At 43.5% G+C, this 72,089-nt stretch overlaps 1 protein-coding gene across 1 annotated transcript; it reads right to left on the reverse strand.

Moving 5' to 3' along the window:
* Positions 1–320: 320 nt before the first annotated feature.
* On the reverse strand, positions 321–49,387 carry LOC126159850 (ankyrin repeat domain-containing protein 65-like). The gene is made up of 3 exons (XM_049916661.1): positions 49,096–49,387; positions 9,896–10,451; positions 321–855 (listed from the first exon to the last, which is right to left on the reverse strand). Exons 1-3 carry the CDS (start codon positions 49,385–49,387, stop codon positions 375–377), a joined length of 1,329 nt encoding a protein of 442 aa, XP_049772618.1. The 3' UTR covers positions 321–374.
* Between the last annotated feature and the right edge of the window lie 22,702 nt (positions 49,388–72,089).

Raw genomic sequence — 72,089 nt, forward strand, 5'->3', positions numbered from 1 at the left:
TTTAACTGATTTTTATTCTATTGACGATGATGCTTCAGCTGCATTATGACATAGGACCATGAACAATTATCATTATAACAGTTGTATGAATGTGCTGTATTCTATCAATGTATAGAATTGCTTGTCTAATCATCTGTGTGTCAAGTCTGTGTGGCAGGCACGTTGCATGAATGGCTGCTTAACCCCAATTGCCTCACACAGCACAGAATACGAAGTCTGTGATAATGAGACCACTGTATTTGAGTCCTACTTAAAGGTGAGTACAAATGATGGACTGCAGTATTCACTTTTGCATTCTTTATTTAGAACAATATCAGAGAGATGCAGAGAGTCATTTCAGCATTATTGCAGAGATGTTTGTTGAACTGAATCCTTCACGATAGCATCTCCACGAGCTGCTGCTTGCCGTTCTGCCTGGCGATGACCCAGGGTTCGTGCCCGTGTGCGTCCCTGGCCCCAGTGTCAGCCCCTGCATCGAGCAGCACGGCCGCCACCTTTGTGTGGCCACATCTTGCTGCACAGTGCAGCGGCGTCCACCCATACTTATCCCTGGCATCGGGGTCAGCAGAGGAGTCCAGCAATCGCCGTGTCACAGCCACGTGACCGCGGTATGCAGCCCAGTGCAGCGGCGTGTTCTGCCTGCTGTCCCCGACATCCACCTCTGCTCCACCTTCCAACAGACATGTTACTGCTTCCAGGTGTCCCCTCTCAGCTGCCCAGTGCAGAGCAGTCCACATGTCCTCGTCCCTCGCCCCCACTTTCGCCCCTGTCGCGAGAAGCACCCTGAGCTCCTCCACCGCCCCCTCCTTAGCTGCCTGGATCAGTCCTCGGCTACTCTCCTTTCCAGGAAGGCTCCTGCACAAAACATAAAAATTCTCACACCTTCCTGAAAACATACACTTAATAAAGAAATCATACAACCAAAAATGACCGAGCGAGGTGGCGCAGTGGTTAGACACTGGACTCGCATTCGGGAGGACGACGGTTCAATCCCGCGTCCGGCCATCCTGATTTAGGTTTTCCGTGATTTCCCTAAATCGCTCCAGGCAAATGCCGGGATGGTTCCTTTCACAGGGCACGGCCGACTTCCTTCCCCGTCCTTCCCTAATTCGATGAGACCGATGACTTCGCTGTCTGGTCTCCTTCCCCAAAACAACCAACCAACCAACCAAAAATGTATACATATGTCCAACAACGACCCTTCTATATTCCCCTTCTACGATGTGAAACTCGTATATTAAGGTATAGTGGTTCTGTCTTCAACCACTATCCATTAAAAGTTTGTTTATGCAACCTCTCACGATTTTCATCTGTCAAATTCCGACACGCTGATTGCTGTAACTAATTTTCTTTCAACTTGGGGTGCTGTTTCTTAGCAGTCATTTTATCCGCTACAATAGATGCTTCAGGAAGCTTATACTAGTTCTCAGTGAAACTATCAAAGATTACACACAAAACAATTGACATTTACATGTTAAAGACTTTCCTGACGTTAAAGCAAAATCCTTCAAACCTCTTATTGGTATATTTGGTGACCTTTATCAGCAAATTTTGCCAGCTTCTGTTTCACATAAAAGAAATTCATCGAAACATTTAACATGTAACAATGGCACGTAATCTACTACTTCTCCATCGTGTGTGTGTGTGTGTGTGTGTGTGTGTGTGTACAACTGAAGCCTGTGACAGTGTACAGTCTTGTACATGAACATATTTGAAAAAAACAGGGAAACACAGACACACACACACACACACACACACACACACACACACACACACACACACACAAAGTGTCACTTGTATCTGACAAGTTCACTACAGTCATCCTAGAAAAGAATACATATTGTAAAATACGTGTGGCATGTGCTGGTAACTAAAATGTGGCAACTTCTGGACAAACAAAGCAAATAAATGATATGTACTTTTCTTATTCTGCCAAGAGATTTATTACAACTTATCAACATAATATTTATCTTCCGTATGCCCAGATGCATTCTGTTAAAATATCAGATGCGCACTATATTCATCTTCCATATGCCCAGATCCACTCTGTTAAAATATCAGATGCGCACTAAAATGGTAATACGACTGTTCCAAATTAAAATAAATCCATGAAATGAAATGAAAAATTAATGAACTCTTACATACATCATGTACTCTCGATGAATAAGTTTTTTGAAAATTTATGTAACATTCCATAACCTGTCCTGTTGAATAGTGAGGTAGAGAATGTGAATCATGAAAAAGTCTACAATATTTAACAGCCTGCAAATCGTGTTGACCCCCATAGTGCTTTACTAGGTCCACCAATGGTTGTGCTGGTCGTGGTGGTGGTGGTGGTGGTGGTGGTGGTCCTTGTGCTCCACTGCCTACCTCTGTTGTGTGCACTGGTTTACAGAAAACAACAGTGACATTCACTACATAGTAGCAATGTTGCTACTTCATTTTAGAACACAGAGTGCACAGAGATACCAAAATCAAGTTAAAGCATCATGGGACTGTGTATGAATAGACCCTGTTGTTTGGAATCCGAGGCTATGGTAAAGAGCAACTAAGTCGCTTCATCTATGTCTACATGTATACCATTAAACGACATGTCATGAGTAAGGGCAAAACGACTCATTTTTGCCTGATCAACTGATGTAATAAAACCATTTAAAATATTTACAAATATATTGCAATAGCATTACTAATACCATAAATGAGCTTGGATCCCAATTCCTACCAAATTTTTGCAGTTTGTTAAAATGTTTGTCCGAAAGACTACATGCCCGTCATGGGATAAATAAGCCATGGAAAGGGCCATCAGTATAGTAAACAAGAATGAAATTGGCTGATTGAGAGCAGCCAGACAATTTGGTCTATCACAGGTGACTTTCAGAAGGCATGCCACAAACGAAGGGTCAGAGGTTTCAGTCTACATTTGACGAGGGGTTTATGCAGGATATAATGTCCCAATGGAACTAGCTTACTAAGACACAGAACAAAACAGTATCTCTCAAAAATTTAATAAGGACTGACTGACTGACTGACTGAATGGATTTATGCCACACAATCCTGATTTATCTTTAAGGGAGCTGGAAGCTGCTACTTTGGCTCATGCAATGGTATTTAATAGAGTTCAGGTTAACAGATTTTACACGGTATTTGAATGTCCTCAATAAAGAAGGAATTTCACCAGCATGAATTCATCTGTACTTTCATGTGTGGACATGAGGCAAAAAATTGTTGCAATGACTGGAGAAACAAGTGGGGGTACTTACAATTGTTGAAAGGAGGTTGCACGTTACAACATTAGCGTGCATGAATTCTGCTGCTAACTTTATACCTCCAGCTTTACTCTACCCCAGAAAAAACCGAAAGGGCTATTAACTGATGGAGTACCTATAAGAACTCTATAGGGCCAGAAAGTGGATGAATGGCCGGAGAAATTTTTCTAGTTTCATTAAGGTAAGCAAAGAGAATAAAGTGTTTATCACTGATGACGATTGCTGGAATCTCAAACATGTTCAAGTGCTGAAATGTGCCAATGAAAATGGAGTTTCTCTATTTTGCCTACTATCCCACTGTAATTGCCAACTTCAGCCAATACACGTTTGTAATTTTGGGCCCATGAAGACCCATTATAATGAATGTTTCAAACCTCCTAGAAACACACCCAAGGTCACCCAGTGTCAAATGCGTTAGCTCTTTGCCACTGCATAAGGTATAGAAGCATGTGTGGTTAATACTAAGAGTGGATTTCCTAAGGTTGCTTGACTCACTCCAGCTCACACTGTTGCTGCCCTCTCGTTCGCCTGCATCTCTTGGCTAGCTGAAATGTCCACACGCAAAAAGGGAGGCTAAGTCAAGGGAAAGTGAAAGTACCACTCAAACAGGGCTGGGCTTCAGTTCCTAGTCAGCAGAATCCACCCTCTTTTGCGCAAGGCTAACTATGCAGGGCCTGTGGGTGCCTGGGCACCATTCTACCTCGCCGCCATCACTGAGTACCTAGCAGCTGAGTGCTTGAGCTGGATGGAATTGTAGCCTGCAACAATAAGACATACGTCACCCTGCACCACTTGGACCTGCAATCTGCAACAATAAGATGCGCAACAAGCTGCCCTCTGACATCACCACAGAGGCTTTTGTCCTGCCCAACATCCAAGCAATCCTGTTGCCAAAGGAGAGTGAGAAGAAGGCATAAACGGCGGCCACCTCTCTGGCTCATGGGACACACAGTGCTGCATGCTCCCTGTATGCAATGGGCTCAGCCGGCAGCTTGGACGAAAACAATCTTCGCCTGTACATGGTTACCAAAATTCACATCCACCTAGGCGTGACAACAAATATCCCAATTTTCCTGCATGTTCCCATGTTTTACAGACTATTTCACCATCTGAAGAGGAATACTTCCACAAACAGCTTTGAGACTTGTAAAAGATAGCTCTAGATGACTCCAGGCACCATTTGATGAAGTATTTCCAGTTTGTGCTGCAGTACAATGCTCATTAAAGAAACGTATAATAACTCTGGTTTCTTCTGGCTTTCTGAGCAGCTGTACCAACAACAAGCTTCTAGAAGAGAAAGTGCACCAGTGAAAATTAACTGAGGATTGACAGATATTTCGACAAGCTTGCAAAAGAATATAGTTAAGCAGGGTGGAAGCCTATAACTCAGATCTCAGTGCAGATAATGACTGTGTCTGTATGTACTGCACTATCTTCTTCTATTCAAGACCAGGGGAATCGTGCATTAAATATACTAGATGTAAGGTATGGGCTCACAGTATGCTGATATCCCAGGTACAGTTATGAATTTTGTGAGAAATATTTTCAGACCTTAGAAACATACGCATGGATATGTATTAAACCCTCAAGAGGTTTTGGCTTAGGGTGTTTACTTTTTCTGAAAATTGTGCACTATCATTTTGTCCTTATTGTAAGTATAAAATGACACATGAGCATAGTTTCTTGTCTTAATTTTTTCTTAGTATTGTAGTTTCATGTTTAATGATTTCTAATAATTTTTGTGGACGTCCTAGATTTTGAAGTGTTTACAAAATAAAAAATGATTAAATTTTTTTGTTAAAAACAAAACATTAAAATAGTGTGTCATTTCTGTAACTGTTCCCTACAGCATTACAGGTCACTAAGGAACCAATGAAAAAGGAAGTTCTGGAAAAACAAAGCAAAATGGTTGCTGGAAAAGTGTGAGCATTCAAGATCAAGAGTAAGAAAGGAATTCTGTTGTTAAAAGCAGAGCAGAGCAAGGTTGGAAACAGTATAGTGAAAACCTCTATTAGTGAAAGGAACTATCGGATGACATGACACAAGAAAAAAATGGTCATCAAATAACAAAACATAGGGGACTCAGTATTAGAACTTAAGAAAAGCTTTGGAATACTTGCACACATACAAGACAATCTGGTTGGATAATATTACTTTGGAATTTCTATAACGTTTGGTGAAAGTGACACCCATATGACTGTTCAAGTTGGTTGCACAACCTATGACAAGGGACATACAAGCAGGCCTTCAGAAAAAAATGTCATGCAGATACTATAGAAGCAGGCAAAGGCCAATAAGTGAAGAGTTCCACACAATCAGCTTGACAACTCATGCATCCAAATTTATGACGAGAACAACATACTATAGAATGGTAAGGAAAATTTAAGATCTATTATAGTCTGATAAGTTTCGATTTAGGAAAGATAAAGGTCTCAGAGATGTACTTGCACTTGGTAATGGAACCAATATTTACCAAAAATAAAGGAATGTTCATTGGATTAGTCTACCTTTAGGAAGCTTTGGCAGTGTAAAATGGTGCAACTCGTAGAAAATCCTGAAAAATAGTTTAATAAATAGGGGAAATGCAGGTAACATATAGTTATATACAATAATCGACAGGGATAAATAGGAATGGAAGAAAGAGGAACTAATTCAAAATATGCTAGAAATGGTTCACCCTAATCGTTTAAAACGAAAATCGAGGTATCACTGCTGCAACTGAAGAGAATCAGGAATAGAATTAAAATTCAGAATGAAAGGATTCGCTGATGGTGTTGTTATCATTAGCAAAAGTGAGAAAGAATTACCAGAGCGGTTGAATGGAATGAACAGTCTAATGAATACAGCATTAGGATTTACAATCAAAAGAAAGATGAATGTATTGGGTAGTAGTAGAAATAACATTGATAACAGAGTTATGAAAATTAAGGACCACACTAGCAACAAACATGAGGGACAACGAAAGTTGCTCCAGCAGGGTAATACGACATTCCTCAGAAAACAAGACTATAAATACCAAACACAGGCCTTAATCTGTAGAAGAAGTATCTGAGAATGTACATCTGGAGCTGACTAGTGAATGAAAATGAATCGTGGGCTGTGAGAAAAGCAAGAAAAGAGAATACCACATTCAGAATGGGAGGCTATAGGAAGATGTGAACTGATAAGAAAGGAACTGTGGAAGTTCTCCACAAAATAGGTGAGGATACTCATATGTGGGAAACTGACAAGAAGAAGGGACAGGGTAATAGTATGTGAAGACATCAGGGAATAACAGCTATGGTACTACAGGGAGCAGTATTGCTACTCTCATGTGAAGAAACTCAGTTCGTCCCCCCACCCCCGTATCTCACATAAACGAAGGTGGTGCTATCAGCACTAAATTTCTTGAAACAGCCAGAAAAGTAATCTATAACGGTTACAGTTTCTGCTCTGTATGTGTGTCAATGCTGGGACACGCTGTTATGCAAAACTGCAGCGGCGCGACCAAGGTGCTCCACATCTTGAGGAGCTGAGGCAGAAGAGGCCTTTTCCACTTTCTTCTGATTTGACTCTTTAAGATCGTGTTTATTGTTACCAGTAAATATTTAATTCGGAATTCTAGGAAACTTTCTCCTCTCTCATTCTTTCCAATAATCTTATATTGTCTCTTAACTATGTCTTTTTACCTTCCCCTATTACAGCAACCCAATGATTATTAGATGTTTCTCTCTTTTTACATACAGAGATACCTATTCACTATTGTTGTATAGTCTCTTACTGTCACTTGATTTTCTGGGAGTGACAATGGCTTCCTAAACTGAATTATTGTTGCTATTGTTTTGCTAATTATGACACAAATAAATAACTGAACTCTTCAAAATTACCCCTGGGTTGCTATTCAGCGCTGACCTTTTCCTCAGCTTCCTCATCCTGTTGATATCATCACATTCCTCTAACATGCCATCCTTCTTTCCATTTCAATTCGCTGGTCACGTTAAATCTAGATTCAGGCATCATATTTTCTTTTTCACATTTCCCAGCCTTCCTACAACACCCCCCTTTCCCCCTCACCACTCCAACCGAGGATCTTTGGGACTACCTCGAGTGTGCTGTTCATGCCATGGATTCTAAACTGAGATGCCTAGTGCAGCTGGCCTGTCTGTACCTTCCAGAAACTCATTGACTCTCTTCCCACATAGGTTGTGCTGCCAAAGGAGCTTATTCAGGCCTTTGACAGGTTGTCACATTAATGCGATTAGATGGTACATTCATGGGTGATGTGTTTCGAAAACAGCTTCTTTAAAGAAAACGTAGAGCAGTTTTAATATATTTTGTGTTTCACAGATGAATTTTCATGTCATGCTAACCAAACAAGAGAGAATCAGGCTGAATAATTAACAATAGAGGCTAGAAGTTAATTACCAATGATCTAGGAAGTGCAGCCAATTTAACCAAAAGAGAAAATTTCTAGTAAGTAAACAGCACAAAGTATTGCATAAATATTTAAGTCTAGCCAAAAATCTTATTAGCTATCAGAAATTCAGGGGAATATATAACTAAGTGGTGTGGAACAAATTGAAGTTAAATATCAGTGACTCTTCAATGTTCTGGTTATCGGAGAAGGTACAGCAGCAGCAATGAGTAGGGTAGAGAAGGCCGTCAGCAGCACCATAACTGAAGGAAATCCTGTGGTATTTACTGGAGAGTTTTGTGAAGATACAGAAAACTTGAAAGACAGGCAGACATGTATGACACCTTTTCATCAAGGATGCAAATGAAGCATGTTGACCACTAAACCCCTTCTGTGGGAGTGAGTGTTGCATGTGCTCTGCATGATGGCTGAACAGAGAGAAACAATATGGGGACACTCCACACTGTATGGGAGCACCCACAGCTGCCGTTAGGCCTGGGTTCTTATCCTTTGAGCTGGTCACAGGTTCCATGCATAATGATCAACCTCACATGGGTGCACAGACGCTCACTTCACCTTTTCTGCGAATCTTCTATACAAGCCATTAGTGAGAAACTGTTTGATCTGTTGTGCCTTAAATGTAGTTAAAAAGCTTTCTTGTACCGTCTGAAGACAATAAAGGATTGTGCTGAGAAAATTATTCTCAGATTGTAAACACCGAGTTGGGAACAGCAATTGCTCTGACTATCTACTTTACACGAACTGATTTCCTCAGGTCTATATTAGCTACATCATCAATCGAAAACTGTAAATATATTGTTGCTCAACATGATCTGTGCTGCAGTAGGCTACTTTGTACCAGGTGTTGGTTATGAGTGACACACTTAGTCCTCATCTTTTCTTGTGTTTACGCAGCGTGACACTATTGTTAGGTATTTTACTGCAAGTAGCAGTTGCAGAAGACACACTAAACCGCTTTAAACTCTACTTTATGCAAACAGGATTTTAGTGACCTACACAGTGCACAGAATGAGGCCTGAGGCACAGCTCGTCTTGGCCCCAAACTAGACACATCACTGCTTCGGCTTATGTGCTGAGCAACGCATCTTTGTGCCCACAGTAAAATGACTGATGCTGTATACAAAGGGTTTGTACCTTTGTTGAGATACCTGATGCAGAAAGCCATAGGGCAACGTTTTGTACACATGCAATTTAACAGTGACAACAAGTAAGGAGGGACTGTTTAAAGGTCAAAATTTTTGAAGCTATGAAAACTTGGGCTATTTCATGACATGTGCTGGTAAACACTGTTAAATTTAGAGATATGTCTGAATGTGACAAAACTGCCTATTGGCTTCTGTCTCTGGTTCATTGGCCGATGTTCGTCTGATTATTTTACTGATGTTACGGCAGCATGAGTGGCTGGCATTGTAAAAGCTTCACCCTCCATTGCCGGTGATGAACTGGAGGCGAGCTCACAGCCACAGACCATATGTACCTGTTGCACCAATGTCTGAGGGCTTTTCCGCGGTCATTTCCGGTGCAGTTGTGCTCTTGCTACCTGCGACGGTCGTTCGCTGCATTACAGGAATCCAGGATCCGTTTACCTTAAGGCTTTCCGCTTTCTTGTTGAAGCCATTCACGTGTTTTTATATTTCTACAGCTTCTCTGAATAAGCGGCTGATTTCTCAAGCTGGCCCAACCTGCAATGTCTCTTATGTTCTTTCATCCTGGTAATGATTGATCGTCCAGTCATCCCGTCTGTGGCAGCGAGGTGGGCTCCATTTCACCACTGGCAGTGGTGAAGCTTTGACAATGTCAGCCACTCGTGCTGGCGAAACGTCAGTAAAATCATCAGACGAACATCGGCCAAAGAGCCCAAGATATAAGCCAGTAGGCAGTTTGCCAACAAGTGCCGACGAAAGCCTTAACAATTCCCTTTTAATCTGCCAGGCAACAAAAGTATTCTGAGGTACCAGCAAATGGCTGTTGTAGGCATCAATGAAGCTGCATTTTACAGGACAGAGACATCTATACAAACTCAGTGGCAAACATTATAGCCTTGAACACACACACCACACACACACACACACACACACACACACACACACACACACAGAGAGAGAGAGAGAGAGAGAGAGAGAGAGAGAGAGAGAGAAAGAGAGAGAGGGAGATGGGCACAGAGTTTCACACTTAAGAATGGGAAGTACAGGTGATCATCCTGCCTCGCACTTACCTGGTTTCTGTTAGTGGCCCACCGAGCAACTGACTCACTTTGACCACCTCATCAGGGTGGTTGAGGACCGCATCGGCCCAACCCGCTGTGGCAAACACCAGCGAGTTGGCTTTTATGAAGGCGACAGCGACCTCTGCGAGGCTGGGACAGGAGTGCCTCACTGCCAGCACCGCCGTGCGCGCCGCGTTCTCTGCTGACAGCTGACTGGCCAGCTCCTCCTCACACTGGACCTTCAGCCCCCACACGCCGTACCTGTCGGCAGCTGCCAGCAGCTGTGGGGCCATGCGGGGCACCTCGGGAGCACGGAGGGAGTACATGTAGGCGAGCAGCTGGTGCAGCACCGGGCCCTCCACGCCGGGGACTGTGACCACACTGCTGCTGGCCTCCGGCGTGTCCTGGCAGAGCATGGCGGCGAACACGGGGCTCCCGCCTGCCAGGACGGCCCTGTGCGCCTCCAGCCGCGTGTCGCCGGCCACCAGCGTCACCGTGGCCCCTTCCCCAGCACCCGTAGCAGCAGCCTCTTGCACCTCCTTGGCGGCTGCCATTGCGAATGTTTCTGAAACAAGGCATCACTGAACAGCCATTTGCCCTTACACAGCACCGTAAATTCATGTATTAGGCATAGGTGATCTGTGCTCAGCAGCAGCGGGTAAATATCGCCTATTACATGTCAATCACAACTGCATGACATCCTTCCCTAGCCACAGGTGATAGCCACGTGTCTTCAACAATACAATATCAAACACCTGCATTTCTTACAAGAAGTCGACAGAAAGGGGTGATGACACCATTTCTGTAATTTCTAGTCACAGTACAGTGTTACAAAACAATGAAGGTTTTAAATATGGAGATCAGGAGCAATATAAACAAGGCCTGGCCAATCTATAGCTCATAATCACTCCAGGTATTTAGGAAACTGCTAGTAATTACCTTTCCTGTTCCACTCCCAAGTAGAGCGACAGTGAAACAAGTACTAAAATGTAGACTTTCACGGCCGAAAATATCATGTCCATTATAATTATCCGGGCTGTTATGCCGTGGTCGGTTGATGAATTCTGTGTCAATTCCCAACGTTTCGTCTCCGACTGCGGTAGACATCTTCAAGGGGGTCAGTAGCTCGATGGAAGGTCCAACACACCCAGTACAGTCAGTAGCGAGCCAGTGTGTGTGTTGGACCTTCCATCGAGCTACAGACCCCCTTGAAGATATCTCCCGCAGTCGGAGACGAAACGTTGGGAATCGACACAGAATTCATCAATCGACCACGGCATAACAGCCCGGATAATTATAATAGACAGTGAAACAAGTGTCTATATGCCTCCTTATGAGTCCTAATTCCTAGCATCTTATCTTTGGGTTCTTACGCTAAATGTACGTTGGTAGCAGCAGAATCGTTCTGCTGTCAGCTGCCAAAGCCAATTCTCTACGTATTCTCAACGGTGTTCCTTGAAAGAACATCAGCTTCCCCCCAGGGATTGACATTTGAGTTTCCACAGCAGCTCTGTAACATTTTCTTCAAACCTATCGCTACCAAATGTCAGAAGCCTGCCTCAATTTCTTTGATGCCCTTCCTTCGATCCGACCCGGTGACGATCAACACTCACGCAGTACCCAAGAATAAGTCACATTACTGTTCCATAGACATCTACTATTCAGGTTATTTACACATTCCTACTGAGTACACGCCTTCCCTTCTACCCTACTTACGTGCTCGTTCTATTTCATATCGCTTTGCAGCGTTACTCCAGGATATTTAATCGACGTGACTGTCAAACAGCACACTTCTAATGCTGTAGTGGAGCACTACCGGGTAGTTTTTCCTAATCATCTGCCATAGCTTACATATTTCTACGTTTAAAGGTAGCTTTCATTCATTATACAAACAAGAAATTTCGTCTAAGTCACCTTGTACATCGCTAAGTCACTCAAAAACACCACCTTTCTGCACCTCAGCATCATCAGCAAATAGCTGCAGACTGCTGCCCGCCCTGTCTGCCAGCTCATTTATGTATGTGGAGGACCACAGGGGTCCTCTCACACCACCCTGCCGATACCCTTGTCACTGATGAACGCTCTTCATCAAGGACAGCATATTAGATTCTATAATTGAAGAAGTCTTTCAGCCACTCACATATCTGGGAATCTTTTCTGTTGCTACCTCCATTAACAGGCTGCAGTGCGACAGTTGCAGATACTTTCCGGAAATCTAGGAGTGCGGACTACCTTTTGCCCTTCAACCAGAGTTCGCAGTATAATCATGTCAAATGACAAGGCGAGATTCACACATGCAATTATTTCTGAATTTGTGCTGATTTGCACACAGAGGCTCTTAAATAAAGGAAATTTATTTTCTTTGAACTGATAACATGTTCAAGGATTCTACAGCAGACGAATGTTGAGAACATTGATCTGTAATTTTGCAGATTCGTTTTTTTATTCTGGTTATATGGATGCACTTTTTTCCAGTCGCTTGGAGTTTTGTGCTACACAAGAGATTCACGACAAATGAAAGCTAAATTAGGGGCCTATGCCGTATATCGGGTGTCGCCAAACATTTTAGCCTAAGGGTCACACTGGCTGTTCTGCTAAATCCCAAGGGCAAGACCTGGCTACAGCCTCTAAGTTTTCCTGAGGGCTGATACAAGTATTGCTCTGCTCTCCTCGATACAATTCAGTTTTTGTGACGCTTATCACTGTCGTCATTCTTTACGAGCTGACAGTGGCACTGCAGTCGCCATTACGCAATGAACAGCTATTATTACTTGTAATCTGGGGTGGAACAAATATGTAAGACTGTGAGTAATCACACTGAAGTCGGAAACGAAATATCAAGCAAAAATTGGAAACATTAACGGAAAGGTAGAAACGCTGTTAAAAGTGTTAAAAACAATATAGCAGGTGGCCTTGGATGGCTGACTGCAGTAATAAAATTGGATGAGCCAGACACTGTCACACACTAAAATCCCCAGCCTAAGAGCAAATGGCAAGAGAAACACAAAAGCTGAAAAGATGAATACCAAGTCGAATAGACAGCACCAGAGGGGGCGGGGATGAGTTAAAATGCAGGTAGGGTGAAGGGATGGAAGACAAGGCCACATGCCAACCCTTAGACTGAATGTTAAAATCCTCCTCTCGAATAAAACTTGAAGCTAGATCGGCTGTTCAGGCACTGTCACCTAACACTGCAGGCAGTGCGCCAGCCAGGTTAAAGGTCCGTCTCGGGGCGGCTCAATCTGGACAGTCTTATTGGACTGTCCAGAACCACAGCGACACTTTGGTGGGTCCTCGCAACATAGGTGACCGTCAGCCAGCCAAGTATGTCCGATGAGGAGCCAGCAAAGGACGATGTAGTCGTCTCCTTTACCATTCGTAGCTTATTCAGCAAAGTCAGCGAACAGCATTCTGTATACCAGAGCCCGAAAACTTTACAGCATAATACTGAACCGAATAACAGATTCCGGTAGGCCGATCTCCTGACTTTACAAGTAGTCTATCTGGCTGGACTTTCAGCAAATTCATTTCCCAGGATTCCGACGTGACCTGGGGTCCATAGAAAGACTGATCGTCCACGTTGTTTGAGGATGTAAACAGACTCTTGGATGACCGTTAGCAAAGGACGGCGATGACAGCACTGGTGGAGAGCTTGCGAGGTGCCCAAGGTGCTCAAAGGGCCGCTACAAATGAAGAAGGACTTCTGATGCAGGGACAGATATGCTCAAGGGCGCGAGAGGAGGCTACCAGCACTGCAGTGGAGACACTGCGGCCATCTTGCAAGGACCGCTGTTCAGTATGTCGTGCATGAGCGTACATGAACCCAACATGACCATCAACCTTCGAGCCATCCGTGTACACTACCACTGAAATGGGTACACTTCAAGAGAAACAGGCGACAGAGAGCCGCGGGGTGAACCGAGACTTTTGGGACTAGTGAGAGATCTAGAGGAAGCTGCAGCCGAGGTACAGACCTTGGAGGTGTACGTGAGTGGGCCTGGAAGAGAAGTGGTAGAGGAGAAGACGAGTTCAGAGAGAAGGCACCGGACACCCAATTTCTGTTCACCTATGGGAAGCATCCAGGTCATTTCATTGCCACGTTGATAGCCGATGCACGTGCTGCGCTTTACACATTGTTACAACTACTTCTGACAGTGTTAAATGTATGGTGGTTACGTCTTCCGAGGAGTACAAAGGTGCAGTAGTATAGCACCATGTTGTATTCAACATGTGCCACCCGAAAAGCAAAATGTAATGGACTATTGTGTTTTGCGACTGCTGTTTCTTAGTGAAGATACAGTCAGTTTAGCACTGAGTAATTTAATTTAAATTGCCTTAACGCTAAATTCAATGCAATTGCTTACTCAGAACCCAATTTTTGCATCAGCTCCGCAAACTGTTGATTCGCAATGTAGCGATTTTTATGAAGATGGTTGCTGGAATTTAATTCTTCCACTCACACAGTTTGACCAGCTGCAGAAGTTTGCTCATGTCCTTCCCTTCCGCTTTGTTGACCTGTGAAGAAAAATGCTGCTAAATGAAACAGACAAAAATATTTACAGATGTAAATTAAGTGATGAGCAGCATTTGAAGTCCTGCTGATGATTTCCACTAGTAAACTTGATTCACAACCATAGACAATTGTGAGTGGTGGTGGTGGTTTGTTTTTAGGGCCCTCAACATCCATCTTTTTCACATTCCAGTCTCCCCATTTTTCTGAATGATGATGCTGAGGAGAACAGGAACACCCAGTCTCTGGGCAGAAAAAAATCCGCCGATCTAGCCGGTAATCGAACGTGAGACCCTGTGATAGACAGGTTCCAATACTAACCACTAGACCACGAGCTGTGGACAATTGTAAGTGGGATGTTACTATTACATAAATTTTATTAATCATAATTACAATGCTTAATTTCATTATGTTTATTGAATTACGTTACTCAGGCACAGTAAAGTTTCAGGAAGTGTCATAATTAATTACAATTAAAGTGTTCATTTACACGATATATGTGTCAGTAGTTAATTTGTAGTTTAATTGGTGGTAGAATAAAAGTAAATGATTATTTCACGATTAAGTTTCATCGTAACTTCGCTTAATGAGCATGATGCATTTCTAAATCTCACTCAATTAACCCTCTTTAAGTGCAACAGTTTTTCGTAGGAATCCATGAAGAATAGGTCAATACGTTCCATTCCGAAAATATAGGCACCCAAAAAGACATAATACAGTAATATAATTTATTTGTAGTACAGTATATCGTGTTTCAGAAGAATGATGTCTCAAGATATTTGTTAATGACTGTGGCTGAAAACTTGTCGACAAAGGGAAATAGCATGTTCATACTTCGCATAGCTACTGTCTTATGGTCATCTTAAATGAATTCGTGTCAGTTAATTATCAAAAATCCTTGCCCTTGCATCGCAGCAGAAGCAGTCTGTGATGTTACAAAATAGAAGTGATGTTGTTATTCAATGGAAAGTTGAAAATTGAGATTTAACTAACTGTTTTATCAATCACAATTGGCGTAAGAATCATGGATTGACCATTGTCATAAAATATTGCATTATGAGATGTGAATAGTTTTTACTTGCAGTTTCGCGTGGCTTGAGGCAGTCACAACTAGCGTGCTATTGATTAAGAAGTTGCGTTTTCGTCTTTCTAATTACTTCATGATCGTAGATACGATCATACCCGGTTGTGAAGTTATTGTTATGACAAAACAATTTCCTAAGGGACCAGAAAGTTCTTAAGGGCGCAAAAACAACTGTAACATCACACAAAAGAGAAATTCAGTATTAAAGCTGATGCAAGAAGACGATAAAACAGTTTTCTTTTTATCAATGTAACACGCACATTGGACTGCTGATCTTGGAGTCTGTAATATTAGCAAAATGCGTAATTAAAATGAAAATAATACTGAGGAGATAATAGAAATGAGCACTGCTAAATGATTCAGTATTCCCAGAACAAATATTTATTATAACTAAAACATATATCGTACCTTAAGCTTAGTACTACAATGACGGTTGATTTTTATGTCCATATCATGTCCATTGAGCGCTCTTTTATATAGCCATTGTCCTTTCGAGTCACCCGTGCATCGTCACGATAAGTTTTAACAGTTCTTCTTACACTTCACTCAAACTTAGACGGAACACGTTTTTATTTATTTAGTAAAAATAATTAGATCAGACCGCCACAAATCTGCGTCCGTCTTACTCGAGAAAAACAGTAAAAGTCTTTTTAGCGCTCAAGGCTTCATTTGTTCTCCAGCGAACAAAATAGTGAAGGATCGCATATCCATCCGTGTTTTTCTGTTTATATTGCCGCCCAAAGACGACGAATTACATTATCTAGAAAATTCCACCGTCGCTATGCGACGCCTTATTATATATTAATAATTCTTTATAAACAAGTATTTGCCTTCTGGCTGAAAGTATTAACTACTCGTATTTGCTGTTTTAATGAAGTAAAAAAATAGCGAATATCACATTGCCTCCCATGAGGAGAGAGGGAATGCCGAAGGATTACCTCGATCCTCATGTCCTCATGAGATATTCGTGATTTTTGGTGTGACATTTACATAATGTTACTGGCGTACAAAGTACATAAATTGAAATTACATTTATAAACATACATCAGATATTTATCATTTTTAAAAATAAAGTTTTTTATTCTTTGTTCATCAGTCACTTCACTCCATAATACCAAGATTAACATTTATGTGCATATTTAAGTTTGGTCCATATTTGCTTATAACAATAAGTGAACGTTCATTTCGCACTTCAGGGGATAGAATTCAGAAATTACTTTCTCTTGAGCTTAACAACTAATACATGAGTACAGTGAGTGCTTATTCTCACTAAACTAGAGTGGACAATGTTCGAGCATCTGTTGACTCATTGTGGTTCAATTACAGTTTAATAACGTAGCACTACACTTCGTGATGCTTTCACTTTCTGTGTTAGCTGTCTACGGCGTTCATCATGCAGTACATCTGTCCTTTCCACTGTGGTGCCAGGAATTCAAGTGGCTTCCCGGGTTTTTATTTACAATATGAAACAGAAGAAGTGGAAAATTATTAGTATAACTTACAACCTATTGGATACATTTGTTAAGGATCGGGACTGGTCTGGAGTTTAGGGTCTTCCTATAGTGCACATTCATTTTCTTTGTCCATCAAGAGACAGGATTATAATTCATTTTGAGCAGTGTTCAGGAGTGCCGGTATTAATGGCTTCAAGGCCTGAGTAATCTAACAATCTACTTCTTACTCATCTTAACTTCAACACAAGAGAATTGCTTAATTTACGTATGAAAATGTAGTCACACAAGTGTACAAATGTCTTTCCTCCAGTATGTACGATGGAAGTCATGGCGGTTAGCAGTTTAAAATTTGGATTGTTTCGTCACCCACACGTCAGCCACTCACAGCGGCTGCACAGTGTTGCGTGAGCTCCAATACTCAGTATCCGTTCGCGCTCAGGCTGTAACAGAGCTGCTGGTCGTCGATTGCTACCTTTTTTTTTTTTGTGAACTTCGTATCACACGAGTACATCGATACAAACACCTCGCGCGCGTTTTCCATCGGAGGAGCCGGACACTGAAGCTGCCTCCATACTTCCCTGTCAACTGCCTCCCATGAGGCTCACAGGTAAGTGACGACGAATGGTTTAGCTGTCGCTGCACTTAGAACAACACTGAACTTTGCGTTGCACCTGTTGTCGTAGCCTTGACTTCTTTTTACACTTGCAGTACAACACTACCACTAGTATACAGTGAACAGTTATTTTTATTATGCACGTCGCACTTTAGTGTGCATCTTCACACGGCATTCGTGCTTAGTTCCTTCGTTGATAGCGTTCATTTACAAAACAATCAAATTTTGCACGTTTCCTCCACTGGTATAGAAAGACTTATATTCTACTATTTACAAAAGATCACTTACGAGCTAATATTTACAATTAATGGTCACTCCTTTTGTTAAGTCCAGTGAACAACTGCTTTATGAATGGACTCTTTATATCTCAAGGTTTGCTTTCACTAGTGAACCTAAAAATATTCTTTCAAACTTTCTTTTAAGGGCTCATCTCCTCATTATGAAAACTACAGGTTTCGCAACACTCGTTGCATTTATTCTTTAGTGCACCCAAGATCATTTTCTACTGCCACGCAGCATATCTACTACTTAACGAGTACACATTTAACGCTGCATCTTTTTTTTTCTTTTTGTGCTTTCCTTTGTGCTTGCCAATTTTTTTTTTTGTATTTGAGGGCAGACTGTATAACAATAGGTTTCCCTCTTCGCTTCATGTACTCAGCAATCGTTCTTTGTTAAAAAAAAATAGGGTAACGCGTGTCTACTATTTTTCGCATGAATGGAATTACCGACAGTTCACTGGGTTTACGCAACCGGTCCATAACAAACATTACCAAAGCTAGCGAAGTTCATCACGCTACGTGTCTCATTTCTCATAAGCACTGCTTTGCTTCGAAGCACACGTGCCTTTTGCAAGTCGATCCTTGGTCTGGGTTAATGAACCAGGATCAAAAGGAACGGGCACAAGGAAAATGGCTTTCATAAGAGGAGTGTCTTAGGAGACATTTTTGCAATAAAATCTGCATGTAAATAAAATTATCATAATAAACATAGGCACATATATAAATTTCAACCTCTTTCATTACAGCATGCTTTGCTACTTCTACGTCTTACTCTGGTTATAGTCAATATTAAGTTTAAATATCACTGCATTGCTTGTTCTTTAGATTAGCCTTCAATTAGGGTATTGAATGGTCGCTAGAGTACACTACAAATCTTCTGAAGATCTTTACTTGGACTTATTTATGATACAGGGGGCTTGCTGTGTGGTTATTTAGTACCTCGATTCTACTGAAATCAATTCGTCAGCTAACATTCCTCATATACTCTTTACATTGGGCTCAGATCACAGGGAAATAGTTTACTTTCATAGCAATTAGTGGCCTCGTGGAGTATTTACGCTACATTATTGATGCCTCATGGTTTGCCTCTATTTGTACTGTATTTCACCTAACTTAGTTTACTACAGCTTATTGTCTCCTTGCGTGAACACATGTGGGTTACCACTTGTTTTTCCATCATTTAACAGCACGCTTTAACTGAACTTTAAGCTATTTCTTCTACTCCTGTCCACTATCTGGACGGTTTGAACATGTACCCTTTTTTTTAAGCAGGTAATTATAAACAGAAAAATACGGATGGATATGCGATCCTTCACTATTTTGTTCGCTGGAGAACAAATGAAGCCTTGAGCGCTAAAAAGACTTTTACTGTTTTTCTCGAGTAAGACGGACGCAGATTTGTGGCGGTCTGATCTAATTATTTTTACTAAATAAATAAAAACGTGTTCCGTCTAAGTTTGAGTGAAGTGTAAGAAGAACTGTTAAAACTTATCGTGACGACGCACGGGTGACTCGAAAGGACAATGGCTATATAAAAGAGCGCTCAATGGACATGATATGGACATAAAAATCTACCGTCATTGTAGTATTAAGCTTAAGGTACGATATATGTTTTAGTTATAATAAATATTTGTTCTGGGAATACTGAATCATTTAGCAGTGCTCATTTCTATTATCTCCTCAGTATTATTTTCATTTTAATTACGCATTTTGCTAATATTACAGACTCCAAGATCAGCAGTCCAATGTGCGTGTTACATTGATAAAAAGAAAACTGTTTTATCGTCTTCTTGCATCAGCTTTAATACTGAATTTCTCTTTTGTGTGATGTTACAGTTGTTTTTGCGCCCTTAAGAACTTTCTGGTCCCTTAGGAAATTGTTTTGTCATAACAATAACTTCACAACCGGGTATGATCGTATCTACGATCATGAAGTAATTAGAAAGACGAAAACGCAACTTCTTAATCAATAGCACGCTAGTTGTGACTGCCTCAAGCCACGCGAAACTGCAAGTAAAAACTATTCACATCTCATAATGCAATGTTTTATGACAATGGTCAATCCATGATTCTTACGCCAATTGTGATTGATAAAACAGTTAGTTAAATCTCAATTTCCAACTTTCCATTGAATAACAACATCACTTTTACTTTGTAACATCACAAGTCCCAATCTTTGGCGCGAGGCAATTCGCGACCGGTACTTCTGGCTGAACGAAAACAGGCGGCACCGCCGGAGCTTCCGTCCACTTCACAGAGCGCGGTGGTCTGCAGGTGCGGCTGCCATCCGCCCCGATACGTCAGGACCGTCACTGGTACGGACCTCCCCCTCCCGACACCCCCGACAAGAGCAAATTATGTCCCCATTTTGCAAAATACTCTTAACGAGCTTGGCTGACGTACTGACGCAACACCATCTCCTAGCGCAACACATAAATGCAGCCTCAATTCCTCTCTATGTCAACAAGTTTATGTTGATAAGATCATCTCACAGATGGCGTTGCATGTTCTGTATCCTGTATTGCCGATGCAAGCACCTTCTAGCTGCAGCACTGTCATTCGAGGTAATACCAGAAATCTCCAGTAGTACGGGGCTGCAACTATACAAGCAGCGCCACACAGAAAAATCGGCCAGTTCCCATTTGCAATCTGATAAGACGGTTCTTCCTAAACGTAATACGAACAACGTGTGCAAGTTGGTAATGTATAGTCACGTGTACGGTGACGAAAGTGTTGTCGACTTTTTACCGCCTAATTAGCTTATCACAGCTAAAAAAGTCTGGAAAAAGTGTGTCACTTTTCGATGGTTACACAAAAAAGCTGTCTTTTGTCAAGAAAGGACGTGCAGATCAGGCAGAGCTGAGAGCTTCGTTGCTATTTCATCTCAGTAACTCACGGAGGTAAGCCAGACGTGAGGCATCCACCTTCCTACGAAGAATCTTACCAATAGATTCGCGGTAGCATCGACATCAAAGCACATGGCTACATTTATGATGTAAGATGATACTGAGGAAGAATTGCTCGTTGCTGCTGCGGAACTAACAGCGGCTTACGAAGTTGTCACGCTTCGTCAGTCCCTCAGTTCTCTTGACTGTGACGTAAAAGTGAATGCCTCAATGTATCCCGACTACAAAGTCGCAGCAAAGCAGTCTACAGCCAGAACCAAAGCTATAGCGATTGTTAAAAATACACTCCTGGAAATGGAAAAAAGAACACATTGACACCGGTGTGTCAGACCCACCATACTTGCTCCGGACACTGCGAGAGGGCTGTACAAGCAATGATCACACGCACGGCACAGCGGACACACCAGGAACCGCGGTGTTGACCGTCGAATGGCGCTAGCTGCGCAGCATTTGTGCACCGCCGCCGTCAGTGTCAGCCAGTTTGCCGTGGCATACGGAGCTCCATCGCAGTCTTTAACACTGGTAGCATGCCGCGACAGCGTGGACGTGAACCGTATGTGCAGTTGACGGACTTTGAGCGAGGGCGTATAGTGGGCATGCGGGAGGCCGGGTGGACGTACCGCCGAATTGCTCAACACGTGGGGCGTGAGGTCTCCACAGTACATCGATGTTGTCGCCAGTGGTCGGCGGAAGGTGCACGTGCCCGTCGACCTGGGACCGGACCGCAGCGACGCACGGATACACGCCAAGACCGTAGGATCCTACGCAGTGCCGTAGGGGACCGCACCGCCACTTCCCAGCAAATTAGGGACACAGTTGCTCCTGGGGTATCGGCGAGAACCATTCGCAACCGTCTCCATGAAGCTGGGCTACGGTCCCGCACACCGTTAGGCCGTCTTCCGCTCACGCCCCAACATCGTGCAGCCCGCCTCCAGTGGTGTCGCGACAGGCGTGAATGGAGGGACGAATGGAGACGTGTCGTCTTCAGCGATGAGAGTCGCTTCTGCCTTGGTGCCAATGATGGTCGTATGCGTGTTTGGCGCCGAGCAGGTGAGCGCCACAATCAGGACTGCATACGACCGAGGCACACAGGGCCAACACCCGGCATCATGGTGTGGGGAGCGATCTCCTACACTGGCCGTACACCACTGGTGATCGTCGAAGGGACACTGAATAGTGCACGGTACATCCAAACCGTCATCGAACCCATCGTTCTACCATTCCTAGACCGGCAAGGGAACTTGCTGTTCCAACAGGACAATGCACGTCCGCATGTATCCCGTGCCACCCAACGTGCTCTAGAAGGTGTAAGTCAACTACCCTGGCCAGCAAGATCTCCGGATCTGTCCCCCATTGAGCATGTTTGGGACTGGATGAAGCGTCGTCTCACGAGGTCTGCACGTCCAGCACGAACGCTGGTCCAACTGAGGCGCCAGGTGGAAATGGCATGGCAAGCCGTTCCACAGGACTACATCCAGCATCGCTACGATCGTCTCAATGGGAGAATAGCAGCCTGTATTGCTGCGAAAGGTGGATATACACTGTACTAGTGCCGACATTGTGCATGCTCTGTTGCCTGTGTCTATGTGCCTGTGGTTCTGTCAGTGTGATCATGTGATGTATCTGACCCCAGGAATGTGTCAATAAAGTTTCCCCTTTCTGGGACAATGAATTCACGGTGTTCTTATTTCAATTTCCAGGAGTGTATTATCGCACCACACTCCGTGTATGACCGCACAGAACATTTGCAGTCAGTTTCATTTTAGAACACTGGCATCGACGCATCGAACCAGGAGGCCGAAAAGGTGTTTCCTTTAGTTGACCACTACTTAGCTGAAACTGACAGAATCCAAAAGAAGCTGTTCAAGTTTGAGTCACGTAATAACGAAACATCGGAGACAATTGCAAAGTTTTCTTTAGACCCTTTAAGACAACAGCAAATTCCATCAGATAAATTAATCGCTTTACTGGAGGCAATACCAATAACGTCGGAGACCTTCATCGACGCGCTCAGCGGGATGTGTTTCACCAGATGAAGGAGCGACTAGGAGACAATGTAGAGGGAACTGGATGGCCTGCCCGTATTCTCCACAGTACTGGTATCAAGCGCTGCTGCAGTCTTAACTCTAGACATTGAAACAACCGTCGTGAAAATACGTAATTGTGTTTCAATACACTCTGCTGAGGACAAGTTGAGAAAGTTCTGCTTATACGTTGATGTAAATCATCAAACTCTTCTATCTCATTGAAAAGCAAGATGGCTCTTGTTAATGCCCGCAGTTGAGAGAATTCTTAACCTTTGGACAATTTTTTGACGCCAAAGAGGCCACTTAAAATAATTTGATTTTTTCAGTAATCCCATGCGCGAAATTTATTTCACGTTACTACAGTCAAACTTGGCTCTGTTTGAAAAATGTATAAAATACGAGAAGAGTAAAGTCTCGATAATTGAAGTAAGAAATATATTAATTTACACTTAAAGGTGTCTAAATGAAAGGAACACAGCCAATTTTACCGGCATGCAAACAAACATGTATTTGAAGAAATTAAACAATGAGAACCCCAACCAAGAAATAATTTGATTTCAGAATTTGAACTAGACACAATGGCTTTCTGTACCATAACATGGTACAGAAATGGGGTAGTTATCTTCATAAAGATCAGGTATTTGATTGGATGACGCCATCTGAAACCACAGATTGCTCGACGATTGAAAACGCTGCTATGTACCTGAATAAAAATTATGCGAATATTTCAGGCGACAATTGTTTTCGGTAATAACATATGAGAGAGAGGTCTGAAGAGCTTTTCGAAACTCACGGGAATGAACTGTTAACACTCCGTGGAAGAAAGGTGGATTTACTTTCTTAAGGAAACCCAAAATCCTGAACACAAATGCCGACTACTAGAATCTTGCGAGTATTTTTTTCTATTCCCGCACACAACGCCACTGTGGAAAGAGCATTTTGGCTGACGTCGACCCAGTGCACTGACGAAAAAAGTCGACTGCTGACAGGGAATGTGGAATCAATCTTACAGTGCCAGTTTAACTACAAGCTGACTTGCATGGAGTTTTATAAATACGTAAAGGGAAAAAAAGATTTGCTGAAAGAGGTGAAATCTTCAAATATGTGGTGTACCAACTATTTCTCCGCAACAAATTACTTGTAAATGTGTTCTAAATAAAAATAATTATAAGAAGTGAATTTCTTGCTTCATTTCTAGTGCCCTGTATGAAGAGTGTCCCGACGAGTCCCAACTAGATAGAGCAATCCTAATCATACAGGAGATCGAATTTCGTGCAACATACAGATACAGTCATGAATGTAAGTATGCATGATAAGGGATGCTACGTATATACGAAGGACGCACGGGAATAACGATAGAGGTCCATCAAAATCTTAAATTTTATTCGTGATGTCGTCTCAGAAAGGTATGGAAGTACTGCAATATGCCAAAGTTTTTCGTGAAATCGATCAAGTCAACTGAAAATCCGCGTCGAAGTTTTGATGTAGGAAGAACGATCTCTGCCCCCTGTGGTTCGTATTGTGTGCTGCAGCTCCGTGATACTGCCGTAACAATGCTTGACCGTCACTCACACAGTGAGAACCGAGTTCGAATTGTTACGTTGTTTAGTAACAAAGGACACACAAGTGAAGTGAAATGAAAGCCACAGAAACGCAGGAGGATGAAGAACGTTCCGGTCCTGTGCGGAATGCAGGGAAACCAAGTGCTGAGGCGTATTTCTGGTCCTTCAAAGTGATTATGGACCTCGAGTCACGTTACAGTTACGACTGTAATTATTTACGACTGATATTCTTTTAGAATGTTCCACTGATGGAAAGGTATAGATTAACGGACGCCGGCCGCGGTGGTCTAGCGGTTCTAGGCGCTCAGTCCGGAGCCGCGCGGCTGCTACGGTCGCAGGTTCGAATCCTGCCTCGGGCATGGATGTGTGTGATGTCCTTAGGTTAGTTAGGTTTAAGTAGTTCTAAGTTCTAGGGGACTGATGACCATAGATGTTAAGTGCCATAGTGCTCAGAGCCATTTGAACCATTAACGGACGAATTCAATCAAATGGCCTCCTATGTTACGGACAACTCACCTGATATTTCCCTGAAGAACTTAATATTCAAGAGTTATGCCTATTATTATATATAAAAATCCTCGAAACTCTGTGTCGTACGAAAGAAACAGACGGATTTTTGTGACAAACCACAGTGTAAGTTTTGTGTACGCCAGAACTGTCATGTTGAGTGTGACAGATTTAGAGCGACTGTTCTAAGAGTGATTTACAGATAAATAACGAAAAATACACAACTCAGATTCAAAGTCTGAACAAGCAGGAATAGCAACTTGAAATGAACTACGTAAGTGGCAAGCAGGGAACTTTTGTGAGAGCAAAAAGTTACGGACGTTTGAAATCTAAAAAAAAAAAAATCTGATTACTAAAGCAATGTATGCGGACTACTAGAAGACTCTTCCGTTTCGTAAAATTTGAACCAACAAAGCATATTACAGCAGACAGCTATCATTTTATTCGTTCAATATCCATTTGCTTTCTTCTGGGCAATCAGTTCTACACATTTCTTCACGTGATCAGAATGAGTAGTACACCCATAAACGACGCCATCTGGCATTTTTCATCAGACAACTTTCGCAGTTTTTTTTCTAGCAATTAAGATGGCGGACTTCGGAGGAAGAGGACATGATTGTGTAACGTCACGTCGACAACGCGACCATTAGAGACGGAACAAAAGCTGAGGTGAGGAAACGATGGAGAGGGGAAAATGGTCGTGCCCTTCCGAAGGAACCGTATCGGCATTTGCCTTAAGCGATTTAGGGAAATCACGGAAAACCTAAATCGGGATGGCAGGACGTGAGTTTGAACCAGCGCCCTGCCGACGGCGAGTCCAGTGTGGTAACCACTGCGCTACCTCACTCGATGCTGACGTCTTGACGTTTTGAACGCCATGACAACTCCCTTTATTTTTACCTCTATGCATAATGACAAATTCACAATCACTGAAACTGAAACACCACCTCTGGATTTACGCGACGTAATCTACTCTGTAAACGTTAACCATCACAACTGTCAATAAACAACATGTAAAATTATTTAAAGTCCAATAAGGAACGAAAATATGTGGTTCGTAATAACGACACGTTACACCACAGAAAACTCGCTCTAACATGCATTAGAGACGTAATATAACATAGAAATTGCATAGACCCTTATACAGTACAACAATAACATCCCACATAGATGTAAGCACAATCTAATGTAATACTAGGTGGGAAGTACAAACACGTACGTATAGTACAACAATTATCTGAAGAGGAACACTTGAAAATGGCAATTCTGCCGAAACGAGCCCTTTGTGAATCAATGTAATGAACAGGAGTCAAAACAACTGGCAGCTACACTCCTGGAAATTGAAATAAGAACACCGTGAATTCATTGTCCCAGGAAGGGGAAACTTTATTGACACATTCCTGGGGTCAGATACATCACATGATCACACTGACAGAACCACAGGCACATAGACACAGGCAACAGAGCATGCACAATGTCGGCACTAGTACAGTGTATATCCACCTTTCGCAGCAATGCAGGCTGCTATTCTCCCATGGAGACGATCGTAGAGATGCTGGATGTAGTCCTGTGGAACGGCTTGCCATGCCATTTCCACCCGGCGCCTCAGTTGGACCAGCGTTCGTGCTGGACGTGCAGACCGCGTGAGACGACGCTTCATCCAGTCCCAAACATGCTCAATGGGGGACAGATCCGGAGATCTTGCTGGCCAGGGTAGTTGACTTACACCTTCTAGAGCACGTTGGGTGGCACGGGATACATGCGGACGTGCATTGTCCTGTTGGAACAGCAAGTTCCCTTGCCGGTCTAGGAATGGTAAAACGATGGGTTCGATGACGGTTTGAATGTACTGTGCACTATTCAGTGTCCCCTCGACGATCACCAGTGGTGTACGGCCAGTGTAGGAGATCGCTCCCCACACCATGATGCCGGGTGTTGGCCCTGTGTGCCTCGGTCGTATGCAGTCCTGATTGTGGCGCTCACCTGCACGGCGCCAAACACGCATACGACCATCATTGGCACCAAGGCAGAAGCGACTCTCATCGCTGAAGACGACACGTCTCCATTCGTCCCTCCATTCACGCCTGTCGCGACACCACTGGAGGCGGGCTGCACGATGTTGGGGCGTGAGCGGAAGACGGCCTAACGGTGTGCGGGACCGTAGCCCAGCTTCATGGAGACGGTTGCGAATGGTCCTCGCCGATACCCCAGGAGCAACAGTGTCCCTAATTTGCTGGGAAGTGGCGGTGCGGTCCCCTACGGCACTGCGGAGGATCCTACGGTCTTGGCGTGCATCCGTGCGTCGCTGCGGTCCGGTCCCAGGTCGACGGGCACGTGCACCTTCCGCCGACCACTGGCGACAACATCGATGTACTGTGGAGACCTCACGCCCCACGTGTTGAGCAATTCGGCGGTACGTCCACCCGGCCTCCCGCATGCCCACTATACGCCCTCGCTCAAAGTCCGTCAACTGCACATATGGTTCACGTCCACGCTGTCGCGGCATGCTACCAGTGTTAAAGACTGCGATGGAGCTCCGTATGCCACGGCAAACTGGCTGACACTGACGGCGGCGGTGCACAAATGCTGCGCAGCTAGCGCCATTCGACGGCCAACACCGCGGTTCCTGGTGTGTCCGCTGTGCCGTGCGTGTGATCATTGCTTGTACAACCCTCTCGCAGTGTCCGGAGCAAGTATGGTGGGTCTGACACACCGGTGTCAATGTGTTCTTTTTTCCATTTCCAGGAGTGTAATTAGTACAGTCGTAGGAGAATGTCATTTTTACCTCATGTTCAAAAAAATGGCTCTGAGCACTATGTTTACCTCATGTTCGCAGCAGTCCCAGTAGAGATGGTTTTATTCTTGTATCGGTAAAAGCAGGTAACACGAATTCAGTTTAGGGCCTAGTTAAACACACAATTCCAATCATCGTGAGTAAGCGGCCCAGACTCACTGTGCACTACCTCGATTTCCAGCAGTTCCACGTAAACAGTGGGTGACCAAAAACCTACCATTCGCATTGCTGCTACGTGTATGTAACGGAGCGCGACTGCGGTGCACGTGTGTAATAAATAAGCACCAATACGTAGGCAAGGCATCATCAGTGTGGCATTCCTGTCTCTCCGGCGTGCGTTCGGTAAATGCGAAAACGTGGACTATGTCGATGTTGCCAAACGAAACGGGACCAACGCGTTGTTATTCTGTTCTTGGCTGCCGAAGGCCAAACAACAGCAGACATCCACCGGAGAATGAGGATTGTGTATGGGGCGGCACGTCTGTTGACAAGGGGGGGGGGGAGGGGGAGGAGGGCGTTGCCGCTCCAAGGAAAAGCACGTCCCCATATCACAAACGATGTAACGCGGAAGTTACGCCAACAGGACGAAGAGGTGGTCTGACGGGTAATGAACCCCTGTGTTCAAAGGATCGGATCTGATGTGATCCCTGCCTTTTGTCTGATGATGATGGTAGCGAAATGATGGGATGAAAACATGATTGTGTGTTTGTGTTTAGTGTCTGAGTGTGTGTATTTCGGTGTCTTTAGCTTGTATGATTTGATTAAATGCGTACGTTATAGTTCCTGGTACTTGTCATGATGGGGAATTTGGTTCTGGGGTCAGGTGGATTTTGTCCCAGATTCCTGATGAGTAGGTGGTTGGAGTCTGAGGATTGGTGGAAGAATTTAATGGACTTCTTTTGGATGATTTCTGGATTTTTTTGTATAGTGTGAGCTGTGTAGATATGTGTATGATTGATACCGGCTAGCATCAGCAGCAATTCTGAAGTATTTGTTTTGAAGTCTCTGTACTTTTGCGATATTGGTGTCTGCGGCCATTGACGAGATTTCGGAACCATAGGTGATGGATGGTTCCATGGTGGTTTTGAGAATCTTCTTTTTGGCTTTCATGTTGGACAGCGGATATATGTACGGGGCGCGCGCTATGCGCCGACATCCCCCTTCCCACCTCACCAACCCCCCCCCCCCCCCCCCGTCCTCGCCAGACCGTATTGCACCCGCGCTGCACCCGCCAGTCAGCCCGTACGCCATTCGTTCTTTTTTTTCGACAGTCGACTCGACAATCGAGTTATCGATTACTTTCCTATGTAGCACGCGCGTCCACGTCATCGTATTTTATACGTTTCTCTCTGGCACATAGATAGCCAACACATACCTATGAGAAAAGTCGTGGCCATTCTAGTGATCTAGGTTCGTTATTCTGTCTGGTATTTGTCGACAAAAGTCGCGAATAGTCTATTGTTTTCTTGTACAGAGAACGTTCGATGGGTAGCGTTATAAATACCGACGGTGTAATTATCCAATTTTCCAGGAAGAATAGGCGCACAGAATTCATCATTTGAGAAAGAGAACCACAATAGTAACTTTATTTTATATCATAAGACGGCACTGTCTTGTATATGTGTATACTCAGTTTAAATAAAACAAACTTCGCATGTGACTTTTTTATTGCGGTAAGAGTAAAGGTAGCTCAAGATATGTTTAGGGCCGCTCCTTGAGGTTTCTCTGTGTCCACCACTGGCACCCGCCCTGTATACATCTACATGGATACTCTGCAGATCACATTGAAGTGCCTGGCAGAGAGTTCATCGACCCATCTTCACAACAATTATTTATTATTCCAATTTCGTACAGCGCGCGGAAAAACGAACACCTACGTCTTTCCGTGCCAACTCGGATTTCCCTTATTTTATTGTGATTGTCGTTTCTCCCTATGTAGGTCGGCGTCAATAAAATATTTTCGCATTCGGGGGAGAAAGTTGGTGATTGAAATTTCGCGACAATATTCCGTCGCAACGAAAAACTTTCTTTTAATGATGTCCACCTCAAATCATGTATCATTTTAGTGACACTCTCCCCCATTTTTCGCGCTAATACAAAACGCGCTGTCGTCCTTTTAACTTTCAGATGTACTCAGTTATTTCTTTCAGATGTACTCCGTTATTTCTATCTAGTAACAATCCCACACGGCGCAGCAGTATTCTAAAAAGGCACCGACAATTGTATTGTAGGCAGTCTCTTTGGTAGATCTATTACATGTTCTTAGTGTCCTGCCAATAAAACGCTGTCTTTGGTTAGCCTTCCCCACGTTATTTGTATCTGTTCCTTCCAATTTAAGTTGTTCGTAATTGTAATTCATAGGTATTTAGTTTAGATCTGGTCTGACTTATCGTGCAACCGAAATTTGACGGATTCCTTTTAGCACTTATGTCGATGACTTCAGACTTTTCGTTAATTAGGGTCCATTTCCGCACCATACAGATATGTTTTCTAAACCGTTTTGCAATTTGTTTTGATCTTCTGACGGATTTATTAGTCGATAAACGACAGCATCATCTGCTAACAACCTAACAAAATTGCTCAGATTGTCTCCTAAATCGTTTATATACATAAGGACATATAACACTACCTTGGGGAAAGCCAGAAATCACTTCAGTTTTATTCTATGACTTTCCTTCAATTACTACGAACTGTGAGCCCTCTGACAGGAAACCACGAATCCAGTCACGTAACTGAGACGATATTCCATAAGCACGCAATTTCACTACTAGCCACTTGTGTGGTACAATGTCAAAAGCCTTCCGTAAATCCTGAAATACGGAATCAATTACAAATCCCTTGTCAACAGGACTCAACACTTCATGTGAATAAAGTGTGTGTTCACAGGAATGATGTTTTGTAAACCCATGTTGACTGTGTGTCAATAGACCGTTTTCTTCGAGGTAATTCATGATGTTGGAACACAATATATGTTCAAAAATCCTGCTGCATATCGACGTTAACAATATGTGCCTGTAATTTAGTGGATTACTCCTACTGCCTTTGTTGAATATTGGTGTTAGCTGTGCAACTTTCCAGTCTTTGGGTACGGATCTTTCGTCTAGTGAAGGGTTGTATATAATTAGGTATGGAGCTAATGCATCAGCATACTGTGAAAGGAACCTAATTGGTATACAGTCTGGACCAGAAGACTTGTTTTTGTTAAGTGACTTAAGTTGTTTCATTACTTCGAGTATATTTACTTCTACGTTGCTCACGTTGGCAGCTGTTCTTAGTTCGATCAGTCGGCAGCCGCAGCTCTCCCACACTGGCGCTGTCCCGTTCTTTGAAGTGGGTCCAACGCACGAATTACGTATCTTGTTACTATGTCACTGTCAATGAAACTAAGACATTCTTATCTACTAACAGTCATCAAAGTTTTTTCTTAATCACACTTTAACTACGTAATTTTATTTCAAAAACCGTGTTCTCTCACAGTTTCCATAAACGCCACTTGCGCTCTGATTGTCGCGCTGTTGATACGAATCGTGTAAATGGATAACTGTTTCCTGCTTACTGAAACACGCACGCAGTGTCGAGAAACAAGTTGTTCTTAATGTTTTTCACGAGCTTACAGAGGAAAACCAGCTCTGACGTTTCTCGAGAAACACTATTTAATAAAAATAGGAAGGTGTCTCATTTATATGCGTGATGTAATCTATAGATTGATGGTTACGTGTACTTGCGGGCGGCGTATCGAAAATCGTAATTTAGAGTGTTTTTCTTTGTTCGGTTTGAAAAACTAAATCACTTTAACATGAAATTCATCAAATGTGTGGTAATTAATTCATACGTAATAACTTTTTCAAGAAAGTGCACATCTAGTTTCCAATTACATATCGCATGAAACATTCTAGTTTTCTTTGGAAACAAACATTCTTAGTTGTCGATATTTTAAAAAAGATTCTTAAATATTGTTGAAGTTAAGAATACATTACACAATTAAAATTTTTCGAGGAATATGAAAAGTAAAATACTGTGAATGTGCCCATTGTTTTGTAGGACAGATGTGATGTCTCGGGAGCCAGGGTGGTGAACCTGGTAGACAAATGGCAAGCAACAGTTTTCACGGCGTCGAGCTCACTACAACAATGCTGTAGTTTTGCAGTTGTCACCTTAACGCTGCAGTCTGAACCCAACAGAACTGATCTGGAGCAGAGGTAATGGATTTATCGCGAGAACTGGCATGACATTTAAGCTTGCAAACGTACTAAAAGCTTTGTGACACTGCTGAACGATGAAGAAATGCCGATCAGTACCTCATAAAAGAGGGCGAAATGTGGACCTTTTGCTGGCTTTGGATTCTGATGGCGTCCTTATGAACGTAGCAGTACTGAAATTTATTCCTCTCTCTCCGGTAAGGAAGGAGTTGGATTACCAGGCGACTCACTGTAATACCATCAGCGGCTTCATTATTTAAATACCTAGGAAATCCTCTGAAAATGTTGAATGATGGTTGGTTGTGTATTTAGGACAGAATGCCGGAAAAATGAAAGCTTCAGGAGTGTTATAACTATTCTGTGGGCCAGTGACTCGATAACGAACATTTGACAAGGGAGATGTAGAGCTGCAGTGGAAGGCGCCATCGCATTAACAGGGTCTCAAAAGCGTGGAAAAGAGGAATAAATACATTAGCATCTGAAGCTCATTCTGATGTTTACTCATTAGTGAAAAATCTTCGAGAAGATGCACAATACCACGGCCACCTAAATTTTGATGGGAAAAGAAGACAGAAGGGCGTCAGCAATGAAGAATGGCGAGTCGGTTACGAAGGCCAAAGGAACTTCAGACTTGTGTAAACTTAAACCATTTCTGACTTGGGTGGGCTACGCACAGAATTTGCAATGACGAAGATAACGTCAGAACCATTGAAAAAAATTGTAAATGTTGGAAGGTACTTGAACTGTTTGCTATCTTGTAAATACTGTAAATAATGACTACCGCCTCCTGGCGTTCCCTCGAAACGACACAAAGTCGACTACATGTCTCTTGAAATTTGTAAAATATTCTCCAATGAAGACTGACAAGAGTATCTCAAGGACCAAGCCTTTTCTACGCAATAATCGCAGCACTTGCCTTGAAAGGGTCTTTTGAATCAAAATCTGTACCGGCAGACACCGAATGAAAATTCTTTAGAGTGCAAACTTCGGCAATAAATATGGAATTAAATCCATACCTCATCCCTCTGTTAGAAGACGAGCAAACCTGCATGAAACTGGTGAGGACGAAATAATCATAAAAAAGCGACAGGTCGCAGTTTTGCAGCCTTTCCACACTTGCTGAAGCTAATTTCCAGTAGCACATGTCGTCGACTACAGAAGGCCTGTTCAGGATGCGGCTAGGCGCCCGCTCGCCGCAAAACGGGACGATCAGATGATGTTACGCAGCGCATCTTTTGCTTGTAATTTTTGACTTATGTCGTTGAGGGTAATGTGTTTGTTTGCTTTTGTATTCTCACGTTAATTCCTTTTCCACAGTTGTTGTTATATTAACTGTTAGTTCATTCCCTTCAGTCAGGAACCGCGCTGCTGCTACGGCCGCAGGTTCGAATCCTGCCACGGGCATGGATGTGTGTGATGTCCTTAGGTCAGTTAGGTTTAAGTACCGTAGTTCTAAGTCTAGGGGACTGATGACCTTGAATGTTAAGTCCCATACTGCTTAGAGCCATTTTTGTCAGTTCATTTTGCTTTCTAATTGACATGCTTGCCATATCGATTGCTACTTTTGTAGTGGCTATTAGGAGTATGTGTTTTAAGGAATTTTTGTGTTATTGTAAGTAAACGGTGCAACTGCAATAAAATCTGATAAAGCAAATTTTACAGTTATAATCGACCTCAATGTCTACAAGGTTTTGACATTTTTCGAAGCTATCAACATAACAGAACTATCAAATAAACCAACAAATATACAGCATAACTAAAGAAAAGTACTAAAAGTTGTAATGCAATACTAACGGAATACCAAAAGAAATCACGTATTTTAATGAACCCACGCACACTGACGTTATGTGCTTAACCGAAGATACATAAATTCAACTCATACCAGCTCAACTGTCAATCTGATAAATAGCGCAATATATTTGATCAGTAAAAACTGAACAAACTACTAACAGAGCTGTATACATATAACAAGAAATGTACCAAAAAAAATTCAGGTACTTTTGCAAAAGCAATAAAAGACATCCAGATTTCACGTAATGCGAAATTTCTCCCTTTTCATGTTGCAAACCTACATACAAAGATACCAGTACAGGAAAGAATATGAATTATGTAGCAAAATCTATTACAGCAGAGGAAAACGACTGCAGAAACTTATTAAATCAGAGATCTCCTTAAAACGAATTTGTCAAAAAATTATTCTGAATGAAATGGAAAGATCTATATTCAAGCATTGGAGTAGCTATGGGAAATTGTGTAGCTGGCACAATTGTGAACATTTTTCTCAACACATCAGAAGAAAACTTTTTACGCTAATAGTGCCCTGTACTTAATAAGATCGTTTACTATTATAGATATATTTATGACACGCTAATGTTGATTGATGGAGACAATACAGACAATATTATCCTGAAGTTACTGAACATCCTCCATCCCAATACCAAATTTACTGTGGAATTGGAATTGGACAATTTAGCAAACTATCTTGACCTAAAAATTAGCAAAGGCAACAATTGCCACACATTTGACATATACAGAAAACCGACCACCAGAGATAATGTAATAAATGCTAACTCTAAGCATCCCAAAACAGAACAGCATGCCTTCCTCCACTGCACGATTAATATAATTTACTTCTAGAAAAACCAGCTATATAAAAGGAACTGAAAACACTGTTACATACCCTACAAAAATGATTTTGATCCAGATACACCAACCAAAAAAACACAACCGAAACTCACCACGATACATAACATAAATCTTACCAAAGGAACCTCAACAAAACATAGAACCTACATGCTTACAATTTACTCAGGACGAATGTCAAATAAAGACAAATGCACTATTTAAAACCCCAAACATAGAATTGGCTTTGCATACAAACAACAATGTTACATCGAAATTTCGTTTAAGTGCAACCAAAATCTCAGAACATGCCACTTCTGGAATATACAAAACTGACGATTGCAACAATTTCTATATTGACTAAACCACACGAAATTAATACCAGATTTTGAGAACACACTAGAAGCGGTAACTGATCAATCACGCTTCAGTTTCCACCTGAAAACTCAACACCACGAAGTGGAGCTAATTGAAATTGTGTTAGAAATATTACAGAAAATACTATGAACATTCTGGAAGAACTGAAAATTTATATTCTTACCAGGAAATATCCACACGAAATTCTAACTGAACACAGATTTTAAACAGAAATACTATCTAGAAAACTGACAAAACAGAACACGAAAAGACAGTCAAATGTTAAACAAAATGTACATGGACCATAGATAAACTTTAAAGGAAAATAAGTACACCGATAGGTAATAATCTCCGGTAAGCTGTTATTTATTTTGCAAACACATAGTAAAGAACTGTCAAAACTGAATTGTCAACATATCTGACAAACTTATTTTTACGTTTCGTAAGTACAAGATCTATTACACTTTGTGAGACATGACAAAGACTACTATATATGCAAGATAGTCGTCACTTCCGACTAGATGTAATTACCAGTGCTAATGAAAATGCGAATCAGCCACAGTTTATGTACAGTTACTCTTACTGATGTTATTTCACAGGTCACTTGATAGCGGCAATAAGCTGAAACAGACCTGTCGTGAATAATATTAAAAGACATACCTCATTGCAGCTAGTTTGCAGCATTAGTATACATAATGTCTTATACTGACGAAATATAAATTTGTGCATTTAAATTTCGTTCTAAAACAGCAGTCGTCATAAGGCTGCAACACTTTTAAGAAATACGTTTTCATACTTCCCTTCCCCCCATTCTTTGCCTCTTCAAAATGTTAAAAGAGACATTGAATTTCATTGTCAGTTCTCATTACGCTGAATCTTACTGTCAGTTCTCATTAATACAACAGACCTGAAACTAAAATTCACCACGGGACGTGATGACGAGCCACCCTGAAGCGACACGCGGTTGACCACTGCTCCTGTGACCTCGGGCTGTGGCGTCGCAACTAGTGCGCGATCGCCCATTTGTCTATTAAAAGCTTTACTTCACAATGTATGTGGGCTGCAATGTAAGCCGCTAGAGTATTACACGGTCAGTAACGGACGAGCTGTGTCCTCCAGACTGACGTCACGACCATCTGTTGCAGCTGCGCGTGTGAAAGCAGTGGAGTGACGCTGGCTGGCCACTTACTATACGAAACTAAAAATATTAATAACTAATAAAGGAATAACCCGAGGAACGTCATATTTGATGTACAACCTTCTGTTGTGAAAACAAACAGTATGTCAAAGTCTGAGATCAAAAATAGTTGTATTTTGGAAGTTAGTAAAATTCCATAAAAAACGTAATTTTCCGACAGTCAAGAATTTAAATACAGTGATGTAATAGTTCACCTTCAGATGTGACAAATTTGGAAAGTTTTTAGTTTCACAAAACCTCTGGGACTATTCTATAATAATAACTTCAAGAATTCTAAGTAAATATGTGTATTGTGTGTTAGGGTGCGTGTGAATGAGAATGCGTGCGTGAGAGTATGTGGGACGTTCGGCATTATTAAAAAATCATTCATGTAATTCTCTACAGGAACTGGCAAGTGTTCCAACTCTGTAACGTGGGAACGAATCCACTAGTGGTTCCCCTACTAGTGAATGTCGCATGTCCAAGTATGTATGCTTACGTTAAGACAGCCAGAACATTCGCGACTACATAATAAATTTCCAGATATAGGGTAAAGCTTATATTTCATTTTGTTCTGTTTATTTAATTAGACAAGTTTCGTGTTGCTTAATTTGATGACGTCAATGAGCCTAGAGAAGTGATTGGTGCTTGCTAGATTTTGGCGCGAGCCGCGCCCTAGAAGTGAGTTCTCATTGGTCGTAAGTGCTGACAGCCAATGAGAAGCGAGACGGCTGGCCGCCTAGCGAGGAGATATAGTTTTGACTGTGGGAGAGTGAGAAAGGGGAGTCACGACCTACCTTTGATTGGAGGCGGTTATGCTGGATGTGACTTTTCGCGTTTTGTGTAAGATGAAGTCTTGGGATCACTTTGGCGTTATAGTCCAGTGTTAATGGTATCTGGTAGTGACCTGAAACTGTTTATGAAAACTTTAGAGTGTTGTGATAGTTCGTTTCGACGAAAATCGCGAGTGAACTTTGAATTATATAGCGTGGCGGTACTGAGTATATTCTTACTGAGTATTTTATAGCGAGCATAAACTTATACTAAAGACAACCACTGAATATCGTGTACAGATGTAATTGGCCGAACATTGACTGTGTTACAAGTAATAGGTTTCGGAATTCGGGAAGGTAGAAGTTCTGGCTGTTTTAGGTATGCTGATAACTGTGAGCAGAAACTTTAGTAATTTTCGTAAATGTGGGCTGATGATCTTGCTTAATGGCAATAAAGATCTACTGACGGTTTAAATTTGAACTTCATGTTTAAAGTACGAGTGACATGCCCTTTCCGAATCATTTCTTTAAGGTACATAGAAAATTTTCAGAAAATTTTATAGCGGCCTCCGGCGTGTAGCTATTAAGTTACAGTTTCCTCAACACTGCTTTTCTGTGAGCTGGTAAGTAGCTGCAGTCAGGAGTTTACGTGCGAAGATCTACCGCTGTAATGAGATAGGTGAACAAAAATTATAAAAGAAATTGCATTGCAGCAGCAACATATAATCCGTCGCAATTGGTGCATCGCACGCACGCACGTAAAAAAAAAATCCGTCACAGGGCCACATCTGTGCAGAACCGCTGCACGCGTCAGCCAGTGCGCCTGTTGCTGTGAAGAGCCTGGAGCCAGTGTGTCGCTCCGCGCAGCTGTCGCAACCCCGAGGGAAGTGACAAGACCGTGACTCAGAGGGAACGTTTCACACTTGCATAAGCAATGCTAAGGTAATCGGCAGACCTACATCGACGCATAAGATGGTAACAGATCGCTTCTGCAATATAAAAACATTGAGAAACCAGCCAGCGACCGGACACTCTTGCTCACTGACCGATGAAGGTGTCAGGTTTACCGCAAGGGAAATCAAAATTTTAAAATCAGCGTGCCTAGTTTATTCGATACACCAGTTCCCGTGAGATCACCGAAGTTAAGCGCTGTCGGGCGTGGTCGGCACTTGGATGGGTGACCATCCGGGCCGCCATGCGCTGTTGCCATTTTTCGGGGTGCACTCAGCCTCGTGACGCCAACTGAGGAGCTACTCGACCGAATAGTAGCGGCTACGGTCACAGAAAGCCATCATAACGACCGGGAGAGCGGTGTGCTGACCTCACGCCCCTCCTATCCACATCCTCCACCGAGGGTGACACGGCGGTCGGATGGTCCCGGTAGGCCACTCGTGGCCTGAAGACGAACTGCTAATTAATCCGAGGAGTTAGAAGCAGAGGGACGAAACAGTATTTGCCAACACAGAAGTAGAGGTATAATGGCCAGATAGCTCGAAACACATTTTGGGTTTCAACAGAATGCGAAGAAATGTCTGTTTTGCTTGGGAACAAGAATCTAAGAAGGCGAACTTCTGAAATACTTATATTTTGTGACGAAGTAAATATAGCACGAACAGATTGGATGGCAGGCAAATAGTGTGGCGTATGAAAACACAGATATTGCCAAGGAAGCTTGTACACACTGCGAAACATGGTGAGGGTTTGCTGACGGTGTGGTTGCTGCAGGCTGTGAAAACTTGTATTTTATACAAGGTACAATGGATCAAAACATGCTTGTATACATCTTAAGAGAATATACTGAAACTACACACCCCTTCTCAGGACACAGACAATACCACTGAATACTTATGGAAACTGCTTGAAGACAACATCAGCAAAAGGCAAATGTCTAACAACGAAGACGTAAAACAAGCTCTTCAAGAAGAACAGGACAAAATTCAATTCTAGATTCTTTCCAGGGGAATACAGAAGCGTCCGATTCCACTCGTCTGCTTTGACCCATGACGTCACCAGTATGGCGGTAACGACCATTCTCAACGTCTCCAATACGGCGCCTACGATGTCATTGCATAAACACGACAACAGACACGAAAATACATATAAACCAACAAACACATCTCCCTCCAAAAATATAATGAAACTAACGGGACCAGCGCGGGAAACTGGGGGTTTTTGGGGGGCGACAAACTAATTATAAATACATACACACACTACGATCCCACACCACACAAAATGACGACATAAATACACCACAAAATTCCCAAATTCCGCTACACTCACAATATCGACAGGAATCGGTCGCTTCCCTTCACCTACATAGCTCAACCGCAATTGTCGAAACTATAAAATAAAAACCAATTACTCCAAACATTACAATCACACCACAACTCTCCATACCACAAAATCAACACCTAAAACAACAGAAGTGGGAATCGGACACTTCCCTTGACCTATATAGGTGAACAGCAGCTCACGATAGCAAAAGACATACATAACTACGACACATTGGAATCTGACACTTCCCTTGACCTCTATAGCTCAAATACAACTGACGATACCAAAAAACTGAAATTGAGTATTTCCTCTAGGATACATAAATCAACCACAAGTGCCGATACCAAATCATCAACCACCAACACATGCAGCAAATAACACTGACCCAACAACACATAAAAACCCCACCAAACATCATAACACGCACGCAATAGACCCAAAAAAACATTACCTACCACAAAAAGGTTCCAGCGCTATACACTAGGTCAGCCACCCCAATCACACACACGCACACAGACAGACACAAACAAACAAAGGAACACAACCAAAACAAACCCCCAACTCGCATATTCTGCTTGCATACGCCGGATTTCACTATCTCAGCCACAAGCCCAAAAAGCTGCAGAAACTTAATGACGGACAATATGTCGCACCCCATTTCAGCCCGCATACGTGCACTATCAGACTTAGAAGTCACATCCATACCTAACAAAAGAAGCTTCCGTTGACCCATTTCCAGGCTATATATATATATATATATATATATATATATATATATATATATATATATATATACTCCTGGAAATTGGAATAAGAACACCGTGAATTCATTGTCCCAGGAAGGGGACACATTCCTGGGGTCAGATACATCACATGATCACACTGACAGAACCACAGGCACATAGACACAGGCAACAGAGCATGCACAATGTCGGCACTAGTACAGTGTATATCCACCTTTCGCAGCAATGCAGGCTGCTATTCTCCCATGGAGACGATCGTAGAGATGCTGGATGTAGTCCTGTGGAACGGCTTGCCATGCCATTTCCACCTGGCGCCTCAGTTGGACCAGCGTTCGTGCTGGACGTGCAGACCGCGTGAGACGACGCTTCATCCAGTCCCAAACATGCTCAATGGGGGACAGATCCGGAGATCTTGCTGGCCAGGGTAGTTGACTTACACCTTCTAGAGCACGTTGGGTGGCACGGGATACATGCGGACGTGCATTGTCCTGTTGGAACAGCAGGTTCCCTTGCCGGTCTAGGAATGGTAGAACGATGGGTTCGATGACGGTTTGGATGTACCGTGCACTATTCAGTGTCCCCTCGACGATCACCAGTGGTGTACGGCCAGTGTAGGAGATCGCTCCCCACACCATGATGCCGGGTGTTGGCCCTGTGTGCCTCGGTCGTATGCAGTCCTGATTGTGGCGCTCACCTGCACGGCGCCAAACACGCATACGACCATCATTGGCACCAAGGCAGAAGCGACTCTCATCGCTGAAGACGACACGTCTCCATTCGTCCCTCCATTCACGCCTGTCGCGACACCACTGGAGGCGGGCTGCAACGATGTTGGGGCGTGAGCGGAAGACGGCCTAACGGTGTGCGGGACCGTAGCCCAGCTTCATGGAGACGGTTGCGAATGGTCCTCGCCGATACCCCAGGAGCAACAGTGTCCCTAATTTGCTGGGAAGTGGCGGTGCGGTCCCCTACGGCACTGCGTAGGATCCTACGGTCTTGGCGTGCATCCGTGCGTCGCTGCGGTCCGGTCCCAGGTCGACGGGCACGTGCACCTTCCGCCGACCACTGGCGACAACATCGATGTACTGTGGAGACCTCACGCCCCACGTGTTGAGCAATTCGGCGGTACGTCCACCCGGCCTCCCGCATGCCCACTATACGCCCTCGCTCAAAGTCCGTCAACTGCACATACGGTTCACGTCCACGCTGTCGCGGCATGCTACCAGTGTTAAAGACTGCGATGGAGCTCCGTATGCCACGGCAAACTGGCTGACACTGACGGCGGCGGTGCACAAATGCTGCGCAGCTAGCGCCATTCGACGGCCAACACCGCAGTTCCTGGTGTGTCCGCTGTGCCGTGCGTGTGATCATTGCTTGTACAGCCCTCTCGCAGTGTCCGGAGCAAGTATGGTGGGTCTGACATACCGGTGTCAATGTGTTCTTTTTTCCATTTACAGGAGTGTATATATATAAATTGAGTGGACTAATACTTTATGAAGTAGCTTTTGCATTAAATTTTCTATTTTATTAACTTGATTATCGCTACGAACGTATTCTGTTACTTGTTTTTCAGTAAAATCACGTATTGAAGTGTCCGCCCCTGGTAGCTGAGTGGATAGCGTGACGGAATCTCATACGTAACGGCCTTGGTTCGATTCCCGGCTGGGTCGGAGATTTTCTCCGCTCAGAGACTGCGTGTTGTCGTGTCCTAATCATCATTTCATCCCCACCGACACGCAAGTCGCCGACGTGGCTTCAACTCTGAAGACTTGCACCAGGCGAACCGTCTACCTGACGGGAGGCCCTAGCCACACGGCATTTCCATTTACATTTATTGAAGTACTGTTGTTTCCACAGCATTGGCTCTTCAGATTTTGCATTCGCTTCATTTCACGTTCCATAGCCTTACTTTTTAAAAAATGTACAGCTAGATTACGTGTTGGACTCACTGTACGCTGGTCTGTGTGCTTGCGAAGCTACTATGCCGTATTTCATACTTTTTCATTCGCACTTACATTTTACGACAATGTGCAGTTTAACTGATACACCACATTAAGGGTACCTTCAAGATAAGTCAATTTTGTACGTTTCCTCATGCTAGTGTCGGGAAACGGGACCTCAGAGGCTGCCCATGTTTCAAAAACCATGACTTAACATCACTAGTACTGCTGACTTCTCGTAAGATTAGCATTTGGCTAAGTAAAATCTACTTAAACGTATTTAGCAAATGCCTGTATCAATTTTATAATTCCGACATATTTCAGTCCTCTGATGGAAACTAATAACAAGAGCCAAGTCAATTCATACAGTTCTCGCAATGGAAATGAATGGGTCGTTTTGGGTTCAAGATGTTTCTATCGTCTGTAAAGGGGGGCACAGAAATTTATGCTGCACTTTCATCGTGACATTTTAACGTCGAGGGCACAACTTCGTAACCGACAGCGTCGTGTCCAGTAACATTCGCTGTTTTGCAACGAAATATACGACAAATGCACAGTCCCGACTGCAACAGCTTGCCTGCACAACACGCCACACGGAAACCGACGCCGTTCAGGTGGACCTTTCACGCGCTGCGTTACGAGACGTCACGCTTTCCTGTCACGCAGATTTCAGTACAGCAAGAGCCTGGTAAGCGCTGCAAGGTTTATAAAGTTGTAATGCCGCCTCATCCGTTTACTCACATCAGCAAGTTACACAACATAACATTTTACGTCACAGAACCATGAAACACAGTCTACAAAAGGCAAAAAGATCGTAAGGTCGGGTTTATAACTATGTATTTGTTTACGTTATGGCACAATTAAATCCGAGAATCCAGCTTAATTGTGGTATTTCTCTTTACAACAATTTAATTTGAGCAAGTCCGTTCACTGTTATGTTCGTATTTCCCAAAAGCGGCGTAAATCTTAATTTGTTTCATATAGAATCTTTCGCACTAGTTGGTTGTTTACGTGCAGTTTGCATACAATGAAGTTACATTTTATTGTGATAAAGACAATTTAGCGAATACTGCAGTTGAGTGAGTTAATTGCTGTTGCAAGCGGCAATAACGTTTCACGTTATATCATACAGCTGACGCGCTAACCTGTAGGCCTAATTCTTGCTGCCCATAAGTAACAAAAATTCGTGTAGGGAAAAGTGTGGTAAGTGATTTAATTCTATTTTTAAGCGTGTAATCTGTGTTGCCAGGCGTGACAAGTGTGGATGGATACTTCTCAGTGGAAATCACTTAGAATAATTAGTCACTAGAGGGCAAATTGTTTCAGAAATAGCTTACAGAAGATGGCACAGGATGTAGTTTATATCAAACCAAATGCTAACAAATAATTTAATGTATTCCATGATAAATTCATATTATTTGAAAACAGCTCTCTACACAAGTTAATCAGAAAGGATACTAAACAGCCACGTAGAAAACCAAGGATCACTACAACGATCTTTTGGAAGGAAAGGAAATTTGTCTTTTTGCAAGAAGAAGTAGGAATCCTGAGTGGTTGCACGCTAAGAAGATACTTAAAATTACTAAGTAACATTATTAAAAATGAAAGAACATGTACATAATGTTAGAAAGAAGACTATATGAAATTTAGTGAAGTGAGAGACAGGATAACCAGCCATAAAAAGACATGACCATTTAACCGAATAGAAGGGGTATAAATAATGAGTCACAGGTAGCAAATGCACTTAATAATCATTTTTTATACATAATAGAAATCGGTAGGGACAGACAGTTAAAGAGCAAAATCAGAGCAGTATCTTGAAAATATAACTTCCATAAAATTCAATCATATGAATATATCCCAACTTCGCCTTCTGAAATTAGTAAAATTACACATCGTCTCGAAAATAAACACTCTTCTGATTTTGATGGCATTTCCAACAGAGTACTAAAAATTTTTTCCCATTCAATAAGCGCAGTCTTATGTGAAATGTGCAATGCATCACCAACTCCAGGTCATTTTTCCGTGCGACTGAAATGTGCAGTTGTTAAACCTCTGCTGGAGGAAGCTAATGAGACGGATGTCGGTCAGTACCGACCTGTTTCATGGCTGACATTCTCAAAAATTTTTGAGAAGATGACGTATTCTAAGATATTATCTCACCTTAGTGACAATAGTATCCTTATCAAATTACAGTTTGGGTTTCAACAGGGCTCCTTTACTGAGAATGCCAATTACACTTTCACTCACCAGATTTTACAAGCATTACATAATAAAACAGCGCCAATTAGTATTTTCTGTGATCCCTCTATGGAATTTGACTGCGTGGATCACAGTATTCTCCTAGATAATTTTAGGTCTTATGGGACTGATGGTATAGGCAACCAATGGATAATATACCTAAGCAAAGAATGTAGAAAGCTATACTTAGTAACTCAAGCAATATAGTCCAGGGACATAATTCTGACTGGTAAGAAATCACTTATGGGTTCAGTCTTATACCACTACTATTCCTAATACACTCCTGGAAATGGAAAAAAGAACACATTGACACCGGTGTGTCAGACCCACCATACTTGCTCCGGACGCTGCGAGAGGGCTGTACAAGGAATGGTCACACGCACGGCACAGCGGACACACCAGGAACCGCGGTGTTGGCCGTCGAATGGCGCTAGCTGCGCAGCATTTGTGCACCGCCGCCGTCAGTGTCAGCCAGTTTGCCGTGGCATACGGAGCTCCATCGCAGTCTTTAACACTGGTAGCATGCCGCGACAGCGTGGACGTGAACCGTATGTGCAGTTGACGGACTTTGAGCGAGGGCGTATAGTGGGCATGCGGGAGGCCGGGTGGAGGTACCGCCGAATTGCTCAACACGTGGGGCGTGAGGTCTCCACAGTACATCGATGTTGTCGCCAGTGGTCGGCGGAAGGTGCACGTGCCCGTCGACCTGGGACCGGACCGCAGCGACGCACGGATGCACGCCAAGACCGTAGGATCCTACGCAGTGCCGTAGGGGACCGCACCACCACTTCCCAGCAAATTAGGTACACTGTTGCTCCTGGGGTATCGGCGAGGACCATTCGCAACCGTCTCCATGAAGCTGGGCTACGGTCCCGCACACCGTTAGGCCGTCTTCCGCTCACGCCCCAACATCGTTGCAGCCCGCCTCCAGTGGTGTCGCGACAGGCGTGAATGGAGGGACGAATGGAGACGTGTCGTCTTCAGCGATGAGAGTCGCTTCTGCCTTGGTGCCAATGATGGTCGTATGCGTGTTTGGCGCCGTGCAGGTGAGCGCCACAATCAGGACTGCATACGACCGAGGCACACAGGGCCAACACCCGGCATCATGGTGTGGGGAGCGATCTCCTACACTAGCCGTACACCACTAGTGATCGTCGAGGGGACACTGAATAGTGCACGGTACATCCAAACCGTCATCGAACCCATCGTTCTACCATTCCTAGACCGGCAAGGGAAATTGCTGTTCCAACAGGACAATGCACGTCCGCATGTATCCTGTGCCACCCAACGTGCTCTAGAAGGTGTAAGTCAACTACCCTGGCCAGCAAGATCTCCGGATCTGTCCCCCATTGAGCATGTTTGGGATTGGATGAAGCGTCGTCTCACGCGGTCTGCACGTCCAGCACGAACGCTGGTCCAACTGAGGTGCCAGGTGGAAATGGCATGGCAAGCCGTTCCACAGGACTACATCCAGCATCTCTACGATCGTCTCCATGGGAGAATAGCAGCCTGCATTGCTGCGAAAGGTGGATATACACTGTACTAGTGCCGACATTGTGCATGCTCTGTTGCCTGTGTCTATGTGCCTGTGGTTCTGTCAGTGTGATCATGTGATGTATCTGACCCCAGGAATGTGTCAATAAAGTTTCCCCTTCCTGGGACAATGAATTCACGGTGTTCTTATTTCAATTTCCAGGAGTGTACATGTAAATGATCGTCCATCGAGTATACAACATCTAGAATTGGTTCTTTTTGCAGATGACACTAGTATCGTAATTAATCCAAGCCCACATACGGAAACAATAGAAATGGTAAACGAACTCCTCACAATTATTAACGGCTGGTTTTCTGCTAGTGACAGAAGATATTCAGCTTCACACATCTACAGGTAGGCAAGGATGAGTAACATGGTGAGAAAATATATAGGGAGGAAATTTCAAAATTCTTATGAGTCCATACTGATGAGAACTTAAATTGGGAAAAAACACTTCGCAACTCCCAAAACTTAGTTCAGCTACATTTGCACTTAGAATCATTGCAAATTTTGGCAGCAGACACACCAGTAATTTGGCATGTTTCGCATATTTTCATTCAATAATTTCCTGCAGAATAATGGTCTTGGTAACTCATCTTTCTTGTAAATAATCCACTATAATTCAAAAGGAACAATGATGTACATAATTACTATACGAAAAGCAAAAATAACCTTACTACCCCATATTAAGGTTGGTGCAAAATGCTGTGACAAAAACTTTTGATGACTTACACAGTCATATGAAACGTCAGATAGCGAAGTAAAATTTGATAACAAAAGTGATAAAGTTTGTCCTTACAAGTCCTACTCCGTAGAAGAATTTCTATTACCGTAATGTGTAAAAGGAGGTAGGTAGGAATTACCAACTCGTGTCGGTATATTTAATTTTTTTTAAAAGTAAAAAGGCTATCAAATCTTCAGAATTGAACTTATATACAGATCAATTTGCGATGTAAACGTACAATGACTCGTTCCCCATCATTAAGACATATCATGGAAAATGATCAATTGAACACTTAAGTAACAGCATATAGAGGGCTCTTTCATAATGCACAAACATTACACAAACTTATTGTGAAATCACGAACTCCCAACGTAATTTTCGCCTCTCAACCTAACCAACATATTGAGTAATGCCACAGATCATTCCTTCACAACCTAAACACCACAAGATTTTAGAAGTGTTGAAATAAAGACAAAGTGTCGTTTTGCCGCCCGAGGCAATGTTATACGTAGCGATTGGCTGACAACCATCAAAGACAACGAATTTGGATTAAAAATTGTTGAAGACAAAGTATGTAACGAATTTTAAGCATTGCATTGTCAAATAGTTGTATTCCCATTTTTATTGGGACCAAACGATTTTGGTCCACCATCTGATCGTCTTCGGGTACCCAGTACCAAAACAAGAGAATCAGGTAAGTGTGTACAATTCTAATATGTAACTAGAATGTGCAAATACATTACATGCAGCCCATCACTCATTATTATAAGATACTTACAAAGTCGAGCTCAGCTATGCACTTTTACAGCTGAAATAACAAACGTAGCTTATGTGATGTTCCATTACTGTCATTAACTGTCTACGAGTAACAGTGGTGTCCTGACAACGAACCAGCGTCCTATGCGCACGGGGTCGCATCGAGGCATGGCTGGCACTGCAGTTTCGCAGTTTCGGAACACTAGCCATCTGAATCAGACGCCGTTTTTCGTTCACAACGTTGTTCTCACGTTTTTCAGAGATTAAATATGCGATAACGGGCGACAAATGTCGATCAATAAGTTATCAAAGGCCAGAGATGTAAATCTACCACAGTAAAGTCCCCTTTCTTTTGCTCGAAGTGGTGCTACTTTCTCTTGGGTAAAGCCTAATTTACACATCGACACCGGGTTGCATGTAAATACGCTACTGCCCACTGCGCATGCGCGGCGCGCGTTTGCGCAACTCGGTGGTGAAACTAAACATTTTCGGTTTCTGCCAGGTTTGGAGATTAGTGGCGACAGTCTGGAAGTTTGGTGTGGCGATAGGGTGTCAAACTGGCGTATGAAGTGAGGAAAGAAGGAAATGGTTCGTTTATTGGATACCTATGCTAGGCATAGGTGTTTGTGGGATTTAAATGGTGTGTACTAAAAAGCAGCCGCATTGTGCGTGAGACCATCATAGGCGATTAGAGCATGAATGGGTTGACAGCGTCTGAGCTGTAAAGGAGAGTTCACTCGATTAGGAGTGGATACACAAAAGAATTAAGAAAAATACAGGCATGGGAACCATCTAGCTGTGGAACAGTTCACTTTTACAAAACTAAACCCCCTTGGTTTGAGTTGGCAGATTCTTTTTTAATGGAAACTGTTAACAGGAGGAAAAGTTACACAAATCGTTATGAATTTATTTGAAGGTGACAGCGGTGTTCATTGAGAAACGTAATTGAACTTTGCAATGTTGCCATGATTGTTGTAGCTTTTCATTCATGTCCCTCCTTGTTCCTAACTCAGTTATCGAGACGCTCCTGGTCTGCTTGCTGTGGTTGTACAGACTGTTGAGGAGCTGCTTTTCTCTGACAAACTACCGTACGCAGCACTGACAATTTTGTCAACTGTTTCTAGCAGCGGTGGTATTGGTTCTTCATACAAGCGAGAGTGGGAACCCGAATTCCGAATGCATTTCTCACGACACAGTGAGCTACATGCTTTGTTCGAAAATCAGTGAAGCATGTGGCCAGAAAGGCTAAGTTAAATGTTGTGTTAATGCAAACACGTCACTAGCTATTACATCTGAACCTTCTAGCACGATGAGAGTTCTGGACATTCTACAATGTGATTTGTAATTTCACTTCCGGCGTCTTTACTTCACATACTACAATATTTTTGCTTCGTCACTGCAGTACAGACTATTTAGGGGAAACATAACCTATTCTGGTAGCATTCTATGATAAGATAACTTTAAGGGTTTTGCATTACAGTTTGCTTCTGCAAGATCGCTGAGCAACGGAGCTGACGTCTTATCTTTTTTCACTCATGGACCCAAACAGGTTTCTTATTTCTTTTCTCATGCAGTGATTTCACGCAAAGAGGCATTAATTAACTACGCCACAACTCGTACAGCTGCCAAAACTTTCAGTTTAGACACGACTACGGCACTCACAAAACTATGAAACTTACGTGAACACAGGTTGCTGATGATGTTTCGTTTGTGGGTCGCTCACCAGAGCGGTTATCGGCGCCCGTATGAATTCCCAATCTTTAGTCAGTCCGATCTCGCCATTTTGATAAAATATGATGATGAAGACGACACAAACTCCCAGTCCCCAAGGGAAGAATAATCCCCAACCCAGCGGGGAATCGAACCCGGGACCCCGTGATGCAGTTGTAGCAACGGTAGCCACTAGAACACGAGCTACGGACGTGAACACCGGTGTTACCGTGTCTTTTGTCATGTATTATAAAACCACCTGCGTGCGACTCGTTTCACACAAGCGCAATGCCGTAGTGTACACTAGCCTTAATGGAACAACAGCCACACAGACACTAGTAGTTAGCGAATGAGGAAACCAGATCGCTCCGAACAGCGCTCCTCTTAAGACACTGCAGCAGAGTCCAGCTGGCCGCCTTACCTGTCTCTCTCTCGGGTGCTCCAGCGGACGCCTCTGCGCCCCTGGCTGCCGCCCGCCTGCCTTCTCTGTCAGGACTGAGCCGGGCGAGCGCCGCACACAGCAGAGAGCCGCAGCGGCAGCCGGCGCTGACGTCACGGGGCGGCGTTGCCAGCTCGCCCCCAGCAGCAGGCCGACGGCCGGGACCGCACTGCGCGGCAGAGGGGCGGGGGGCGGCGCGGCTGCACTTCGGCCGGGCTGTGTAGGCGGCGCCGGCTGGGGATCGAGTCTGACGACAGATGAGAAACTGAACCATCTTCTGGACTCAGCTGTACTGTGTAAACGCTGGATCTACCGGAGCAGGTTCAGGTGTCATCTAAGCTAGCACGTAACACGCTTTGCAACACGGCTCAAGTCGCCCGCCTATTGAGACGAGTACTGCGCTGCCATGCGGGATTAGCGAAGCGGTCTGAGGCGTTACTGCTACAGATTGTGCGGCTGGTCCCGGCGGAGGTTCGAGTCCTACCTCGGACATGGGTGTGAGTGTTTGCCCTTAGGATAATTTAGGTTAAGTAGTGTGTAAGCTTACGGACTGATGACCTTAGCAGTTAAGTCCCATAAGGTTTCACACACGTTTGAACATTTGATTACTGCGCTGCGACCGCATATACAGGGAGTTTCAAAAAGAATATTCGTATTTTGATTGCATATATTTATTAAACTTTAAGACATACGAATATGAATCATTACACACATATTTACGAACCTCTCAAGTTCAGATTACAGATGTTTCATATGTCCTCCATCAGTGACACGAACATTATCACATCGATACTCAAATTGCTTCCATACTCTGGCTTGTCATTTATCACTGTTGTTATGGCGGTATGCATCCGGTTCTTCAACTCCTCCAGGTTCTGTGGAAATGTTGGAACATAAACGTTGTCTCTAACGAAACCTCACAGGAAAAAGTCAGAGGGTATCAAACCCAGTGACTGTGGAGCCCAGGTGACACATGCTAAGTCGCCAGCTCCTTGACGACCGATCCAACGGTTCGGTAGAGTTTCATTCAGATACTCACGCACTTGGCGACTCCAATGAGGGAGTGCCCCGTCTTGTTGAAAAATGAAGTTGTCTTCGTGCAGCCTCGAAAACAAGCAGTTTGGTAACGTAGCGAGATACTGCTGACTGTTAACTGCGTTTCCATCAATGAAGAATGGGCCATAAACAGATGATCGGGATATCGCACAAAACACATTGACTTTGGGCGAACCTCGTACATGTTCAATGGCTGCTTATAGGTTCTGTAGGCCCCAAATTCGGACGTTGTGTTTGTTTACCTGACCACTAACATGAAAAGTCGCTTCTTCACTTAACACAATGCGTTATTCGAAAGTGTTATAATTGTCAATAGCATAAACAATCTCGTTTACAAAATGCCACACTTTTGCATTTGTCGTCGCGACGCAGAGCTTGTAACTTGTATGGCGACACAACCAACCGACGTCTCAAAACACGCCAAGTTGTTGTTGTAGGCAGTTGTAACTCCCGACTGGCACGACGAGTTGATTTTGAAGCACTAGATTGCAAAGTAGTATGAATTCGTGCAACATTTTCTTCAAGAACATGACGGCGGGCAGGACTCTTTCCTTTACATACAAATCCTGTATCTAGAAACTGTCGATGGCATCTGCGAATGTTCCGCTCATTTGGATGAATCAATTTGGTACCTCAGACTGAAACGTCTTTTTACTGTAATCACGGAACTGCACTCGAGAACACAAAATGATTTCTGCTGCGGAGTAGCCATTTTAAACATATGTCAGTTACCAAGCAAAACAGAAGACAACTGACATCTAGCGGCTATTAACATAAACTAGACTCTGCATTGCTTGCTCCAATAGCCAAGCCGAGGCGCAGCGATCGATAGTTTGCACAAAATAATACTTTGTAATATGTATATTCTTTTTGAAACACCCTGTATTCATCGCACATCTTACATACACAGTATTTATTATTGAAGATGTCGAGCTATAACCGTGGAGACAAGCAAACGGAAAAAGATCATCGAACTTTTCCCTAAATACAAGCAAGATTTGCTGCTGTAAATTGTGTTAGACCAGTACAAAGATACAACTGGAAAGAAACGAAAACTCAGATTAAACACATTGCGGTCAACAAGGTAAAGGCATGGAGAGAAGTTGCTGTTGACTTTAATTCTCGTAACATCGCGGCAATGGTAACTCGAAGAGCCTGAAAATGTGTTACCAAAAATCTAAGAAAAGGATCAACAAAGCATTCGCGCATGACGAGGTCTAATTATGTATATGATACGTAAACTGCAGCAAAAATTATGGCTAAACTTTTCAAGGCTGAAATGTGTAGAACAGGAGACAGTAATTTCCTAAGGCTGTAATGGAAAGTGGAGCTCCTGAAGCCATAATCTTTTTGTGCACTGATCTGCAAGTTTTTTGCAACCAATTTTGCTGTTTAAAAGATATTATATAACCCCATTCGTTATGTTCTTGTTCTGATACAGATTTGGATAACACAGGCTACCGTTCATTCACATCATCAGTAAACGAGGAGACAGCTGTATCTTCACGCGAAATTATTGCTCTCGTGGATGACAATAAAACGAAAACGAAGGAAAGGATGTTTAGTCGAGCTGGTAACAACGATACTAAAATAATGTACAAACGTTACTGTAACAGCACAACGCTACGCATTTTGCACTGAAAATAACCTCTAGTTAAATGTAGATGAGCAACACACATGCCAGTATTCTGTCATACGAGGGTGTGTAGTCTCCTTGGTCCAACGATGTTCCAGTGCCTTCATCACATCTCGAAAATGAGTTTCCTCCAGGCCTACGAAATAGTTGTCAACTCTGGCTATCAGTTCTTCGTTTGAAGTGAATCTTCATCCTCTGAGACAAATTTTCAGTTTTCAGAAGAGATGGAAGTCTGACGGAGCCATATCAGGTGAATCAGTTCGCATAATTTAGCCACGGCGACAGCACATGTGAGTGGGCGAGCATTGTCTTGATGGAAGATGATTTCCTTCCTTGCTAAACCTGGCCTTTTTTAGCGTAGCTTTTGTTGCAATTTGACCAGGAGGTTAGCATACTATTCTCCAGTAATTGTTTGCCCAGTGGGGAGATAATCTACAAACAGAATCCCCTTCGCATCCCAGAAGATGGATGCAATGACCTTTCCTGCCAAAGGGATTGTCTTTGGTTTCTTTGGTGGCAGAGAATCAGCATGTTTCCACTGCTTTGACGGTTGTTTTGTCTCTGGGGTATAGCAGCGCACCCAGGTTTGATCTGTGATCACAAACTGACGCAAAAAATCTTGTTCGTTTCTCCTAAAACGGGCGAAACATTGTTCCGATATGCCCATTCTCGTGTGTTTTGGTTCAAATGGTTCAAATGGCTCTGAGCACTATGCGACATAACTTCTGAGGTCATCAGTCGCCTAGAACTTAGAACTAATTAAACCTAACTAACCTAAGGACATCACACACATCCATGCCCGAGGCAGGATTCGAACCTGCGACCGTAGCGGTCACTCGGCTCCGGACTGTAGCGCCTAGAACCGCAAGACCACTCCGGCCGGCTCGTGCGTTTTTGACCCAGCGACGAGAGTCGCCGCACCCATCTTGCAGATATATTTTTTTTCATATCTAATTCTTCAGCTAAAATGTGATATACCCTTTCAGATGATATCTGGCAAGTGTGAGAAATTTCACGCCCTTTCAATCGGCGATCCTCCTTTGTGCACTTTTGCAATGATTTCTGTAGCAGTGACACATCTTGGCCGACCACTGCACGGATCATTACCTAATCTCTCCCGACCAAGTCCCTCAGTGTATTCTGGAAGTCGGCACGAATGTCCATTGCTTTCACACCTTTCTTTAATCACTGCTCGAATCTCGATTTTTTCCATCTTCGCAAATCATTGCGCCGGAACATCAACAGAGCCACGTCATCGCCACAGCTCTCTTCAGAGAGCACTGACGTGGCCCGTGTTTGCTGGCGACAAACAGTCCAGTCTAAGAATGTTTAACACTTTGCAGCCCTGTCAGCAACTGTGATAAATTAATATGTCAAAAATCCACCTCAGTTGCGAAATGTTACTGGTCTTTACCCAGGTTTCAGCTAGACTAATCTAGCCTTCTTCAGAAGCGTAAAATAAACTAACACATTCCAGAACAAGGCACTGTCAAACATAGAAAGCCACAGTACCGTGGTGCCACGTGAGGCTACGTCACTCAGCTGAGGAACAGCCCCGGCCCCACTTCGTGGAGAGCGGTCGGTTAGCCGCGGACGCTACGTCGCAACTGACTGCGGCACGCGGGTATGTACTGAGACGGCGGACCACGCGCATGCGCGCACGGAAAGTCAGAGGTGCCTGCCATTGGCTGTCTTTTTCTTATGTACTGGGAAATTTCCTACAATGTTAAACCGTAAATTTGTGAGAGAACAAGGCACTAAGTAGATAGGATCCCGATGAGCGTTAACTGTAACCCGACACCTTATTAACTGATAAGAAATTTACTTAGACGTAAAGTTCAGATTGTTACATTAAAAACCACATATTATTACCGCTATATTGTATGGTTCCGCACGATCTCATGTGGGGGATGAGCAAGGTTATATGTCCGTAACGCGAGAACTTCTCAGGGTTAGGACAAGGTGGAAATGAAATAATTTCCATTATACAGAGAGCAATACATCAATTTGTTAACGCGAAATTTGACTAACGTTGTTATGCTACGGCACTACATTACTACGGATTTATAACTGACTGGGTGTGTAAAGCTTAGGGCATCATTTATGACTTTATGCACAGATGATCAACGTTATGTTTAGGAAACCTGTAGTAACTTAACCAAACATACACTAACTATAAATATAATATGTACGACCGTTCGTGATACAGGGTGGTCCATTGATCGTGACCGGGCCAAATATCTCACGAAATAAGCGTCAAACGAAAAAATTAGAAAGAACGAAACTTCAAGGGGGAAACCAGATGGCGCTATGGTTCGCCCGCTAGATGGCGCTGCCATAGGTCAAACGGATATCAACTGTGTTTTTTTTTAAATAGTAGCACCCATTTTTAATTACATATTCGTGTAGTAGATAAAGAAATATTAATGTTTTAGTTGCACCACATTTTTCGCTTTGTGATAGATGGCGCGGTCCTGGAGGAGGTTCGAGTCCTCCCTCGGGCATGGGTATGTGTGTTTGTCCTCAGGATAATTTAGGTTAAGTAGTGTGTAAGCTTAGGGACTGATGACCTTAGCAGTTAAGTCCCATAAGATTTCACACACATTTAAACATTTTTGATAGATGGCGCTGTAGTAGTGACAAACATATGGCTCAAAATTTTAGACGAATAGTTGGTAACAGGGAGGTTGTTTTAAATTAAAATACAGTACATACGTGCATTTCAACATTTTATTTCGCTTGTTCCAATGTGATACATGTACCTTTGTGAACTTATCATTTCTGTGAACGCATGCTGTTACAGCGTGATTACTGTAAATACCACCTTAATGCAATAAATGCTCAAAATGATGTCCCTCAACCTCAATGCATTTGGCAACATGTGTAACGACATTCGTCTCTACAGCGAGTAGTTCGCCTTCCGTAACGTTCGCACATGCATTGACAATGCGCTGACGCATGTTGTCAGGCGCTGTCGGTGGATCACGATGGCATATATCCTTCAACTTTCCCCACAGAAAGAAATCCGGGGACGTCAGATCCGGTGAACGCGCGGGCCACGGTATGGTGGTTCGACGACCAATCCACCTGTCTTGAAATATGCTATTCAATACCGCTTCAACCGCACGCGAGCTATGTGCCAGACATCCTTCATGTGGGAAGTACATCGCCATTCTGTCACGCAGTCAAACATCTTGAAGTAACATCGGTAGAACATTACGTAGGAAATCAGCATACATTGCACCATTTAGAATGCCATCGATAAAATGGAGGCCAATTATCCTTCCTCTCAGAATGCCGCACCATCCATTAACCCGCTCCAGTCATACTGTGCCTTATGTTCTTTTAATTGTCGCAGTGTGTGACTTTTTGTGTGTGCTACGTTTAAACAGTTTTCACAGTTTTTTATCTCCATTTTACGGTCACCCCATTTTTTGTCTATTGCCTTCCATGATGTTCCCCATTTTTTATATCTATGTTTGCCATATTCTCTCCTTCGTTATTTTTAAATGTGTTCTATTGTTTGTTCTATATCTTTCGGCTGAAGAGCAGCGCATATGCTGCTGCCAGCCCGCTCCGATGGGGAATTGAAATACAATAAAAAAAATGTCAGATATTACCTGTTTAGGATATTTCCTGTAAGGCTATTAACTATTTAGGATGAGGATTATTATGAGCTTGGTGAAATTCTCACATAGACTACCAAGAAATAAGCACCTAATGTTTAAGGTAGGGTGTGTCAGGGTGCACAACGACACTGCCAACACACTTATATACTATTGACCGATATAGGTCAACCATTTACAAAATATAGTCTGCTACCTAACCTTAGATAGGAATAATATCTCAAAGGTTACATTGTATACAGCATGACCACGCGGAAAACGCTATAGTTTTCATTAAAAAAGATTCTTTAGTGCAACAAGGTCAAACTTATTTGCCTATGGAAGAATACTTTAAAACATATTGCATAAATATTAAACTTAAACTGGCGTCAAGATCTCATCAAACAGTATTGGCCAGCTTGAATTAAAGGTGGGCATAAGACTTAATGCCTGTGGGTAGAAAGAAAAGGCAATGTATGCCAGCATCGTTAGTAGGTTTGACTACCATATTGTCAGTTCTGTTGGAACTAGAACTTTATTTACCGTAAGGAACATTAATTAAATCTTAATATTGAACGTTACCATATACCTGATACTTCGACGCTTAAGACATAGAAATTCACCACGACGTCAACAGCCCAACGAATATCGCGTGAACAACTCGTTGCGCTAGGGCTGACCTCTCGTGGTGACTCCGAGAACTCTTCAAACCACTCTTGCGGTGTCAGACTCTCGTTGCAAGTGCGAAAGAACAGAAAATATTCTCGATAAGAAATTCCAGTTTGGGAATCAAAGATCTGCATGCCTCGAGCGTGAACATAAAATCAAAGTATAGTGCTCTCTTGCAGAACATGAAATAAGAATGGAAACCCTCGAAATACATAAAGAAATTAAAGAATTAGAACTTGAAGAAATTAAAAGATTATCAGACTTTTAAACTGACACACTGTAAATTTCTTCCAGTCTTGTAATGTTCGATACATACCTTGTCAATAAATTTCGCACACATTGCATTGTGACCGCTGTTACCTTCATTTCCTTGGGGTATGTAGTCTGTTTTAATTTCTTTGTAGACTGATTCTTATCCTGGAATTATATGTGGGGTTTTGTATATATCTTAATACAATGCAATCAATTTTCTAAGACCAATTTGTTATGTAGAAGGCAGTTTTTAATATTATTCGTGGTGTTCTTCTTCTGATGGGGAATTAAATAACCAGCGGAAAGGGAAGGAAAATCTGCCTTTCAAGTTGAAACTTTTCACATTTATTCAGTTTTTTCAAAAACTTTTTACATAAATTTATTGTTAATAAACGCCGCCCTCACGCCATAATTATCTCTGTTGTCTTCATGTTCTGCAGATGCTGGAATTTCTGCGCACACACTTCTCCCAGCAAATACGTAGTCATCATTTCAGGTAGCCGCTCTGATTCATTGACAGTCATATTGTGGAAGACAAATGTTGCAACTGTGGTGTCACCGCCAGACACCACACTTGATAGGTGGTAGCCTTTAAATCGGCCGCGGTCCGTTAGTATACGTCGGACCCGCGTGTCGCCACTATCAGTGATTGCAGACCGAGCGCCGCCACACGGCAGGTCTAGAGAGACTTACTAGCACTCGCCACAGTGGTACAACCGACTTTGCTAGTGATGCTTCACTGACAAAATACACTCTCATTGGCCGAGACGATAGTTACCATAGCCTTCAGCTACGTCATTTGCTACGACCTAGCAAGGCGCCATTACCAGTTACTATTGAGATTATGAATAATGTACCGTCAATAGCGATGTTCACCATTTATGGACTAAAGTTAAGTATTCCACAGCTACATCAGTTTTTTCTACAGTCTAATTTCCTTGTCCTGTTCCAGACCTCACGCCAGCCTGCGTGAGCTAAAACGCGTGCCTTTCGGCTTCCTGTCAAAACCGGGTTGGCTCTCTTGCCAATCCACAACAGCAACTATTATAACTGCTGCACGATTTACTTTCATCCTGAGTCCTAAACTCAAACAGGGAAACCGCCTTTTCGCCACTCCAAACATTCTTTCAACTTCTGGTCTGGTCTTCTCGTGAGCACGATTACAGATTCCCTCAGCCGCCGTTTCTTCCGAAGTACCGGCGTCAGCAAATACCTCCTTCACTGACAGTCACTGTCTCCCAGAAGTATGCCTTCCAGAATTTCTCTTGTTCTTAACTGAACGTGTACATGTGAGTTTCCGTAAATGTTGCTGTCATGGGCAGATCCTGGTCATCTAGCCACGATATTTAAATATCGCCGCTGAGCGTCTGACATCGCTTCCACATAAAATCACCCGTGACGATTTCTAAATATCCCAGCACTGTCGCCAAAACTTTTTTGCATATTTTTGGTAAGGTCCTCTGGGACCAAACTGCTGAGGTCATCGGTCCCTAGGCTTACACACTACTTAACCTAACTTAAACTAACTTACGCTAAGGACATCACTCACACCCATGCCCGAGGGAGGATTCGAACCTCCGACGAGGGGGAGCCGCGCGAACCGTGACAAGGCGCTTGAGACCGCGCGGCGATGCCTGCGACCACTGTCACCGCCAACCGATTGATGGAGATTTGAGTACGGTCAAGAGCACCTAAAACGCCAGAAAAATGGCAAAAATCTCCTTCTACATCTACATATATACTCTGAAAACCACCGTGAGGTGCATGGCAGAGGTTACGTCCCATTCTACCAGTTATTAGGATTTCTTCCCGCTCCATTCACCTATGTAACACGGGAGGAATTATTGTTTGAACGCCTGTGGGCGTGCTGTAATTATTCTAATCTTATCCACACGACCCCCATATGAACAATACATAGGGGGTTGTAGTATATTCCTAAAGTAATCATTTAAAGCCGGTTCTTGAAATTTTGTTGATAGACTTTCTCGGGATAGTCATCAAGAGCCTTGCAATTCAGAACGTTCAGTACCGCTGTTACAATCTCCTACGGATTAAACAAACCTGTGACCATTCATGCTGCCCTTCTCAGTACGGTTCACACACACACTTTAGCAGTATTCTAGAACTGGTCACACAGGTGATTCGTAAGCGATCTCCTTTGTAGACTGACTGCACTTCCCCAGTATTCTACCAGTAAACCGAAGTCTACCACCTGCTTTACCCACGACTGAACCTCTCTGATCACTCGTTTTCATATCCGTACGAAATGTTACACCCAGGTTTTTGTATGAGTCGGCCGACTTCAACAGTGACTCATTATATTAGAGTAATAGGACAGTACGGTTCTTCATTTTGTGGTCTGAAATTTTACATTTCTGAACATTTAGAGCAATTTGCCAATCCTTGCACGATGTTGAAATCTTATCAGTGCAGCTCCTTTGAGATAGTACTTCATTATAGATAACTGCATTATCAGCACAATGCCTGATTTTGCTATTAGTATTGTCTGTAAGGTCATTAATATACAGTATCAACAGCGAGGGTTCCAGCACACTTCCCTGTGGCGCACTTGAAGTTACTTCAACATCTGACAATAACTCTGCATCGAAGATAACATGGTGTGTCGTCCCTACCAAAAAGTCCTCAGTCCGGTCATAAATTTCACTTGTTACCCCATACGAATGTACTTTTGACAATAAGTGTAAGTGTGGTACTGAGTCAAATGCTTTTCGGAAATCAACAAATACTGCATTTTCCAGCTTGCCTTGATCGAAAGCTTTCAATATGTCATGTGAGAAAAGTGTGAGTTAGGTTTCACATGATCGATGTTTTCGAAATACATGCTTGTTGGCTTTGAGAAGGTCATTCTGTTCAAGATACCACATTAAGTTTGATCTCAGAATATATTCTACGAGTCTACAACAAATCGATGTTGGGTGATAGTAGCGCCATTTTTTACCCATAAGCAGTTTGATTAATACCTTGTGGACAACTCTGCCGGTCGACAGCTTAGGGTCTTGATTTAATTATCATTTCATTCTAAGTGAGCTGCATGGTCACCGATGGTATCTGTTCTTCGGACAAGTCCGATAGAACAGATACCATCTTTATATAGTTAAGGCTATCCGGCCATTGATCTTCTTCTTCTGTGCTGGATGCACACGCATTGCTCGAACTCTTACCGGACTCGGTAAGATTGTCTGCCGCGACTAATGAGTGTAGTGGGCAGAGACACTACGAATGTAGTGTGTGGCCATTAAGTTGGGAATGTGGGTCTCACGGGGACAGTGCAAGGGATAAATCCCTGCAGTCGCAGTATCCTCTGTGCCCTCGGCAGCCATGTAGGCAGGAGTTACCAGGTTCGAGACCCTGTCGGGGTACACAGTTTCAACTGCCCACGTTGATGTATCAACGTCTGTCGACAGCTTAGGGTCTTGATTTAATTATCATTTCAGCTCTGCAAGCTGTTGCTACGTTTAATTTACAAAGGTATCCAACATCCATTTCAAAGGTTCCTGTGGCGTGAAATCTTCAAGTTAACAGCAACATGCACGTTGCAGTCAGTGGCTGGTTTCTTTTGGTTCGTTTCATCGGATAGTCTCTGAGGCTTAGTTGCAACCGCTCTGCAGTGTTTTTGTCCAAGTGAAACCTCAGCATAATCCATCTGTTACTTACCTCCAACAGTGGGTTCGCCCTTTCGTGGAACGTGTGGGGACCTCACTGGGTCTCGTCGTCGTCGTCGTCGTTTTCAGTGGACACACCCGAATGCTCAAATATCTGTAAAATGGACGAAATGAAACGATGGAATTCAAATCATGTAGGGTTGTTGCACACATAATTTTGCCCAACATTAGTCCAGATAGCTCGGAAAACGGAGAGTATGGTTTGGTTTCAATAGTATGTAATGGAATCACATGGTAGTGTTGCTGTAATTATCGTTACGACCAGTACAGTGGAGGAACTAGTAACAAATGGAAAAAAAAACCTTCCGAGAACTGACGTGGGTCCTAACATGAGATCCTTTGCACTGCAGTGCATGACGCAACCTCTGATCCAGCGACAAAGCTGAGATATTTGACGTCGTTAATGGCATATCGCTAAATACTTGCTTATGTTCTATTCATCAACACACTTAGTATTGCCATAGCAGTTTGAGGACGTATTCGGTAGTTAAGAATTTGATACGAACTCCACAGCTACCGCCAATGGAGCCAAGAGATACCATACATAAGAGATGGCGAATCGTTGTTGGTTGCTGTCAGAATTCCCATAGTTAGCGCCAGTGTAAGAAAGGAAATTCGAAATATTTGCAGTAAAGGCCCTAAAAATGTCTTTGAACTAATCATCTAAATTGGCAACTGTTATGAGATTAATCATTACATACAAATGGTCACTGGTAATTTCTTTAACTAACCTTCCAGATCCAGGAGGAAAGTATTTCGTTTATCAGTGAGGTGGGAATGGTGTAGTCATGTATTTACTTACCATTTTTGATGTTAATAATAATTTTTCATTATTTCTATTTCTTTTTGTTAAAATCAAAAGCGATGTTTAGCTATACCACTACACTATAAACTGGCAGTTACAGTGGGAGGTGATAGGGTGGAGAAGAGTTTGTAACTCTTTAATTCTGGCGAATTCTGCATGAAAACCAGAAATGCATTCGACCCCCCTCCTTACCTACCACCTAATTAATTATGTGCACAACGGTAACGAAGGGCGCTGATGGTGGACCCTGCTAGTTGGTAAGATAAGGAGTGCATACTCACAATAAAAATAGTAATCTACTGATTAAAGAAAGGAATTTTATCATAATAAATGACCGGAAATGGGAGTCTGCATTTATCTAGGAAACGCTATGCTGATTAAACATTACAGTGAGGTTTATTATAAATCGGAACACAAAGGTACTTGACTGTCGATACAAACAGTAGGCTAAACGATAGGGTATACTCAACTATTGTGAGAATAAGAGTTGGCTCGAGAACAAGGGGCTCCTACTCTCTGTGATGCAATAGACTGACGATAATAATTGTAGGTTCTAATTAATCAAATATTACTCCCCCGACTATAATGCACCGAGCGAGATGGCGCAGTGGTTAGTACACTGTACTCGCATTCGGAAGGACGACGGTTCAATCCCGTCTCCGGCCATCCTGATTTAGGTTTTCCGTGATTTCCCTAAATCGTGTCAGGCAAATGCCGGGATGGTTCCTTTGAAAGGGCGCGGCCGATTTCCTTCCCAATCCTTGCTTGCGCTCCGTCTCTAACGACCTCGTTGTCGACGGGACGTTAAACACTAACCACCACCACCACCACCGACTATAATGCAGTATCGCCATTAGTAGCGAGAGCTGAAATGGGAACACATGGAGAAACAAACAAGGTGGACTTTGTAACACGTCCGTATTTTATGTATCCCGCTCGATCGGGATCTAATAGCAGCCCAAATGAATAATTAAATAATGTGACCGTGTACCTAATGGGGCTGGCAATCGGAATGGACTGCTACGGAGTTGTTACATTCCATTTTGTCCTTCTCAAATGCTGTAATAATGAAATGCCTGGTGACAAGAATAACGCTAACACAGCTTCACTAATCAAGACCTATATTCGTCTCAAAAACACAAGAAAAAGGAGACAGCCACTGCCTTCGTCATACACTTTTAATAACGGCTAATCTCAGCACAGGCTTCTTCGTTATTCATATTCGTCACACGCTGATACAATCACTGCAATCCAACACTGCAATCCAACACTGCAAATCCAAAATAATGCCGGCGCGGTATACGCGAAATCAAAATAACGGTACAGAAATATCACTGATCACTCTCGTAATTATACTTTATCACTTTCCCGTATTATTCTAACACAAAGGGGTTAAACCGCGGCGATGGCCACTCCCTTTGTCGGTAAAGCTTGCATTACAACAACTGCTGGCTTCCGCACAGCTCGGCCCGCCACACGGGAACCTACTGACTGACTCAACTCTACACTCGCTCTCGCCACTCGACATACTATCGATAGTTTGCCCTGTCGACCTGTGCCGACTGCAAACTTATAGTAAGCGCCTACGGACCTCTTACAACTTGTAGCAAAGCGAGCGCTCGTGCTGCCGAGGACTTCTGTGCAGAAACGACAGGTCCTGCAGGGCTGGAACCGCAGAATACTGTACCAGACCTGAAACCCGCAGCACGTGGTCGGTAGGCAGCGCTCTGATGATGTAGGCGCCGACTCCTGCCGTGCAGTAACTCTGTGTCAACCCGTGGCCTCGAAGGCTGTCCGAGAATTCTAAGTTCTGCTCGCGAAGCAGGGAAACTCCTGGATGCACAAGGATGTATCTCCAGGAAGAGGCACAGCAAATCCGCCTAAACCCGCGCTGTCGGTACAGGTGCGAAAACGCGGAGAAAGAATCTGCGTCTTAGGTCGCAGAACGAAACTGGAGTATGACCGAAGTCATACTCCACAACGATTCCGAAAGAGTGAGACTAAGTCACAAGACCGTCCGATTCTCATGAACATCAGATCCCGGATGCCATGCGCCCGTGCAACGCAAGAGCGAATCCAACGTTACTCAGCTCACCACTACCCTCGAAAAGCCGCGAATCAGCACTCAATATTGATTCCCGAATTCCTCCACACTGTGTCAGAACATCATTCGCGCCATTAGCGTCCGTTCCCTCCAATTTTGAGCAGGTCTTTGTGACGTCAACTGGCCTCATTTTAAGTTGAACAACCATGCCTCTGCTATTTAGCTGGGGGCAATGAACTCGCCGTTTTACCGCCTACAGAAAACAACCTGGCAAGACCACCGGCCATCTGGCGCCAGACAGTCTCTCCCACCAGTGCACCGACTGCAAGAATTCTCAGAATCATGAAGACAGTACAGTCACTCAGCGCCAACAACCTTCGTTCCAGACGCACCGGGACGGTAAACACACAAACTGGGGCGACACTCAGGCAGCTCGCAGGTCGTTTCGACGTCCATACAACAGGCGAAACTTGACCGAGGTCAGTTGCCCCGCCAGGCGCTCAAGCCCATTGGTGTACTACCCTCTCCGTATTTGCCGAAGTACAGACCCCCCCCCCCCCCCCCCCCACAAAAATGCAGTGTGTCGCGTCCTCCGGTGCTCGCCTCGCCACAAGCCACCCAGGGAAGTAGCAGAGGAAACTAAAAGCAAGACCACATACAGTTCCCAACATGCATAGCAGTCAAGTGAAAAGTAATTTGAGACATCAGTACAAATACTCTCATCTGAATGATCTTATTCGGCACGCTTCGACCGTGGAATGAGTGCCAGTTATGTAACAAAGTCATTGTTACATATGTTGATTAACATTTTGGTTCAAATTGAGGATAGTGTTCTATAACCTAAAACTGTAGTTGGTGAACAAGGTACAAATAATGTAAACATGAGAAAACTGTTAGGGATTAACTCAGAAAATCCATTTATTGAAGTGAATGGATAAAAAGTATTTTTTTTCTATGATGCTCCTCACTTATTCAAGTCACTGAGGAATAATCTCAAGAAACATGACTTTCAGTGGAAAGCGAAAGTCTGTAGTTGGACTCACAGTGAAGAATTTTATAAGAAAGACTTAGTAGCTCTACCTAGATTTACTCTGAAGCTCACAAAACTATGCATCACACTCCCTGTATTCACACCAGTGAGGGTGTATTTAGCAGTGAGAACCCTAAGTCACTCTCTTGCTTGCGGTATTCAAGTACATATGATATATGGTTGTTTGCCACCCTCAGCTGCTGTTACAGCTTATTTCCTTGAAATGTATGATAACCTATTTGACAGTTACAAATCACCAAAATGTAGCAATCCCAAACAATAGAAAATAACACTTTTATCTGATTCTAAACATTTACAGAAACCGTTGCAAATTCAGGAAAACTTAAGGCAGCTATTTGTTCTTATTGATGGAAAAAATCCACAGTGGATTCAAGCTGTGACTGATAATATCACTCCTCTAAAGTCCTTGTGTTCAGAATTAAATAAAAGGTTTAATTGTCCACCATGGAGGACGACCACTGTTGCATCAAATATGTCCCGATCTGGGCCAAAAATCGCGACTATATGTGTCTGGAGATATGCCGAAGGCTGCTGGTGGTGTGCGATTTGTGTATTCTGGCGCCAAAGACCATGCCCTGGATCACTTCCGACCACTGAAGTTAAGGAATACTGGACCTCATCAGTACTTGGCCCAATCGTTTTGTCCCTGTTTAACGTTGCAGTGTTACCTGTTCAGAGAGAGACAATAAACGCCGTACTAGATTAAGGTCACAATCGTACTTTAGAAAGATGCCCACATCTTGAGTATATTCTGCTAGGATACTTTTGTTGTTTCTATTGAAATACGATTTAGTGTTTTGTGGAACATCCCAAGAAAAGGACCCAAGGTTGACCCATACAGAGGCATAGCGGATAGCGATGGCTGAGAGATTTATGAATTGTCATAAGATCTGTTTTCGACTCACTAGTAGATATTATACAATTTTTACTGGTTAATAGCTTCCACATGGAGTTCTTTCCGTGGAGAGCAACATATCTTAACGTGTTGCGTAACTGCCTACGTAATGGAAGCCTGTACAAACATTCGGCCCTCTGTTTTAGGCAAATATTGTAGACCTTTTTTATTGACATAGATATAGCAACAGGGGGCGTCATTCGTGCTTCACATTTCCTGTCCTCGGACTGCTCGCGCAAACGGCCAGTGCTGTCGCCGAGGGGAAACTCGCTGGAGGGGCGCGACGCCGGATGTGGACAGCGAATCCGGCTGAGGGAGGAGTCGTTGGCGCCAGGATTTCGCCAGGAATAGATCCCGCCCATTCAGCCCCCTCAACAGTGAGGAACAAGTACTGGAACAAGCCCCGCCCTTTCACCCCCTCTGCAGCAACTATGCATAATATTTGGGATCTTCCCATAGAGTTTTTGGTCTTGATCGCATGTTTCCAGTTGACCCTAACATAAATTAGTTACACTGCAGTGAAGTAACCATATACAGTGCAGTAGTATTTTCAATTAGTAAAAAACTGATTTCAGGTCACAATTGTGAAATTACAATACATTTAGAAGTTATGCAAGTGTACAGAATTTTAATACTTTTTTGAGTGAATATTAAATTAGTAACTTGCTAGCTGGTAAATTTTGCTACAAAACTACGAAACACATTGCTAAACCAGTGCTGCACTGGCCGCAGCTGTGCGAGTTACTTCCATAGCAAAGGCAGGTGAAGACAGCTTAGCACTGGATTCTGTACTCAGTATTTGGGCGAATATCCTATGAAGAAACAGACTCCACTGTGAGAAAAGTCACCCAAAACTGAAACCAAAAAACCTTCTCTCAAAGAGCAATTTGAACTTAGAGAAAGTGGAACGACAGCATAGTTGAAACTAATGTTCAGAATTCAGACAGTATGTGTGAAACAAAACACCAATTTTGACTGTAATTCCAAAAGGCAGCCAAATTACTATGTTCTTGTTGGATTCATACAAGGTGCTTTCATTGTATTACTCACCGAGCAGCACTGCTGAAATGTTTCAAGGTTGGAAAAAGAAATAGCATTGATTGAAGAACATACATTACATCCATGAAACACTGTAGCATTTATTTCCTGAAAGCCCACACTGGGGCCAACATACACATCACCATTATGAAAAAACAAGTAAAAAAAAAAAGAACTGGTTTGAATGACACAAAACTGCATAAATCTCTTGGTTGACAGCAGACACTACAAATTATGGCAACAACTTGTTTTTCTGAGATGTTTGTAACAACACATAGGACACTAACATGTCGCACAGCAACAGCCACAATTATTTATATTCCCCAAATTAATCTCATTTATAATGAAATGATAATTAAATGGACACCCTAGCTGCAAGCAGGCGTTGATATACTTCATTGGGGACATGTTGAAAATGTGTGCCCCGACCGGGCATTTATAATGCACAGGGACAACACTGGAAGAATTTAGAAATTAAAATTCACCCATAGCACAAGCAAATAGTAATGAAGTTACTCATGTAAGTAAATATGTTACTGCTTTCATTAGGCATTTCTACTTCATGTCATGCTTATGTTCTTTAGTTTTTACAAGTTAATTGTACATAGATAAGCAAAACGACTTTGACTTGTTAGTCTATAATGTTGATTTTAGACAATCGAGTCAATCGTCTGCACCCTTGCCTTACTACCAACATAACATGCCCAACAGCATTTTTTTTCCACACTGTTACCGAATTTCGGTAACCTTTCTTCGCTGCCGTGTGTACATGTTAAGATGTGAGGCGGATTTGCTACATCTGTTAGATATGACCCCTGGAAAACAGCTGTTACAGTTTCTGATATAGTCAGCACAATCGCTGTTTCTCTTCAATTAGACGAGATGTAAACAGCTTCAGTCTATCATTTCTCGTTATCGTTCACTGTACGAAATGCCACTCCGAACATATTAGCTGAAAATTTTTAAAAACAGGACAAAACCCAACAGCCCTAGTACGTTTCAAAATCGGCGTTTACATAGGATCGAAAGTCGTTTGCGGAATCGGAAAACCGGTAAAAAGAAACGGATTTCCAGAATCGATTTTGAAGTGTTTACATTACCCACAAAGCAATATTGGTAAACGTGTTTATGAAATCTTGTTTAAGGTCCCCATGCAAATAGGGCGTATGTTGCCTCTGCTGTTTCCCTAAAGGAACATATTACGACAATTTCTCCTTATTGACATTAACTAACATGACACTGACTTTTTGTTTCGTGTTGGTGGTAATGTTTTCAGTTCACTGTATATATTTTCATTTACTGCAATATGCGCTCATATTGTATTGACGGACTTAAATTTCTTACTTACTTCTGAATATCGCAACAGTCCTTGGAGGAATTGTCTTCGACTGACATATCTGTAACGCTAAGATATTTGATTTAACTTGCAGTGGGCGGAAATGGTGGCTGGTCGGGGGCGGAGCTTAGACAATGGATATGTACGGGGGGGGGGGGGGGGTGAATGGGCGCGACTTGTTCCAGGTGAAATCCTGGCGCTAAGGGCTCGTGGCTGAGGGACGCGCGTGCGCAGAAGCAGCGGGCAGGGTGGGAACAGGCCGTAGGGGCGCTGCGCCCAGACCCACCGGCGGCGGCAGAGTGGCGGTCCGACCGCGGAGGCGGAACACAGGAGAGACCGACCACACGACAGAGAGACCGAAACCAAATCAGGATTATCACTTCCTATGCTAAATTCGTAATGCTGTTTAGCGATTCGAGCCCCAGTTGTACTCAACAATTTAAAATTCAGCCATGATAGCAAAAACCAGCGTCAAGCTGCCAGTTAATGTTACAATATCACAAAGATATTTTCCTCCGCTCTCCCAGTAGTTTCGCACTTAAGTCACAGAACACGAATTCCATACAGACCAATGGAGAAACTGCTAAGAGCAGACCTCGGGGAAGGTCACTTTGGATTCCATAGAAATGTAGGAACACATGAAGCAATACTGACCCGACGACTTACCTTAGAAAATTGGTTAAGGAAAGGTACACCTACATTTCTAGCATTTGTAAACTTAGAGAAAGCTTTTGACAATGTTGACTGGAATACTCTCTTTCAAATTCTGAAGGTGGCAGGGGTCCCATACACGCAGCGAAAGGCTATTTACAGTTTGTGCAGAAACCAGATGGCAGTTACAAGAGTCGAGGGGCATGAAAGGGAAGCAGTGATTGGGAAGGGAGTGAGGCAGGGTTGCAGCCTGTCCCCAATGTTGTTCAATCTATATACTGAACAAGCAGTAAAGGAAACAAACGAAACATTTGGAGTAAGAATTAAAATCCATGGGAAAGAAATAAAAACCTTGGGGTTTGCTGATGACAGCAAAGGACCTGGAAGCACAGTTGAATGGAATGGGCAATGTCTTGAAAGGAGAATATAACATGTACATCAACAAAAGCAAAACGAGTATAATTGAGTGTAGTCGCACTAAATCAGGTGACGCTGGGGTAATTAGATTAGGAAATGAGACACATACAGTAGTGGATGAGTTCTGGTATTTGGGGACCAAAATAACTGATGATGGTCGAAGTAGAGAGGATATAAAATGTAGACTGGCAGTGGCAAGGAAAGTGTTTATGAAGAAGAGAAATTTGCTAACATCGGGGGAGATTTAAGTGTCAGGAAGCATTTTCTGAAAGTGTTTTACAACGCCCTCTGTATCATTGTAGCGAGAAGGAAGCGACTCTGCATTACTTCTCTGGTTTCTGTATCACCAACCTGTTGTCTTGCTGCTCCGGTAGTTCCTCGTCGCACAGTAATAGACCTCAGGCGCCAGGCTCATAGTAGGTTGTGATCCTGCTCCAGTGGAGTGTTTCAGGATGCCAGTTGTTAAATGTCAACAACGTTTTGTACCATATTCCTTTTAATAAATAAAATACTTTGACACACACACGTCACAGTATTTGCTATATGGTGGCTCTGGGCTACGCCGTTATATTCAACCCTTTACAACACTTTGACACGTTTCTCACTTTCCATACTCGTCATATACATTGACCACGACACGTGTCGTTCACTGATAACTAACCTTCACTTTATATCTTGTTTCACAGTTGGAATATTTACTCGCGACCGTTCTTTCAGTGCTGCCCCGGTTACTCGACCGTGCATTATATATATATATATATATATATATATATATATATATATATATATATATATATATATATCCAAACTTTCAGACAATGGGTGTTCAGAGTGCTGTTGCCAGACGGATCTGACGTCACTTTTGCGGACAAATGGCTCTGAGCACCATGGGACTTGACATCTCAGGTCATCAGTCCCCTAGAACTTAGAACTACTTAAACCTAACTAACCTAAGGACATCACACACATCCACGCCCGAGGCAGGATTCGAACCTGCGACCGTAGCGGTCGCGCGGTTCCAGACTGAAGCGCCAAGAACGGCTCGGCCACATCGGCCGGCTTTTGCGGACATTGTGACGGAAGTTTGTCTAGGAACACTGTCACAGAGTGTAAGACCCTACTCCCGAATAATCGGATCTTGTCCCTACTAAGGTTGCACAACATTACCTCCTGTGATATTATCATTAATGCCCCTTGCTGACACATAGATGTCAGATGCCTACTGCTACTGAGCATTGCCGATGGCATAAATGTGCATGATACTTGGCCTAAACACGTGAAGGGAATGCACGTATGCATTACAATTTGTATGTAGCCATACATGGAAGCGAAACATTGACGATAAATACACTCCTGGAAATGGGAAAAAGAACACATTGACACCGGTGTGTCAGACCCACCATACTTGCTCCGGACACTGCGAGAGGGCTGTACAAGCAATGATCACACGCACGGCACAGCGGACACACCAGGAACCGCGGTGTTGGCCGTCGAATGGCGCTAGCTGCGCAGCATTTGTGCACCGCCGCCGTCAGTGTCAGCCAGTTTGCCGTGGCATACGGAGCTCCATCGCAGTCTTTAACACTGGTAGCATGCCGCGACAGCGTGGACGTGAACCGTATGTGCAGTTGACGGACTTTGAGCGAGGGCGTGTAGTGGGCATGCGGGAGGCCGGGTGGACGTACCGCCGAATTGCTCAACACGTGGGGCGTGAGGTCTCCACAGTACATCGATGTTGTCGCCAGTGGTCGGCGGAAGGTGCACGTGCCCGTCGACCTGGGACCGGACCGCAGCGACGCACGGATGCACGCCAAGACCGTAGGCAGTGCCGTAGGGGACCGCACCGCCACTTCCCAGCAAATTAGGGACACTGTTGCTCCTGGGGTATCGGCGAGGACCATTCGCGACCGTCTCCATGAAGCTGGGCTACGGTCCCGCACACCGTTAGGCCGTCTTCCGCTCACGCCCCAACATCGTGCAGCCCGCCTCCAGTGGTGTCGCGACAGGCGTGAATGGAGGGACGAATGGAGACGTGTCGTCTTCAGCGATGAGAGTCGCTTCTGCCTCGGTGCCAATGATGGTCGTATGCGTGTTTGGCGCCGTGCAGGTGAGCGCCACAATCAGGACTGCATACGACCGAGGCACACAGGGCCAACACCCGGCATCATGGTGTGGGGAGCGATCTCCTACACTGGCCGTACACCACTGGTGATCGTCGAGGGGACACTGAATAGTGCACGGTACATCCAAACCGTCATCGAACCCATCGTTCTACCGTTCCTAGACCGGCAAGGGAACTTGCTGTTCCAACAGGACAATGCACGTCCGCATGTATCCCGTGCCACCCAACGTGCTCTAGAAGGTGTAAGTCAACTACCCTGACCAGCAAGATCTCCGGATCTGTCCCCCATTGAGCATGTTTGGGACTGGATGAAGCGTCGTCTCACGCGGTCTGCACGTCCAGCACGAACGCTGGTCCAACTGAGGCGCCAGGTGGAAATGGCATGGCAAGCCGTTCCACAGGACTACATCCAGCATCTCTACGATCGTCTCCATGGGAGAATAGCAGCCTGCATTGCTGCGAAAGGTGGATATACACTGTACTAGTGCCGACATTGTGCATGCTCTGTTGCCTGTGTCTATGTGCCTGTGGTTCTGTCAGTGTGATCATGTGATGTATCTGACCCCAGGAATGTGTCAATAAAGTTTCCCCTTCCTGGGACAATGAATTCACGGTGTTCTTATTTCAATTTCCAGGAGTGTAGTTTAGACGAGAAGAGAATAGAAGCTTTAGAAATATGGTGCTACGGAAGATTGCTGAAGATTGGATGGGTAGATCACATAACTAATGAGGAGGTATTGAATAGAATAGGGGAGAAGAGGAATTCGTGGCTAACTTGACTAGAAGAAGGGATCGATTAGTAGGACATGTTCTGAGGCATCAAGGGATCACCAATTTAGTATTGGAGGGCAGCGTGGAGGGTAAAAATCGTAGAGGGAGACCAAGAGATGAATACACTAAGCAGATTCAGAAGGATGTAGGTTGCAGCAGTTCGTTAAAGGTGAAGAAGCTTGCACAGGATAGAGTAGCATGGAGAGGTGCATCAAATCAGTCTGTGGACTTAAGACAACACACGCACACGCCTCTTTCTAAAGGCATTACATTTATTAGTACTTTGGACGGTGACAATGATGTTGCATTTGTTTTCGACGTAGTTTATATGAAATTACGAGATACTCAAATGTGTAAATGCCCTAGTTACAAAATCCGTTTAAATACTTTCAGAACACAAGGCTCAGAAGGCTGGGACAAGATATCGTCTTGGCTCTTATTACCATAGCTGCGGCTTTCATCATAAAGAAAAAAAATCGGAAGAAAGACGCGACAAAAATAGAAGGTGCTGAGTTCGGCCATGGCCGACGGAGAAAGGGACTGCGATTCCTTATTGATGAGGCTGGAGGAGGAATTAAAAAAAAAACCTAATACTAGAAATTAACATGGAGGTTCCAGACAATTATGCAAGACTGTACTCTCAGCCGGCAACGGCCTTGCCACAGTGGATACACCGATTCCCGTGAGATCGCCGAAGTTAAGCGCTGTCGGGCTTGGCCGGCACTTGGAGGGGTGAGCATCAAGGCCGCCATGCGCTGTTGCCATTTTTCGGGGTGCACTCAGTCTCGTTGTGCCGACTGAGGAGCTACTCGACCGATTAGTAGCGGCTTCGGTCAAAAATACCATCTTAACGACCGGGAGAGCAGTGTGCTGACCACACGCCCCTCTTATCCTCATCTGAGGATGACACGGCGGTCGGATGGTCCCGATGGGCCACTCGTGGCC

This window comes from Schistocerca cancellata, unplaced genomic scaffold, assembly GCF_023864275.1.
Source record: "Schistocerca cancellata isolate TAMUIC-IGC-003103 unplaced genomic scaffold, iqSchCanc2.1 HiC_scaffold_1148, whole genome shotgun sequence".
NCBI classification, from domain to species: Eukaryota; Metazoa; Arthropoda; class Insecta; order Orthoptera; family Acrididae; genus Schistocerca; species Schistocerca cancellata.

Coding starts and splice junctions, on each gene's coding strand:
- LOC126159850 (XM_049916661.1), bottom strand. CDS start 49,387: ATGGTTCAGTTTCTCATCTGTCGTCAGACTCGATCCCCAGCCGGCGCC. Junction 10,452..49,095: donor AGCACCCGAGAGAGAGACAG/GTAAGGCGGCCA, acceptor GCCTTGTTTCAG/AAACATTCGCAATGGCAGCC. Junction 856..9,895: donor GGGCCACTAACAGAAACCAG/GTAAGTGCGAGG, acceptor TGTTTTGTGCAG/GAGCCTTCCTGGAAAGGAGA.